At 39.3% G+C, this 72,089-nt stretch overlaps 4 protein-coding genes and 2 long non-coding RNA genes across 7 annotated transcripts; 3 read left to right on the forward strand and 3 right to left on the reverse strand.

Moving 5' to 3' along the window:
- The first annotated feature begins 16,699 nt into the window (after positions 1-16,699).
- Positions 16,700-19,303, forward strand: fgf19 (fibroblast growth factor 19). Its single transcript, XM_010882254.2, has 3 exons — positions 16,700-16,903; positions 17,535-17,638; positions 18,883-19,303. Exons 1-3 carry the CDS (start codon positions 16,720-16,722, stop codon positions 19,201-19,203), a joined length of 609 nt encoding a protein of 202 aa, XP_010880556.1. The 5' UTR covers positions 16,700-16,719; the 3' UTR covers positions 19,204-19,303.
- Positions 19,304-31,969: 12,666 nt separating this feature from the next.
- Positions 31,970-33,720, reverse strand: LOC105017546 (cyclin-dependent kinase 5 activator 1-like). The gene has a single exon (XM_020053223.2). The coding sequence runs from the start codon at positions 33,174-33,176 to the stop codon at positions 32,250-32,252; it is 927 nt and encodes a 308-aa protein (XP_019908782.1). The 5' UTR covers positions 33,177-33,720; the 3' UTR covers positions 31,970-32,249.
- Positions 33,721-35,239: 1,519 nt separating this feature from the next.
- LOC109616541 lies at positions 35,240-36,496 on the reverse strand. The gene is made up of 3 exons (XR_002197733.3): positions 36,422-36,496; positions 35,635-35,798; positions 35,240-35,541 (listed from the first exon to the last, which is right to left on the reverse strand). It is a non-coding gene; the product is annotated as an uncharacterized LOC109616541 (long non-coding RNA).
- Positions 36,497-36,533: 37 nt separating this feature from the next.
- LOC114828787 lies at positions 36,534-38,462 on the forward strand. The gene is made up of 2 exons (XR_003777173.2): positions 36,534-36,984; positions 37,431-38,462. It is a non-coding gene; the product is annotated as an uncharacterized LOC114828787 (long non-coding RNA).
- A 9,757-nt stretch (positions 38,463-48,219) lies between these two features.
- On the forward strand, positions 48,220-50,414 carry lto1 (LTO1 maturation factor of ABCE1). The gene is given in 5 exon segments (NM_001304136.1): positions 48,220-48,346; positions 48,514-48,619; positions 49,111-49,181; positions 49,284-49,401; positions 49,599-50,414. Coding segments are annotated over 5 exon segments (426 nt in total). The 5' UTR covers positions 48,220-48,293; the 3' UTR covers positions 49,677-50,414.
- Positions 50,415-58,747: 8,333 nt separating this feature from the next.
- Positions 58,748-66,327, reverse strand: ccnd1 (cyclin D1). 2 transcript variants are annotated; one of them, XM_010881770.4, is made up of 5 exons: positions 65,771-66,327; positions 64,170-64,385; positions 63,558-63,717; positions 62,309-62,457; positions 58,748-62,166 (listed from the first exon to the last, which is right to left on the reverse strand). In XM_010881770.4, the coding sequence occupies exons 1-5, from the start codon at positions 65,966-65,968 to the stop codon at positions 62,011-62,013; spliced, it is 879 nt and encodes a 292-aa protein (XP_010880072.1). In that variant the 5' UTR covers positions 65,969-66,327; the 3' UTR covers positions 58,748-62,010. The 2 variants fall into 2 exon arrangements, with proteins under 2 accessions (XP_010880072.1, XP_019911530.1); XM_020055971.3 differs by lacking the exon at positions 65,771-66,327 and adding an exon at positions 64,702-64,766.
- Positions 66,328-72,089: the final 5,762 nt, after the last annotated feature.

A 72,089-nucleotide genomic window follows, 5' to 3' on the forward strand; every position in this document is an offset into this window, starting at 1 on the left:
CTTAGAAATATTCATCCATCCCAACATGGCCTTTTGTGCATTTGATTGTACTACAATACAATGAGTTTTTGCCACTGATGAAGAAATGTTTTTGACAAAATCGACAAACTGTTCTATATTAATTACAAATACTAAACAGCGAAGAATTGATTGCATAAGAAATCCTCCCCTTTAGTCAATATTTGGTGGAGGCAGCTTTGGCAGAAAAAACAGCCATGAGACTATTTCGATAAGCTTCTATCAGCTTTGAACATCTCGACACAGCATTCCAAAATTGCTTAGGTTGTGTGGGCATGTTTGGTCACCAGCAATTTTCAACTATTTCCAGATATTGTCAATTGGATTCAGGTCCAGGCTTTGACTGGGTGTGGATTTGGCTGTGTGTTTTGGCTCACTGCTGAAAAATGAATCTATTGCAGACTATCGCAGACTTCAGCAGGTTTTCTTCTAGGTTTTGTCTGTACTGTACATTGCTCCATCCATGTTACCCTCGATCTGTTTCATAACTCAGTGGAGCTTCCTGATGGCATGACGCTGCCTCCACCATGCTTCACTGTAAAGATGATGAAGGGTGTTTGGCTTGTGCCAAAACTATGGGTTACTGTTGAGGTCAAAAAGCTCTATTGTTGTCTCATCAGACCATACAATCTTTTTCCACTTGGTCTCAGTATTGCACATGGCTTTTGGCAAACACTAGCCAAGATATGACATGGATATGACAAGATATGACATTTTTTGCCACTTTCCCATAAAGGCCACTTGTCTGAAGCACCTCGGCTATTGTTGTGACATGTGCAGTACCTCCCAACTCAGCTGTGGAATGAACTCCTTTGGAGTGGTCATTGGGCTCTTGGCAGCCTCCATGACCAATGCCCTTCACACCTGCATACTCAGGTTTTGAGGACAGTGTGTTCAATGCAGATTCATTGTTGTGCCATAATAATATACTTTACAGTGCTCATGGATATTCAATGCTGTGGGACCACCCAAAAGCAAATGTGTTTAACCTGAAATCATGTGAAATACTTTAATTGCAAACAGGCAGACTCCATTCAACTAATTACATTACTTCTAAAAACAATTGGTTGCACCACAGCTCATAATATATTGTTTTTCACTTTGACATTATGGACAATGTGTTGATCAGTGGCAGAAATACCTGATTTAATCAATTTTAATGACATGTTTGAACACAATAAAATGAGGAAATGTCAAAGGGGGTGAATACATCTAAGAGCCCCAGTATGTGCCATCCATGTGAATACCAGTTGTAAAGAATGATTAAAACATCATGCTGCTGTTGGATGAGGCCAGGAGTATTGGTGACTGGCAGGGGCACCTTGAGCCCTTAGTTACCCAGGGCCCCTCTCAGAGTCCAGGGATTCCATGGGTATCGCGCCTCCTAAGCCCTAGCTTATAGGGTTTTGCAGCTTTATCCTGCCGGCAAACACAAGCAAAGCCTGAGTCTTTAACGCCAGTGTGACCATCTCGCAGGGAGGGGGGGCTCAATTGTTCCTTACTGTCAAAACAAAAGGAGGTTGTGTGGGGCTATCCCTCATAAACACAGAGTGGTGATGGTATAATGGGAATGTTTCTGATGGTCATGATTGTTTACTGCAGTTGCCTTATTCCCTGTTCTTAATCTAACCACAGCATTTGTTTATTTATATAGATCCACATTAGCTGATGCCACAGTGACAGCTAGTTGTCCTAGATTCTGATCCTAATAGAAAGACACTACAGGCCAAGAAATTGTCCCAGTCACCACACATTTCACAGATTCTACAACATGTAAACACCCCCAGGAAAGTTGTATTTTTTAACATATTTAGACACTTAGGTTTCAAACTACATTCATTGATAAAGGTAAACTGATTGAACAAAATTCAAACACAAAATTCTACTTTGAAATACTGTATTTAAAATAAATGGAAATGCAATTTCTTAATGCAAAAATGTTAATACACCACAATCTTTACAATCACAGAAAATATAGCAGAAATTACAATAATGATTACAGTACAGTGCAAGACTAAGAACTTGGTCTGTTTTTTTCTTAATCATATGGGTGTGTGGTAACACATCACACCAAGACCAAAATATGTGAGGCCCTCAGAAAAAGATTATTGAAGCCCATGAGTCTGGGAGGGGTTACAGAGCCATTTCCAAGCAATTCAAAGTACATAATTCCACTGTCTGACCGATCATCTAAAAATGGAGAAAATTCCAGACCACTGGCAATCGACATAGGACAGGTCGTCCCACCAAATTCAGGCCATGAGCTGACAGAAAGATGATCTACAGGCCTCTCTCATCAAGGGATCTACAGGCCTCTCTTGCCACTATCAATGTCGAAGTGCATGAGTCAACTGTCAGAAAGAGACTGTACAAACTTGGCCTACAGGGGAGGTCAGGAAGGAAGAAGCCTCTGATCTCAAAAAAGAATATCAAGACACGACTGAGATTGGCAGACAACACCTGGGTAAAGAACAAACTACTGAAACAATGTGCTCTTGACAGATGAGTCAAAGGTGGAGTTGTGACAGACACCATGGCCGCAATGTCAGACACCATGTTTGGTGAAAACGAGACACTGCCTTTAAACAGAGGAACATTATATCAACTGTAAAGCATGGAAACATTTGGATTGGAGCTGCTGTATTGCCTCAGGGCCTGACCAACTTGCCATCATTAAGTACCAGTGAATTATTGAGCAAAATGTGAGGCCATCTGTCAACAAGCTGAAGCTGAACCAAATATTGATCTTGCAAGAGGTCAATGATCCAAAACACACAAGCAAAACTACTACAGCTCAAAAAGAAATGGATGGTTAAGGAATGGCCAAAACAAAGCCCAGATCTCAATCCTATGAAAATGGTTTGGGGCAAACTGAAGTGCATGCCTGAAAACCCTCAAACATGACACATTTGAAGCATTACATTAAAGTGGGTAGAGATTCCTCCTAGTCGATTTACATTAACTAATTCCAGATAGGGGTAATGCTAGCTAGGTACTTTTTTGCACTAACAAATTTCATTTCTATTAAATATATTTGGTGAATAAATGATTTCAAAGAATAATCTTTCAGTGTTATTTGTTAAATTAGGTTACTTATATCGGTCAGTAGTTTTGAAGTGAATATTACATATCCATTTAACCAAATACAGTCATGTGAAAAAATTAGGACACCTCATAAAACATTTAGTGATTTTCAAGGGAAATATGGACAAACCAATCTTCGATTTTCCTTCAAACAATAGCAATAGATAAAGGTGATGAAATTTAACCAAAAACAATGAAAATGTAACTGTGTTATAATTTATTCAACAACAAAATGAACAAAGATGCCAATTCCGGTTGAGGAAAAAGTTAGGGCTTCATCAAGCACCCTCTGATTCAATTTTTTTTTTATAGTAGATTCTATGATATTGAGCTGACCAGGCCCGGCAGCCTCAAACAAAGACATTTCCCCCCCATGCTTCACAATTGGTATGAGGTTTTAGTTCTCAAATTCTGTCTATGGTTTGGACCAAACGTCTTCTGTTACTGTGCCCAAATAATTCACCTTTGGATTCGTTGGTCTAAAGCTCACTGTTCCAGATTTCCTGGACTTTGTCTAGGTGTCCTCTGGCAAACGTTAGTCTTGCCCTGATGTTTTTTTAAACAGCAAGACTTTCCTCCTTGCACACCTCCCATGAACACCAAACTTGTGCAGTCTCTTTCTGATGGTAAATGCATGTACTCTGGCATCAACTGTGGCAAGAGCTACCGATTGGTCCCGTGATAACATTTTAAGATTGTTAGAGCGTTCTTAAAGCACCTTGCAGTCTGCTCTTAAGCTGAACTTGCATGGACGGCTTGGCCATGTTGGCTGTTGTTTTAAATGTTCTCCACTTGTGTATTACAGTGGAATGTCTGATTTCTAATTGTTAGGAGATATTTAAAAATCCCCTCCCAGACTCATACACATCTACAACCTTCTTTCTGAAGGCCTTAGAGAGCTCTGTTGATCTCACCATGATGACACCACTTCAACAATCAAGAGCAAACCAAACTAAATGTCTGAGGTTTAAATAAGACAGGCTCCTCCAAAAATCCTCTCTAATGTTGTTCTAATAATTTGCACCTGATTTAAATTTTAGGCATTTTCAGTAGTAATCAATTTTGGGGTGTCCTGACTTTGTCCTCACAAGAAAATTGCATTTCTATTAATTATATTTCACAAATCCTTTGTACAAGGCATTTTTTGTTGTTGTTATACTACCTCCATTTCTCAAAATTGTTACAGTGAAGACCAAATGCCCATGTTTAAATATGTTGGAAAAGACAACAGTGGGGTCTTATCTTTTTCACACGACAGTATATCAAAGAAACAACTCAAGGCGGTTTACTTTTTCACATATCTGTAGATAACGCAGACATAAACTGCTTTACACTACAACTCAGAGCAAACCAAAACAATGAGGCACTGAAGCAAATCAGTCAGAAGAAAATGCAAATAGCCAAACCTGGTATAAGCCACAGGCAAACAAACGTTTGTGCTAATAAACACCTGCTGCACCATCATGAGGTTACTGGCTCCTCATTTTGCATTACCCTTCGTTTAGCTTTATTTAACCTTGCTAGCAGGTAGATTTTTTTGGCAGAACAAGTGGTTGGCAGGACTTGGCATGTGGAAGGGCATCTACGCCATGATGTCTCACTGCTCCAGATTTCAGACACATGTATCTTTCTATCACAATGTTTTAGGGGAATACTTAATACTGCAATACTACATCTTGGTAGTATATGTAACTTGACACTGATATGTAATATGACACTGAGCAATGGAAATTAGAATATTTTGTTACATATGTATAATTCACACTATTGGTTAAAAAGAGAGGCTCTGGGCCTGGGGGTGTAAAGTGCCTCCTTTTCTCTGTAAGGCCAGCTGTGAGATTTCTGTCTGAGAAACTCCAGATGTTTTTTGCCTATAAAGACAAGGTACTTCAAAAGGTGTACAAAGACCCCCCCCACTGGGGCATTTAAAAAGAGGAAATGATATGGACCCTTGCCCTGTAATCATGGGGCCAATGGTCAAAAATTCAGCAGAAATAGTGGAGGTCATGGGCCACTTGACTTCATGCAGAAACAAACTTCCCTGGAGATGTGGGTAACGCCTTCTTCTTGGGAACTTGAGTAGCAAAGTGAGTACAATACAACCAAAGCGGTCACTTCTGCCAAACTATTTTGCCATTTTCACAACAGACTGCTAAAGTTGTAGGGACGATGGTATGCTTTATTGAAATCAACAGTAACCGAATGACTGTGGCTGAGCTTCATTTGCATTTTAAGACTGTGAAAGTTCAGAAATACTGCAAAATATCCAGTGGTATGATATGACTTCTTAATTAAAATGTAAATGTTTTATCTTGGAAAACAAGTGTTTGCTGACCTGGTCCACTGTGAAGATGGTAGAGATAAAATGATATGTTCTAGTACAATACATAGTATTCATAAATTGGTGGTTGGAGTAAAAAATAATATCTAGCTGTACAATGTTGAAAATTAATATCTAGCTGTACAAAGTGGATAGAGACAATGACATTAACATATATTGGGGTTGACATCTATACAAGGTTTGTACTCTGTTATTTATCACAAAAGTATGTAATAAAGGTAATGGAAACATTTTGCTGGAGGGCAATAAGGAGATTCACAAAAACTGCAGAGGGTTTACATAATAGAGATTTGACAATCAGGCATTTTCCTATTTGTTTCCCATTTAAACAAATTGTAAATTGGCACGTTTTCATTCATGTTTTCATTAATTCATAATGGGATTAAAGAACACTAGACTAAATTCATGTTAGAGTCACCGTACTGCACTTTAGGATATATGTGGCCTTTCTGGCTAATTAACTGATAATGGAATTTAAAAAATGAGAAAGAGAATGAGAAAGACATGCTACTGCACCAAAACAGGTAGGCTTACAATTTAGCTAATATACTGAATGGATATAGAACGTAGAAAATGCACGTCACATGTTGAATGAAACTAGGGTTAGCTAGCTATATTTAAATCTCCTCTTGGTTTTATGGAGTTAATACAGCTACTACATAATCAGAAGAGATGATAAAAAGCAAGCAATACATTATTTTAACAACCTAGTGGTTTTGGATGCTGTCTCTTTCATTTTTGAAAGGTTAATGATGATTGGGACCTGTGAGTAATCATGTTGTAAAGGTTGTACTATGATTTTTTTTTCAGTTTTGAGATTTAAATATCAACACATTTAAATAAAAATATTGTTTTGATAATCCTTAATATCAAAAGTGATTTGGGGATCAACTATATGCACAGAAAGTGAAAATAAGGCCATTTCCCCCTTTACATTTTCCATTTCAATTAACTAAATCATACTGTTTACTACAATAATCTTGGTACAGCAGACTACAGTACTGAGTATTATAGTTTAGTACAGTATAATACATGATACTATACTGTTATGTACTGAACTGTACAGTACAGCTCTGACCAAAGATGTATGTTGTCTCAGCATAGCAGTTTATTGGACTCCATGCAGCACTATGGTCAGATTAATTTATACAGCTCTTTGACCACACATCTGTGGCAGATAGGGGGGAAATTTTTTTAAGCATATGCAGAAAAGTACCTTATCCATACTTTAAATAATAGTTGTGGATCATAGTATGATAAACAATTATGCCTAATTCCTGGTGTTTCTAAGTTTGATCATAAAGTCAGTATCTCCAGCATGAACAAAATAAAGTGGATTTAAAAGGTGGGATTAAGGGCCTTATGCGATATCTAAATACACCAAAGTACCTCACTGAAACCAAACATTACAAAAGTTGTGTTTGTAGAGGGCCTGGTTTGTGAACTCTGCTAGTGCAAGAATTTGACACAAGATTGTAAGAAAACTAGTGCTGTCAAATGACTTGGAAGTGTTTTGAGTTAATTCGCTGATTAGAGCTCTTCTCAGATCGACATTTCTGTATTATACATTTTTTATTCTAATATTTTAAGATTCTGTATTTTTGATTTCCATGAGCTGTAAGCCGTAATCATCAAGATTGAAACAAAAAAGGCTTGAAATGTTTTACTTTAAGTGTAATGAATCTAGAATATATGAAGGTGTTACTTTTTTATTTGAATTATGGAAAAAATAAAAAATCCATGATATTCAAATTTTTTTAGATGCAACTCTACATTGTTTGAGGAAACAGAACTTTCTGCTCCCTGTACCACTGTCACAACTGTAAAGACCATAGAACTGTCTGAGGATGTGAGAAAATAATGTTTTAACATAGACATTCGCAGGGTTTCAGTTTAGAATTTCTGTCAGTAGCAGTATTATCAAAAATGTTAAAGCCCATGGAACTGCGGTCAACCATCCAGGCCATGGCTACAAATGATACTCAACCTCAAATGACATTGAAGGTTGAAAAAGCACCTCACATAACTGCTAAAGATCTACAAGCTGACATTAAAAATGCTGAAGGACCACACCATACGCCATACACTTAATCAAGAAGAATAAATATTATGAAGCCCTGACGACCCTACTGCTGAGAGACACAAGAAAGCTTGATAGCACTTTGCAAAAACCTAAACAAGGCTGATTCTTTCTGGGAAAATGCCCTGTCGAGGAATGATACAAAATTGCTGTGGGGTTGCTTTGTTGTCTCTGGTAATGGGGCAATTCCATGTGTCAAGGGTATCATGAAATCAACTGACACTGGGTCTCCATCACAAGTTGTGGGTCTTTGTGCATTACAGCAACCCCTAACCAAAAAGCACTCTGAAATGGTTAGGGTTAGGTTGGTTGGTTACAAGAAGCTTTTGACTGCAGTTATATTTGCCAACAGATGTGCAACCAGAATATGACTTATACCACATATTTGCATGTGATATGAGACATGAGCGCTGATACAAGCAATTGCTGTTTACATAAATATGTGACGCATATCAATACTTTTTAATAAATTGTTAATAAATGGTTATCAAAATATGAGCTACAATAAATATCATTATCATCTTTTCATGAATATGCTTGCTTACTTGATGTGACATAAAAGCATGAAAATAATAAAACTGAGTTCATATATTTATGGTAACATAATAATGGCGCAATACAGTACCTGCACTAGTTGGTTGACTGGCTTCTTGTGTGTCACTGCTAGCAAGCGCTTAGGCAGGCGTAGTTAACATGACACTTACTTTTGGCAAGGCATGTCCATATGATTTCTCTATCCGTATTCAACAGACTATGTCATGACTGTAGTCCGTGAATTGTTTCCCCATCTTCACAACACAATAAGCAGTCGTAATTAGTTCTTCAATTTGGCTACGCGTCACCCCATTTTTTGGGGCAGGCAGACGTTCATTGGTGCAGCCGCAGGGTTGTCAACATAATCCGAAACTTACCTTTTGGCTCACCTGCCGAGGGGACTGGTAGATGAACATTTTTTACAGGCCAAAATTATAAATTGCCTTTTTGTGTCACGTATACATACATTTCAGTACATTTCATTGAGATAATAATGCATGTTGAACACACTTTTTATTTCCAAAGACAAATAAGTGGTTTCTGCTTTTATCTTTAGCATACTGGCCACACAGAATAACTCGTCACCACAGCCACAGCATCAAACTGTAGCCAGCCTCTTGAAACTCCTTCATCTCCAAACCTCCAATTCTGACAAAGCGTTCTTTTTCTATGTTTTTTATGCATTGCAAATGTCATCCCTTTACATCAGTATCTCTTCCTTGTCAACTTTCTTAACATTATTTGACAATACTTACTTAACATAATTCCCTAATAATCCAAGTACTCCCCCTCAATTAAACATTCTCTAAAACTGTTCATGAGTTGTCTCCCTTCATGAGATTTAGAACACAAACCCTCTCCAAAGCTAATTAACAACAATAAAATCTAAAATCTGTTTTTTTGCCGGACTACCTAAAACCTGAAACTGTATACGGTAATATTGCAACTGAATTATATTAATTCTGTCATGGAAAAGTTATTTTTCACTCTCGCTAGAAATCACTCAATTCTTATGATTATTCCTTTGAAGTTAGTACGTACTAGTAAGCCTATTGAACACAATCCTCAGTGAAGTCTAGAGACAGCTGAAACTTTTGATGCCGTGGCGTAGTGGTAAGACAGTGTCTCTCACATGGAAGACCTACGTTCTAATCTAGAGAGTAACAACATTTATTATTTCTGGTAGATTCCACGATTCACTCGTCTTTCCCCCTTGAAAAAAATAGTTATCATCGCCTTTGATAGTTATTGTATAAATGTCATCCACAAATGAAAAGTACGTTGTCATGCCATAAAATGTAATAGCTTTGGCAGACTCTCTAGCAATTGCTCAATTATTACGACTACTCCAGTAAGTTAGTAGATACCAGTAAGGCTTATTACTGGCTAATATGCTGTTAAAACGGCCAGTGGCAAACGCCATACATAGACGCTATTTGTGGTGGAGGTAAACTTAGTAAGAGACATTAGTCAGTTTAACTGTATCAATGTCATTCACAAATGGCCAATTAACTATTAAAACGGCCAGTGGCCAAACAGGATTTGTTCAAGGTAGAGACACAAAGGAACTCTACAGCTCCGTGGTGTAGCAGGTAACGACACAGCTTTTTACGCGGGCGAGCCGGGTTCGAATCTTAGGTTAACAACATGTTCTATTGCAGGCCCGGAACTAGGCTTGACTGGTTTATTATTACATTAGAAAGGTTCTCAACATTAACTTACTTAAGCTCTAACAATTTCTCAATGTGCTCCCCCTTATTATATTATTTACCTTATATAGTATTATTTAAATAGTAATTTGTTTAATTTATATATTACCCCGGTAGTTGTTCCTTTGAAAATGTACACAATGTACACTGCACAGCGAATACTTTAATTTTGAAGGCATTATACGAAAATCGGAAATCTTATTGTTGCTACCGAATGTATAGAACGTTTCACAGCAGGCTTATTTTGAAGGCAGAAAACGAAAACCGGAGTTTTCTGCCGAATCTCTAACGTTACCTGCATGACGCTAATCCATTGTAACTCTAGAGTTGTGACAGTTAGCTAGCTAGCTTCTTTGGTTGTCGCTCAGACGATGACTACCTTTTATATGTGACAGCCACTTACTGACAGTTCAACACAAACGTGCACAGACACAGCCAGTTACTTTTCTCTGACCTCACTAGTTAGTTTGCTCTGCTTTGATCCTGCGATAGTAAAATGCGCGCTATGGCAAATGCGCTACGTAAAAGTAAAGTCAAATGAGCTAAACTTGGTAAAAAATTATCGTATGTCAAAAATATTCTGTTGTGGTGCATCACTTTAAGAGCAGGTTTTCGGTAGTTGAAAATCGATGCCTGAAGAGTTTCAAATAAGACAAGAAAACTTTTGTATACAATACTATGAATTTAAATGAGTAAATTGACTACTGCCCTTCCGCGAATGTCTTTGGCTACATGCCCGAGGTTAGTTCTTACTGGCCCCAGGCCAGCGGGCCATCATTAATGTTGAACCCTGCCATGTAAGTTACAAAATGTTGTTACCACCTTCTACAAGCCATTCTAGTGAGTTGCAGGTGCCTGCAATATGAAAAGAACTATGTCAACCAGTTTCTATAGAGAAAATGAATAATTATTCTGTTTTGTGTATGGAGAAAAGAAAGAAAACCAGAGAATTGCATGAGGTCAGGTACAAGATTGTAGCCAAGCATGGAAAATCTCAAGTCCATCTACAGAGACTGATGTTCCCGTTTCCACTGTACTTACTGTTATCGCAATGTTTAAGGTCCAGGTGACTTAAGCCAACCTCCCTAGATTTGGTTGCAAGAGAAAACTTGATGGAACATCAGAGCAAAGGATTGTTTGAATGGTGGAGAAAGCTCCTCAGTCAGCTGCCATAAAGGTTCAAGCTGACTATCAGACACAAGGTACAATAGTTCCAACTCACACTATCCATGGCCAGTTCAGTGAATGGGGGTGTAGGAGACCCATTGCTGAGAAATCACACCTGAACATGTCCAAATACATCTGGGACAATCTCTTGTGGACAGATGAGACCAGATTAAAGCACACCATCTCACAGAAAACAAGATGAAGCTTTCAAAGAGAAGAACCCCTTATCCACCGTCAAACATGGAGCATGTCCAGGGATGTTTTGGGGTTGCTTTGTTGGCTCCACCACTGGGTGACTTGAATGTCTGCATGGGATTGTGAAATCTGGAGAATACCAAATAGTTTTTTAGGGGTAATGTTGAACCCAGTGTCCTGGGTATCCATCAAGGGTATGGGTGCATTTTCTTTGTGGAGGTGTTAAATAAGTGGGAGGTTAGAGAGCAAGAAACAGCCATTGTGACGGACAAAGCTGCTAATATGACACGTTGTGTCACTGATGGAGCTGCTTCCCATTGGCAATTTCACACACACAATAAACTTACCCTCTTAGGCCACTCTCAAACTTCAAGTGATCGCACTCTTACTTGGTCGGTTGAGGCGCATTGCAAAAATGTTTCACCGTAGCACTACAGCCAGCCATGTGCTTAAAGAGAAGCAGAAGTTGCAAGACCTGCGTTTACACAAGCTGCTGATTGATGTGGTGACCCAGTGGAACAGTGCTGGAGATCCTAGAAAGGTTCCTGGAGCAGCAGCCAGCAATCTCTCTAGTGATGTACCGTTTGCGAACAATTAGATATTTTTGAACAACTTTTTACTGACTTGCGATAATGAGTCCTTTTAAGTGACTCATTCAACTGTATAAATCAGTCGAACGTTTTGCCAGGCAGAATTATAAATACATTACTTGCATTATTCTGAAAGACATGTCAGGGGATTAACTAATTAGCAATTATTTAATGGCATGTTTCAAAATGATAACCTTAACCCTTTATTTTAAATTATTGATATTTTGTAAAAATAAAAAAAATAAAAAGCTATTTATTTGGGTTATTTATATATGTTAGATAAAAGCAATTCAATATACTTTTTTGGGCCTGGTCATCCATGTTTAACATTAATCTTAAGATATCTACCATACAAGCTAGAGAGTTCCCTGTGCAGAGAACAAGTATTTGATACACTGCCGAATTTGCAGGTTTTCCTACTTACAAAGCACGTAGAGGTCTGTAATTTTTATCATAGGTACACTTCAACTGTGAGAAATCCAGAAAAACACATTGTATGATTTTTAAATAGATAATTTGCATTTTATTGCATGACATAAGTATTTGATCACCTACCAACCAGTAAGAATTCCAGCTCTCACAGACCTGTAAGTTTTTCTTTAAGAAGCCCTCCTGTTCTCCACTCATTACCTGTATTAACTGCACCTGTTTGAACGCGTTACCTGTATAAAAGACACCTGTCCACACACTCAATCAAACAGACTCCAACCTCTCCACAATGGCCAAGACCAGAGAGCTGTGTAAGGACATCAGGGATAAAATTGTAGACCTGCAAAAGGCTGGGATGGGTTACAGGACAATAGGCAAGCAGCTTGGTGAGAAGGCAACAACTGTTGGCACAATTATTAGAAAATGGAAGAAGTTCAAGATGACGGTCAATCTCCCTCGGTCTGGGGCTCCATGCAAGATCTCACCTCATGGTGCATCAATGATCATGAGGAAGGTGAGGGATTAGCCCAGAACTACACGGCAGGACCTGGTCAATGACCTGAAGAGAGCTGGGACCACAGTCTCAAAGAAAACCATTAGTAACACACTATGCAATCATGGATTAAAATCCTGCAGCGCACGCAAGGTCCCCCTGCTCAAGCCAGCGCATGTCCAGGCCCGTCTGAAGTTTGCCAATGACCATCTGGATGATCCAGAGGAGGAATGGGAGAAGGTCATGTGGTCTGATGAGACAAAAATAGAGCTTTTTGGTCTAAACTCCACTCGCCGTGTTTGGAGGAAGAAGAAGGATGAGTACAACCCCAAGAACACCATCCCAACCGTAGGTGGAGGCGGAGGTGGAAACATCATTCTTTGGGGATACATTTCTGCACCGTATTGAGGGTAGGATGGATGGGGCTATGTATCGGGAGATCCTGGCCAACAACCTCCTTCTCTCAGTAAGAGCATTGAAGATGGGTCGTGGCTGGGTCTTCCAACATGACGACCCGAAACACACAGCCAGGGCAACTAAGGAGTGGCTCCGTAAGAAGCATCTCAAGGTCCTGGAGTGGCCTAGCCAGTCTCCAGACCTGAACCCAATAGAAAATCTTTGGAGGGAGCTGAAAGTCCGTATTGCCCAGCAACAGCCTCGAAACCTGAAGGATGTGGAGAAGGTCTGTATGGAGGAGTGGGCCAAAATCCTTGCTGCATTGTGTGCAAACCTGGTCAAGAACTAAACATATGATCTCTGTAATTGCAAACAAAGGTTTCTGTACCAAATATTAAGTTCTGCTTTTCTGATATATCAAATACTTATGTCATGCAATGGAATTCAAATTAATTACTTAAAAATCATTCAATATGATTTTCTGGATTTTTGTTTTAGATTCCGTCACTCACAGTTGAAGAGTACCTATGATAAAAATTACAGACTTCTACATGCTTTGTAAGTGGGAATATCGGCAGTGTATCAAATACTTGTTCTCCCCACTGTATTAGGTTTGGTATCAAAAACAAATGCTCTGTAATTAAAATGTAGCAAATACTTTGGTGAATTTCTACTTGTTTTCAGAGACAATTAGTTATTTGAACAAAGTACAAACCTGTCAGTACCATTGGCCATTACTGTACCTTATTAATTGGAAGACACACTATATTCTTATTGTGTAATGGAAGCCACAAGAGAAAGTGCACAGAAATGGGCATTACAATCAGTGGGAAAGTTGGGGGTGTTCTTTCAGTGTAGGGCTCAATTGTATTAACTCAACGATGGCATGTCAAGCTAAAAAAACAGATCTAACTACTCCAGATGAAATATTGACAAATGTAAAATACATTACTGTTAATCATCTCACTCCTAGCCAGCTTTTTACACCACTTAAATAAATTAAGAATTCCTCACTAGCTAGCTACCTGTGGCTAATTATGTTTGCTGCTGAGCTAGCCTAACTATATATATATATCGTCTGACATGAACAGCTGGCTTATATTGTTTTGTTTTGCATATTGTAGTATATATTCTGCCTCTAAAATATGGAGTGACTGTTGTTGGAAATGTGTCTGTAGACCAACATCTCTGCAATGTTAATTTCAGTCAGCTGTGCACAGCAGTTGTTCTGAAATTCTGTTAGTCCAGCCTAGTGTTTCAATAGCCATACAATAAGTCTGAATCTGAACTGGGGTTGTTTTTGCAGTAGATCACATCAGGCTCTCAGACCATGCCATGAGCGAGCTGATACGTCAAACACTCTGGTCTGTATATAACTGTTGAATCTACTCTTCTCTAATTACTTTAAACATACTACAGTTTAATACAACATAACTCCAAAAAACATTGGGGCTACCTGGCAGCAGTCGACAGTAGGCTGCAACATGAATTGTGTGACTACAGCTAACAAAGTCTATTCTCACTTTTGTCCTCTCATACTTTTTTGTCACCACATTTCAGTTTTTACGATCCATGATCTCTAGTGATGGTGAAGTAGCCTAGCTTGGGTCCCAATCTTTGAAGCACATATCAAGTTGAAAGATAATTTGAACAACCTCAGCTCAGCTAATCAGATAGTCAAACCTGTCAATTTTGGTTGGAGGGCCAGTCATTGCACACTGATTGGCCAAACAATAAGATACAAACAGATTACAGTAACACGAAACTTGCAAGTCATTAACATTTGTTTTACCAACCCATCCCAAAAAAAAGCTGTTCTGGCCCCTGTGGCATTTGCCAGAATTGACAGATTGCCAATCTGCCCATGACATTACTTAATTTTTCTAAAGTCGCTTTCACCTGAGAATTTGGCCAGGCAGAAGTAGATGGATGTATATAATGAATGATTAGTAAAAATGTAAAACGTCAATGAATATAATTTAAAAACAAAAAAGCAAGAAAGCATGAACTGGTCAGAAGTCATACACACTGGTCTAAGTGAGTCAAGCAATGCAATGAAAATTAGACCTACTCGCTCACCCAAAGCATGAAGTCATCCTCTCAAATGTCACCATCAGGTCACTGCAAATGGTAGGCTTATACTTGCATTTGTATTAAAAAAAACATTTCGGGATAGCCCATTAATACACTAGTTAAGGTCGAGGAGGAAACCGGACTAAACATTCCGCAAGGTTTATAACCCAGTAGGACAATTGAACTTTTCATATGTTCTATTCTTACACTAAAATGTTATATGACAAGAGCTACGACTACTAATCTCGGTCACCAGATACAGCCTATAAGCAATCCGTCTGGAGACAATTTCCTGGTTAAACCGGCTAAACGCATTATTCTTGCTATCACCACCACCCTAGTAACCATCAAAAAGCTAGCCAAATGTTATTATAATGCCTTTTACCACTGATAAAACAATGGTCACTGTTCCTGTTCACGTGTGGCTCTCCTCTCTCCAAGGCCAAAGCAAATAATTTGTAGTCTCATATTCAGCCCACGTGGAACCTTTGAAGTTGTAGTGTGTGTAAAGTTCACTCGTCCGTGGTTGTCAAGGTAAGACTCAAAAATGAGCTCATGAAGAAAGTTTTTATTTAAAAATGGATGATGTTGTGGTAATGTGCGCCACCTAGTGAGAAATCACACGGACCACTGAGTGAAAAATAATTGTAGTTTAACCTGCAGTACTGGTAGGCTTCTGAGAAGGGGGTTATCGGTCTTAAATTAGCTCTGTTGAATTCATATTATGGATAACGGTATAAAGATTTCGGTTTTAGTTAGACCGACAAAATGTTTTATAAAAAAAGATTGGTCTACTGAAATTACCTACTCACCAAAAGACGACCATCCAAGCAGCGTACATTGACTTGATATTGCGCTTTGGAATCCAGTTCCTCGGCTCTATTGTCATGAATGGGAATATTTACTCTAAATTACTGTTTAACTTTTATGTAGATTTCAGGTCCACGAGAGTTTATTATTTGAGAGCGACTATGCACCAAGCATCGGAAACTCTTAGTCAAAATCAGATAAGAGATGGAAAAATGTTTCTTAGTTGACCTAGTCTGACACGGTACGCTACAGCATATGTCCCAGAATGACATTTTATTGATATAACCTACATATGTTTTAATACATAATAGGCTATGCATTTTGCAAATAATATGTAGCTATTAGGCTACAGGCCTACTTAAAACTAGTGGCCAATCACTGACTGCAACTTCTTGATCATGTATAAATTAAAATGACAGGGCTATATATTAAATTAATTATACATATTATCATAAATGCATGTTAATTACAGTAATCAATGTTTTGGTTTTCATTGATTACGCCTACAATGTTTTCTCTTATCGAAAACTCTTTGTGGCATGAGGCCATCTGTCACCTGTGTAATCATTTTGTTGGATGTCGAGAGGGTGTGTTATGTTGTGGTTCCTAGAACTGGCTTTGGGAAAAGGGTTATCGGTCTGACTGATAAGGAGGGCATTTAAAAACGCTGGGACATTTGCTGAGGCCTACTACAAAATTGCGACCCCCGAAAGAACACAGACTGGGATAGCACAGAAAAGCCTAAGAGAATTTGACACACTAAAATGACATTGACTCTAATCAATTCAATAGGCCTCTTGATGGTTAAAATATTTTTTGCTGTTGGAGTTGTTTGTCTGCCACTGCCAGACTCAGGACCTCATATAGCCAATGGATGGGGGCAGACGGTCCGGCTCAGACATTTGTATGCAGCCAAACACGGGTTACACTTGCTCATCAACAATGATGGCAAGGTGCAGGGATCTCCTGAACAGAGCCCTCACAGTAAGTAGGCTAACATTGTAAAGCAAGCAGCAATTAATCTGTTTAATTGTTTATTAACATAGCATTTGCTTTGCCATTTCGATATCACTGGTAGGGTAATTTAACATTTTGAGTGGAGACTGCGTAACTGTAATTAGTATTCATGGATTGTGTTCTAATTAAACGCTATAACCTATGATAAAAAATGTATATGAAAAAATTATTAGAGAATCTGAAGATCATTTATATGTCTATAGGAAAAACATTATATGATAAATATAATGTATATTATAGTAATTATTTTCAGGTTGTACATCAGTGGCATGCCTACTAGTTAATACAACTAGCTTAGAAGGTGTTTAAATGTGTCTAGCTCCAAAATGTCCTATTAGGTATAGTAGTGTTTCATGTAGCAAACGTCAGATTTTCCCTAAATTGAGATGTTATTGCTATTGTTATTGGTCCTATGCCCTTGGGTTAGGCTCAATATAAATAAATTGTTCTTGATGTTTTGTCTTTTATTATTAAGAACATGTTGTGTTTTTCTTTTCTATGTATATGTATATATATTTCTATGTTAAATTATTACATTGAAGCAAAAAAAACAACAACAAAGAAACATGTTTATACTTAATGACCTGTATTGATACAGGTTTGGTGGAAATTCGACCCGTAGACACAGGCTGTGTCGCAATCAAAGGAGTTGCAGCCTCACAGTATCTTTGCATGGAAGAGAATGGGAGACTTTACGCATCGGTAAGAACAGAGATATTTGACTATTGGTGAAAAATGTATGAAATGATCACGTTGACTTTTTAATTACTAAAATCTAGATGTTTCAGCTGTGGTGTAACTAGCATATGAACATGGGCCACTATGCAAAGAGTCCTTTGCACCACTAGACATTTAGCTGGCAGTGCAGAGGGCCAGTATTAACCCATTATGTGGAGGCCTGGGAAGAACGGCCACAATGTCCAAAGTGAATGATGCTAGACGAGAACAGTTTGCAACAACATTCTGGGCCCTGTCTGCAGATACTTTTCCAAAAGTATGCATACACCCCTCATGTTTAGTGGAATTGTCTAATTCAGCCACACCCACTGCTGACAGGTGAATAAAATCAAGCACGCAACCATGCAATCTCCATAGACAAACACTGGCTCACCATGCGCAATGCCAAGCGTTGGCCGGAGTTGTGTAAAGCTCACCGCCATTGGACTCTGTAGCAATGGAAACGCGTTCTCTAGACCAGGTCCAGTTCGCTGATATCTAGGGGTCCCAGCAGGCAGAACACTGCCTGCAGATACCCAGGGGGGAATTGGAGTCCAAGTGGCCCCCCATGGTCGTGGGATCCAGTAGATTCACACTGCCAGCAGTGGTCATACCTCTCTGAATTTCAGAAACTGACTTGTGAAGAACAGCAATTCACAGTTTCGGGGGAACATTGATATATTGAAATATATATATAAAAATATTTTACAAAAATATCTAGGTCTACTCTTTATGAGAAAGTGTTTCAGACAGTATCTAATTAGCTCACAATGGGAATCCATCTTTATTGGGTATTCACAGAACCCAACATTTCTAAGGTTTCGTTATTAATGCCAAAATTTAAAACGGGTAACTATAGACAGTTCATGGTAGTCACATACTGAGAAGTTGACTAAGGCAGTGGCATGAAAAGTTCTTATTTAAGATGTACATACTGTTTGATAAATACTGAAATATGATGCCTTTTCCTATAGGCTATATGTAACAGGAGCAACCTTTGTGTCCAGTGGTAGGCTATATTTGCTAAGTGAAGACCTAATTGAAAAGCAACAGGAAAAACAACCTTGGCCTGGTGACTCTGTGTACGTTATGTAAATAGTTGTCTAAGAACTTTTACCAGGAGCCCAGATGACACACTTTGATGAATTAACTGCCCAGTTGATCCACTCTAACAGCCTACATCTCTCACTCTCTATTCATTTACCTTTTATTTCTTCCTCTTGTTGTAGCAAGCCTATATGAAAGATGATTGCACCTTCAAGGAACACATCCTCCCAGACGGCTACAATATTTATGTCTCCAACCAGCACGGGACACTGGTGAGTCTGGGTGGCAGTAGGCGGAGGGTTCAGGGGCAGGACCGAGATGCTCCTTCACTGTCCCAGTTCTTGCCAAGGATGAGCACCTTGCCCCTGGATAGAACCACAGATTTGGTCTTACCAGCCCACCCAGAGCGAAGCCCTCCGACGGGTCTGGACATGGATGATATGGATTCCTTTGGGAAACTTTCCCAGATCCTAATCCTAAGCCCCAGTTTCAGTAAGAGATGAGCAACACAAAGTGCTCACATGATAAAGACACTAAAAATGTATACATTTAACAGGTTGTCTCCAAACATATTATTTATGCCAGGCACATGATATTATACACCTCACTCACCACTCCAAACATACATACCCAAGAAGAAAGGGCTTGAAATCAATCATATTTTTATTTTATTTTTTACTTCCTAACCATATTATTTAATGAATGTACTTGCTCAATGTATTATACTGCTCTGTATGTACGTTTTTCTGTCTACATTTTAGGTAGATATTTGCAAGAGCCCTGTATCAGGTTGGTTGCCGGCGGTTCCCCATGGTTGAACATTCTTTGAAACCACAGGTCCGCTCGTGGTTCAAAACTGTTATTTTGAGGGTTGTAAACGTTTTATAAAAGAAAAAATATTATTATTTCTGTGAGAGTTGATACCTACTTTGCTAGGCAGCCTAAAACGGTTGGGCACATACAAGCGCATGGTTTTCGCTCAGATGTGAGACAGTCCGGATTAGCGGTTGTTGTGTTTACACTGTCTAATCTCAGCATGGAACGCTCAGTTTGGTGCAAACGCAAGAAATATTTTTTTCCCTCACTCTTGTTGTTTGCTGGCAATTTCATCTCCAATTTTCTGATTGGCTTAGAGATGGCAGCTGGCAGCTGGCAGCTGGCAGCTAGCAACTAGCGATTCAACAAATCTGTCTGTCAAATCTGTCACCCACCTGGTGTCCCAAATCTAAATAAATCCCTGATTAAGAGGTTGCAATGAAAAAATGTATTGGAATTGGCTTTGAGTTCCAGATTTACCACTGAAAACCACTGTGTTAAAAGTGTAAATACCACTGTGCTTGAAGCTAGCCGTGGGTGATCAGTGAAACACAGCAGCATGAGGTGAGTTAGCGATCGGAAATATGACGAGCAGCAGTTGGTCGGAAATGTGCCAGGACCCACATAACTAACATAGAGTGCATAATGCAATTTAGGGTAAAATTCATCCATAGCACGTCCTGTTAACAGTACAACTTATGCATTTTTTAACTCAACTCTTTTTCTGGGGTGAATGTTGATATTCTGCTCTTAAAAGTAAGGAGGCTTTATTGCTATGACCATCACCAATTTTTGAAAAGGTAGCTAAGAACCTGGCTAGCAGGAAGATTGCAACTTTTTTAATCCATGAGCATGATGTGGCGAAATATTGTAAAGTTACAGTTGAAACATTGCCCACCTACAGTTGTGCTCATAAGTTTACATACCCTGGCAGAAATTGTGACATTTTTTATTTTATTTAAGGATAGTGATCATATGAAGTCATTTATTAACACATATTTGTTTGGCTCCTTTTTATCAGAATGATAACAGAATGATAACAGCTATACCACCTGCAAGAATTTGGGGCCTCTATGGACAACTATTACAAAAGACTACATGCTCTCATTGATGCTAAAGGGGGCAATACACAGTATTAAGAACTAAGGGTATGCAGACTTTTGAACAGGGGTCAGTTCATGTTTTTCTTTGTTGCCATGTTTTGTTTTATGATTGTGCCATTCTGTTATGACCTACAGTTAAATGTGAATCCCATAAGAAATAAAATACATGTGTTTTGCCTGCTCACTCATGTATTATTATTATTATATATATATATTTTTTTTACAAATGCTACATATATTATCAATTATCAATTCAAGGGTATGCAAGCATTTGGGCACAACTGTAAATGTTCAAGGAAGCAAGACCCATATCAAATTAACAGAGGAGATTGAAGTTAGAACAGAACCGATAGAATATGATAATTGCATGAATAAATGGATGTTTTTTCTGAATGACGGTTTGGCTTTCAAAACTAAATCTATGTGGGTGGGTTGGGTTGCAGATAAATTACTATCCTGGTTTTCGGAACAGATGTAGCCACCACAGTCCATGGCGGTTCCAAGAAAATGACCTGATCAGGACTCTAATTTGTGTATATATACAGTATACTGTATATGTACAGATGTTTATTTCGCATTTACGTTTATTTCGCAGTTAAGCTTATGTGTATTACATGTATGTGAAATAATTGGTCTGAATGTGCAATCACAGTTGGAGAGCTTTACCCTGTATTAGGAACTCAATTTGATAATTTAATCAATCATCAAATGTAGATAACCATATTGAAGATTCTTTTCTCACAGTAATGTTTTGCAAAAAGCACAAAAAGTATTATACATTTTTGGGATTGTCACACAGTACTTTGAATACTTTTGAAGTCACATTACACTGCTTTATCTGGAGTATATTCATTCTGCCAAACAAAACCTTTGAGTTGTGAAACATTTTATCAGACAGAATTCATTTCGGATAATTTCACTTTCGGACCTACATGCTTCCACAAAACCAGACCAAACAGGATAACACTTACCTGAATGGGTCTAAATGTGTCTCAGTTTTTGAACATTCACAAACTTTATTATTTGTCCTTTTGTGCCCTTTTCAGCTTCTTCAGAGTAAGTTTGATTCTTAGCTATGGGCTTAACTGCAAAAAAAGTATTTTAAGAATAAGAAATTTAGACTATATTTGGGGAGATATTTTCTGGAAATAAGTGAAATAATTTGCCAATGGTACAAAACAAATTAGTTGATATTCAAATCATATTTTCGAAAACCAAACAGTATTATCTAATACAACTTTACTGTAGCTTGTTAAGAATGTGCCTAATTTTAAGGGTGGTTAGAATTTTAACCTAAAAACAATATATTTTTTGCAGGGTGTAACTCCTATGATTCCTGCAACGGCATCAAACATATAAACTGTGAACAGCATTTTAGTATTTTTTTTGAAATATGTGTCGTCACAAGGCTTTGTAGTGACCTACTAAAGACCAGAATGATTCTACCCATGTAGACCATACAAAAAATAAGTAAATCCTGGAACATTTCAATCAGTGTTTTCATTAAACGATTCAAAAATAAAAAAAACATTTTTGTTCCCTGCATTTTCTGGCAGCTTTGCAAATATTTTCCAGTTAATCCTTTTATGGTGAAGAGAGTATGGGTCATTTGTGCTGCTAGAGCGCTGTGATTGTGCAGTACACTGGCTGTTAAAAGGTGCTGCTATTGGTTGTGCATGACATGAAGTTAATTATGAAAACCTTATCAGATAATTGATTTCTGCACCAGCATGCTATTACTGCTTTTAGCCAGGATAAAAAAACACAGGTCTGGTTACATGAGAGAACTTCAGAGGGAAGCATTGTTTTTATTAAGCTGGTCAAAATAAATGAATTATAAACATTTAGGAATGAAGCAAAAATGGCAAAAGTAAATTATAGATTCATAATTTAGGAATCAAAATGCCAATATGTTGGAAGTCTGTTCCCTGGGATTTCCCTGAATGCCCTGTTATATGGTGAAGGAGGATAAAGCAACAAGGATTTGAGCTGTCAAGCAGGTGTCATATTTGTGAAGGAACCAGAGGAAATGAAGTAGTAATAGAACAAACTGTACAGTCAATTCTGGATATCAGATGAGAGACCCTGATTAAATAATTTAAAGGAATTGAAAGTGGAATTTGTTGTGTTCAATGCACAGATAATTGCACAGGATGAACTAATACAATGTTGAAGATTTTGGACATTCTAATAAAAATACAGCCTGTTTTCTATCCTTCCTTTACTCTGATATTTTTGTGTTAATGTGTATTTCGACACATATAGTAGATGGAAATGTATGCATTCAAATGATGCAATTCACCAAAAAAATGTTAAGAAGAACAAATTCCAACAGTTGATTACAGTGATGCACTAGTTACCTTTTGGGCTATCTAATGAAAGCATTGTTAGCTGTTACCACATGGAATAGTGGCAGCAAGTGGTTTTGGGAAATAAATATCCCTTGTCTTGAGACATAGAAATATTAAATATTAGCAGTAGCTAAATGACTGTGCAACACAGAAATTCTATTACTGTATCTGTCAAGGTTGCCAAACAATTTGTATGACCATGTAATGGCAATCGGTTGTAAATGTCTCAATTAATGTTTATCAAGAAAACTAAATGTTCCTGTCAGTTTAAAGGCGTTACCGTCAGTTTTGCATGATCAATAGAACAGGGTACATCACTTTGGAGTTTTATTCCAGTCAGTTACAGAATAGATTTTAAAGGGATGCTTTTAGTCAATTATTCACTGAATGGTTAAGGCCCCGAATATATTTCTGATAGGTTTGAAGATTATAAACCGAGCAGGGCGCTTAGATCCATGATCTCAGGTCAGCTAGTAGAGCCCACTGTCCAAGCTAAATATGGCAAAGCTGCATTTAACATCAATGCTCCATACAACTGGGATAAACCCCCAGAAGATTTTAGACATGCCCCAAACTTAAATCCAGGTTATAAATCCAAGTTAAAAAACACTTTTATAATCACGTGCCTATGACTGAGCACTTAAACTTAACCACACTGTTAGCCTTGCAGTTTTTATAGCTTCCTCATGGAATGTACTATGAAACCGTTTTGATTTTATTTCATTTTTATTGTATTTCTATCTTCTTTTTCTATGTAAAGCACACTGAATTGCCTATTTGATGTTATTTTCTAGTATTTGTTTTATTTTTCAAGATTTAAATTTTTTCTTTGTAAAGCACATGTGCTATATTAATAAACTTTCTTGCTTGAGAAAGTTCATCCACCACAATTTGGGTTGGGCATAAGTAGAGGCTTCTTTCCTGCAACACTTTCAAAAAGCTTGTTGACATGGAGGTGATGTAACAGTTGATTTTGAGAATTGATAACCCCAAGGTTCTACTAAACTGTGTAGTTCTGAAACTGTAAACCTTGTATTTTTCTTTGCCTCCCCCACCACCTTCCTTAATGTGTTCATGGACGATATGAACATGCGTCCTTTTCTTGGCAAATTTGAAACTGTTCCAGACTTCTGAAACTTTTTGGTTAATGCCCTGAGTGTGCTTTGTGATATTTTTATCTGTATATGTACTTTTTTATGTCCTTTACCTGGTCAACAATCAGCTGAAAGCTCATTGGTTTTATCCATAGTGATGGATGACAAAGGGATTTTAAATGTGTGCAACCTCACACTCATACCCAAGGGAAACAGGAACAGGTTTTCAGGTATCAGTATAATTTCTGGAGGCTGACTCTAGAATTTCAGAACAAAATCCCCTTTGTTTGGTTTTATTTTAAATAGTCTTAATGGGTGCCAATACGTTTGAAATGGATGTTTTGCAGATTTCTTTTTAGTGCTCAAAATGTTATTGAGTAGTAAAGTGAAGTGATGTTGTAATTACAGTATATGGCTCCCCTTTTGAGCTTAGTTTCATGAATATTTCTTGAGTTGATGGTACTGTAATTGGAGGTATTCAGACAGAATGTATCACTGCATCATTATTTCAATTTTGTGCCATTAAATTTCAACTTGTGATGTAATTGATTGATTGAGCCTGATATCTGATTTAAAAATGTGTGGTGTTTTGAAGTGTAGAAGAAGCTTTAAGTGTAGAGCTAGCAGATTATATTACATCCAGAATAGGAGAAAGATTGCCTTCTTATAAAGGAGCAGAGGATGGAGAGATAAACACATCATAAAATAACAAATCTTACAAAAATGTAAATTCTGAAACAGAAGAATAATAATAAGGTTCTAAACAGGAAATAGTACATTTCTACTACAGTAACGATTATTGTGGCTGTTATTTCCACTATTGTTTGATTAGACTAGTGGCAGGTAGATATTCTCGTCATTGTTCAATGGACTTATCACAACAAGGTCCCTATCAGCCCTATCATTGCAGGAAAGCCAGGTTGACTAATTTTCTCAGACTTTATGAAGAGTGCAGTGTGATGGGGAGCAGAAACGCATGTATTTGTTTTGTTTCAGGCAATTTAAAATATAATGGCACATGATATTATACCATATTAATGGACATTTATAGTAAAACAGAGCAGCAGTGTAATTTAATGTTTTTTTGCTTGATTTTATATTCAGCATCCCTAAAAGAATGGTGTGTAGGACACTTTAGTGACTTTGGTTCCTGGTTGAGAAGTTCTGTGAACTACTGGTTGATAATGTGACAATAAATAAAATTACTCTTTTATAATGTGTTAAGTATGAATGTTAGCCTATTTAAACAAGTTAGAATTTTATCTTGTTAAAATGGTTTTGTAAAAGGTCCCAAGGGGCGGTGTAATTTGAACAGTTGAAATGGAAGATCTCTGTGGGTGAAATTGAGGTCTCTGTGGCAAGTGTGTTTGCTCAACGACTTACAGGTTTAGCAGGGCCATTGGTCAGTAGGAACAACAACTCTAGTGAAATATCCCCACCTTGTGGTCAATGGAAAATCCACACCCATGTTTTAGTAAGCTCCTGCTGAGATACAGTAGGAGTACAGAAGACCATAGAAGCAAAAAGTGCCATAAAAAATGTAATTGGCCCCCTGTCAGATTTTGTCTATTTTTGAGAATTTACCCCATATAAGGTCAAGGTTGATAGTGGTAGTGTAATGTTTTGGTTTATACTTTTAGTACATAAGGACCAGGATGACTTGCCATCATTGAAGGAACTGTGAATTATGCTCTGATTCAGAGAAATCCAAAACAGAATGACAGGTCGTCCCAACATTCACGTAGCAAGATAATGATTGAGAAAAGACACAAGTAAGTCAACACCAGAATGTTTAAAAAACCAAACAATTAAAGTTTTTTTAATGGCCAGACCTAAACTTAATTTACATATTGTGGCAGGAACTAAACTGGGCAGGTAAAGTACAGATAAAAATTCAGACGGACAGAATCAGATGGAGATGTTGTGGCCCAATGGATGCTGCTCAATGCACTGGGCAACAGCAGGTGAACACCGCCCTACAGCAGGTGAACACTGACCTACATCAGGTGAACACCATCCCACAGCAGGTGAACACCATCCTACAGCAGGTGAACACCGACCTACATCAGGTGAACACTGACCTACAGCAGGTGAACACCGACCTACAGCAGGTGAACACCATCCTACAGCAGGTGAACACCGACTTACATCAGGTGAACACCGTCCTACATCAGGTGAACAATGACTTACATCAGGTGAACACCGTCCTACATCAGGTGAACACCATCCTACAGCAGGTGAACACCGACCTACAGCAGGTGAACACCATCCTACAGCAGGTGAACACTGACCTTCATCAGGTGAACACCGTCCTACAGCAGGTGAACACCATCCTACAGCAGGTGAACACGCCCTGTGTCATTCTCCATTGTGACTGCTTGATATACACTCACCTAAAGGATTATTAGGAACACCTGTTTATTTCTCATTAATACAATTATCTAATCAACCAATCACATGGCAGTTGCTTCAATGCATTTAGGGGTGTGGTCCTGGTCAAGACAATCTCCTGAACTCCAAACTGAATGTCAGAATGGGAAAGAAAGGTGATTTAAGCAATTTTGAGCGTGGCATGGTTGTTGGTGCCAGACGGGCCGGTCTGAGTATTTCACAATCTGCTCAGTTACTGGGATTTTCACGCACAACCATTTCTAGGGTTTACAAAGAATGGTGTGAAAAGGGAAAAACATCCAGTATGCGGCAGTCCTGTGGGCGAAAATGCCTTGTTGATGCTAGAGGTCAGAGGAGAATGGACCGACTGATTCAAGCTGATAGAAGAGCAACTTTGACTGAAATAACCACTTGTTACAACTGAGGTATGCAGCAAAGCATTTGTGAAGCCACAACACGCACAACCTTGAGGCAGATGGGCTACAACAGCAGAAGACCCCACCGGGTACCACTTATCTCCACTACAAATAGGAAAAAGAGGCTACAATTTGCACAAGCTCACCAAAATTGGACAGTTGAAGACTGGAAGACTGTTGCCTGGTCTGATGAGTCTCGATTTCTGTTGAGACATTCAGATGGTAGAGTCCGAATTTGGCGTAAACAGAATGAGAACATGGATCCATCATGCCTTTTTACCACTGTGCAGGCTGGTGGTGGTGGTGTAATGGTGTGGGGGATGTTTTCTTGGCACACTTTAGGCCCCTTAGTGCCAATTGGGCATTGTTTAAATGCCACGGCTTACCTGAGCATTGTTTCTGACCATGTCCATCCCTTTATGACCACCATGTACCCAACTTCTGATGGCTACTTCCGGCAGGATAATGCACCATGTCACGAAGCTCGAATCATTTCAAATTGGCTTCTTGAACATGACAATGGGTTCACTGTACTGAAATGGCCCCCAGAGTCACCAGATCTCAACCCAATAGAGCATCTTTGGGATGTGGTGGAACGGGAGCTTCGTGCCCTGGATGTGCATCCCACAAATCTCCATCAACTGCAAGATGCTATCCTATCAATATGGGCCAACATTTCTAACGAATGCTTTCAGCACCTTGTTGAATCAATGCCACGTAGAATTAAGGCGATTAGGGGTCAAACACAGTATTTGTATGGTGTTCCTAATAATCCTTTAGGTGAGTGTACAACTGCTTAACAATGGCATCAGTGAGAAATTACTGGGAAGTACTGTCGTGATTGTTTTAGCTGAAGACTTTGATAGAAATGTAAGCGAATTGAGGTAGCATGTCCAGACAAGTCCATCTCTTTGATGGAGCTTAGATAGCAATGTCGATACTTCCTTTAAAATCACAATTTCAATGTTGCAATGTCTTTAGGAGACTTAGGAACACTTGATTTATTCAAACTAGCCGTAGCAGTTATAATCCTATGTCCTTATTTCTATAAAGTTATTCTAATAAAAATTCTGATGTTTAAGTCAAAATATGATAATTTGAAACACCTATCTTGTCTTTTTAATGTAAACTGGGATCTAATTGAAATGGTTATAAATGACTACAGTTTAAAAGACAAATATGAACAAATAGGATTTTTTCAGCCTTAATATTCTCCCAGTTTAAGAAGAGGCAGGACACAATCACAGAGTAACCATAACCAAGGCTCTAATTCAGAGACTTACTCTATTACAACAAGACTTGGCAGGAACCTCATCATTACAATGACCCACAGACAGACATGGTATGTGGGAGATTAAACAGGGAGTTGAAAATGAGAAAAAGCTGAAAACAATCAACTCAAGGAATGAAACAACACTGAACACAGAAATAGAATGACTGGAACCTAAAAACACTTAACAGAGAAATATAACAACTGTCACGGCATTGTCTGTGCCATGACAGAGTCTGGGCGCTAGCCGGTTTTTGCTGCTGCAATGCCTTTGTCCACCGTTGGTCCTTCTCATGATTGCAGGGCTGTGGGAAAGGATTAGAGCAGAACGCCTTTTTCTTTATAGAAACCTCTGATCAAAGGAATTTAATGCATAATAAATCAATGAGTACTGTCAAACACTCATGCTTTTAACTTAAGCATGTCGTACAACACCACTGTAGGAATGTTCCTTGGTATCAAAACGAATACAGGGGTGTAGATTTTAAGAAGGGCATGGGGGTCATGGAACCCTCCCAACCCCAATATTACTGAGTGGTCAATTTTAACCCCTCAAAAAAATGCCATGATGAATTTTATTGGGGAAAAAATACTTTTCCCAAACATAAGGGGGCAAACAGTTACAGTCTGTCTTTACAAAACAGAGGACTACTGTACGATCCATCCTCAACCTGCCACAGACTATGCTCTTGTTTTGGCCCAATCCCAAGTAAAGTAAAGTACAACAGAACATTTTCTAATTCAGGTTAGTCAGATGACCCTTGTGGGCCATCAAATAGAAACACAGAATGTCAAAGTGATTGTGATCCAGACAGTGACTGAGCCAGTATTGGACATTCACCTTTTTTGTTTTTGAGCAACTGCAATGTTGCTTTGGCCTTGTACTTGATTTCATTATCCAGCTAAACATATCTCTTCCCAAGCTCCAGTTTTAAAACTGATTGAAGCAGGTTCTTTTGCAGTACTTCCCACTATATTGCTCCATCCATTCATCTTTCAACTTTAAAAAGATGCCCAGTCCCTGCCCTGTCTTCCCACATCACAGCTGGGTTCAGACATGCTTTCAGATGTTACTTTTTGAGTAATGCCTTCTTTCTGGCCACCCTCTCATACAGGCCAGTGTATGCAGAGCTCTTGACATGGATGGTTGGGGCACCGTTACTCTACTACAAGTCACTGAACCCTGTAGATCCTGAAAACTGATTGATGGCCTCTTTGTGACTATCTTTTCTTGGCTGTGCCTTCGTGGTGTGATACAGCTTCCAAATCCTGATTATTCATCTAACTGTCCTCGCTTTTTTGTACCCTTTTCCTAATCTTTGCATTTGTATCACTTGAGTCTTTAACTTCTGTAGTGGCTTATTTCCCAACGTACAACAAATGTCCCCTTTACATTAATTGATGTTGAGTTTCAGTGTTCAAACCGAGCTAAATTCCCAATTCAGTAATATGAGAGAATTAGTAAGGGAACTTCTGCAGGGTGCTGTTCATCTTGTATGGTGTCAGCTTCATTTTATTCTGGAATAGAAAAGTCATTCTACAAAGAATGGAATGCATCTTTCAATAACGGATTATGACCATTGCATTGAGTTTAAGATGTTTTTCTTGGTTACTACAGTTTAAAGTAACACAGAACGCATTGTTTTTTTCTGTTTACCATTATTCACAAAATTAGCTGGAACTTTATGAATGTATTTTCTTTCTAAAAAGTATCAGTACAATTTTACCACCATTACTTTCAACCTGGAAAAGAGTTAAAATCCTTGGACCCATTGACTCCCCTCCCCCAAGATGCACCACAAACATTGTTTGTAAACAACGGCTTGATTCAGACTCATTAGGATGTCTGTGTTGTTGCTAAAAATAGGAATGTGTTCTTAGAATACTTACCTGGTAAATTAAAACAACCTGATTTGGAGATGGCGAAGACCAAAGAACTGTCTGGAGGGTGTCAGAAAGTATATGTATAAGGCAGGGCAGACCTGGGCAAGATAAGGCCCCCAGGCCATCATTCTATCCGCCCCGCGATACATCCAAAACTTTAAAAAATAATGTGCGAAGCGGTCGGGATGAGGATTAGCACCTCTAAATCTGAGGCCATGGTTCTCAGCAGGAAACCGATGGAGTGCCTCCTCCGGATAGGGAATGAGGCGTTATACCAAGTAAAGGAGTTCAAGTATCTCGGGGTCTTGTTCGCGAGCGAGGGGACAATGGAGAGGGAGATTGGTCGGAGAATCGGAGCAGCGGGGGCGGTATTGCATTCGCTTTACCGCACAGTTGTGACGAAAAGAGAGCTGAGCCGGAAGGCAAAGCTCTCAATTTACTGGTCAATTTTCGTTCCCACCCTCACCTATGGTCATGAAGGCTGGGTCATGAACTAGAACTAATAATACTAGTAATAAGTACATCAGTATCATACTGTCTGTTTAAAATACCTTTAAGTTGAAACAAGGTATTTGCGTTGCTATGATACGTAGGGACCAGCACCACAATCCACGCGCGGAAGTTATAATTTGTACGTACATACGCAGTTGATGGCTAGCGATCTCTAGAAATTAACCTAAGAAAAGTTGATAACGAAAGCAGGGTATTTAAAAAACTATTGACAGGAAAATATTTATTTGCAGATGTTGCAGGTAAAGCAACTTGCTTAATATGTTGAGCTAACGTCACAGTTTTTAAAGAGTACAATTTGCAGAGGCACTTCCAGAGCAAGCATGCAGCGAAATAAAAAAATTGTCACCCGATGCTACAATTCAACCACGTCCAAGCGCAGATGCAGCCTCACTGATGAACATCTGGCAGCAGTACCGCACACTGCTTCAACATAAATGACTCCTGACTTCACCTCACAACGCCCATATACGAGGCTTTCCCGTTCACATTGAGTGAGTAGCCCTAAAAGTTGATTTCTTGGGTCTGGACTGCTGGAATCGCTGTCGTTAAAAGCACGTAGTACAAAACATACTGTATGAAGTTAGATGACGGCAATTATACCAACATTTGCTTTGAGTGAAAATCTTTAGAAGTGATTTCATAGATTATGTCTGCCCTAATAACTATTATACCTATATAACTGTTATACAATATACCTTATGTAATGTAGCTTACCCTGTTGAGTTGAAAGTTAAGTTTTAAGGCAAATATGTGTTGCAACATTTCTGTTGAATAATAGCCATAAAAAGGGATTTTTTAGGCCTTTGCCTGCCATAATAACAGTTGTTAACAGAAAATAATTGTAAAAAACATTGTTAAAGTAAATTAAGTTCAATTATAAAAACGGTGTTGCATGGAAAATAAATATGCATAAATATAATATGCAAGTTAACAGTTAGCTATGTTGTGTATTTTTTAGGTATGTTGGTTAAAAAAGTAATCTGGCCCACGATGCTCTCTGGCATTTTCAGTGTGGCCCCCCAGTGAAAAATAATGCCCACCCCTGAGGTAGGGGGTACTTCTCTTCATATGTTTCTCTGGCACTAACCCCACCACTGGTGGGTGTCAGATTTAAGTAGTCTGATGACAGTTGGACCGGCTGGAGGTGTCAGACATTGGCACCTGGAACCAGTATTATATATGGTGAAATTTAATTTATAATATATATATATATGTATATATTATAAATGACCTTGCAAAGTGTGAAATATTATTAGATAGTCGAGCAGTTCCTTGTGCTATACCAGTCTTCAAATAATATCAATGGTTAAAGAATAAATACACAACAAAGGGTGTTTTATGTAACTTGTATATTGACAGTTTTAGTCATGTGACTGGTTCTAACAAGCTCACAAGAACCACTAGTTCCTCCAAAACCCCTTTTGTCAAGTCACAAATATGATCCCACAGCTACACAAATTCAGCATGGAATTCAGCATATTCTGTTTGCAGTATCACTGTCCAGTCCTATCCGTGCAGCAGGGAAACACTAGTGTTTGCAGACTTAAGGGCCAGGGAATGGTAGAATGGAGATTCAATCCTTTACACAGTCACATACATACTGTAGATGTTTCTTCCAATTGAAGTCAAATACTAAATCACATTTTCCCATCCAAGCTTACCCTACCCCTAACCACCCTCCCCCCATCCCTGTTGGACCCCGGGCCCGTCATTAACGCCGGCACACGGTGAACAGACAGCTCTTCTCCTCCTTCGGAGTCTGATTCTTCAGTTCAGCAAATACCTTGCAGAAGAAGTTAGGGTCGGTGTTCATCTGGAGCATCTGGCCACTGAACACATTGGAGATGGACATACAGCGCGTCCAGAAGGTCTGCCTGCAGGTCTCCACCAGGAAGGGTTTTACGGGGTAGCTGATTTCATTTCCCATGTAGGAGCAGGTAACGTACTGGCAGGTGAGCACCATGGCATGCAGCTCGTTCAGAGTGGCCACATCAGAAGAGACCACCTCGCGGCACAACATGTAGAGAAAGACCAGGCTCGACGGGTTGATGCAGCTCTGACTCTGATACCCATTAACCAGGAGATACTGGTCCATCAGCCACAGCCACATCAACGGGTCCATGAAGGACATGTCCTGGATCAGGGGGCAGCGCCGGCAAAGGAACTCCCCCAGGCAGCGCAGCAGTTCACCCGTTGTAGCTTGGAGCGCCACCAGCCTCTTGGGTGTATCGGGGGCCTGGTCGATCACAGTCTGGGGAGCGTCCGGGACTGCGTTGGAGTCGGTCACTGGGACCCACTTGACAGATGAGGTGGCGTTGTTGGAGCTGTTGACGAGGGTTGGAGTGCTGGAGTCCTGTGTGATGTTTGAAGGCTTGTCACAGGACTGAGACCTTTCCAGGCTGAGGGCGGACAGATTGGAGCATGACTGAGAATGCTCCAGGTTCTCATTACTGTGAGGGGTATTGCTGTTTTGGTTGGTCTTATCATTGACCTGTACTTTCTTGGAGCTCTTCATCAACCTTCTCCATGGAAGGTAATGCTTTAGGGTTTTGTTGTGCTTCCTTGCATGGTCTTCCATTAAGTTATCAATTGCGTTCACAGCCTTCTCCCTTTTTAAGACAGACATGGCGGATCCCATGGTCAGAAGTGCCTATGGGAAACAATATGCTGCAATATTAATTATATTAAATGAATTATTGGTACGTTAGGGGTGCCTACGCTAGCTGGCCTAAAACGGTTATCCTGTATAGTGCTCTGATTTTGACTAATACCTATAGGAGTGTAGTCAAAAGTATTTGACCATATACAACACATTTTCCCATGTTCATTGAAAATGCATCTGAATTAGTATTAAGTGTTCATTACCATGAATAATATAGCCTAAAATGTCACTGATAAAACCAATGAAGAAACTGTAATTGTTATTATACTTACTGATTTCCCGTCGGTATGAGAAAATGTATTTAAATAGTTTTGATAAAGTAAAAGACCAGTTGTTCAGCCGTAGGCTTTGACTGTTGAGGATTTGTACGTCTGTAGTTCGAAACTGTCCGAGGTTCTGAAATGGGTCGTTCTGAAACGTGTCATAGTAAAGTAGCATCATAGAAGCGATGATGTCTGAAGTTCACAATGTCAACTTCAGTTTGCGATGATGATGATTAGGCTTAAGTTTGCCAAGAAATAAAGTATTCTGTTTATAATGTTGTGTTGCACTATCAGCAATTATTATTGCTTCGACTATGACATACATGCATTAAAAACGAAATTACATATTATGGCTGCTAATGCCAGCAAGCCAATCGCTGTAGTCAGAAATGTGTATGTGTGGGCTTGTATACATTAGTGTGGGCAGAGTCGTAAGACATCAAATTATATCAATAAATAAATGTACACAGCACGAATACCTTAGTACTGAAACACAAACCATTAACAAATACCTATTTTGCGCACCTAACCGGGATTTGTTAACGGATTTGTTAAGGCTACTTACTGTGGGGTTTATTTTCCTGTGTAACAAAAGGTACTATATCTCTAACTTTAATCAAACAGTTCGGTTTGAATTTGTGATAATGTCATTAATTGACTAATAGGCCTGGAGTATGTCTAAAGGTTTGTTATTATCACTTAAGTTGGATTCTAAATGTTGTGTCCTTCATTTCCTGAGGCACATTTTTGGGGGAGAATCCAAATCTAAAGTAATACATCCTGTGTTTAGTCAAATATTTGTATCAGGAGTCGTAATAATAATTATTTTTTAAACTATATGCCGAGTAACGACGTGTTTACTCGTCAGTGACTAGCAGTTAACCAGCAGAGCTCAAAATCCCCACTCGTTCACAGGGCAGTTCCCGCTTCGCATAAAATCGTTCAGTTTTCCCAGGAAAAAAGGTACTTCCGTACCCCTCAATTGTTTTGTTTAAAAACATAATGTCACGAAAACCACTCCTATACTTCTGTGAATATTTGGGCTACGTTTAGTTTTTTATTAGCTACCCAATACGCACCCAAAACATTTTTTTTTTCAATAGCTTAGGTTTAGCGTAAAAATTGGTTGATGAAGGAAACAATAAAAATGCTATAGGCATTTAAGTATCAAAAGGTAAAATAAATAATTACCCACACATGGCCCTACAACGTAGGCAAATCAAAAAAATATGTTTTGAAGTACTTTATCCCCTTAACAACAGTAAGTGGTAAAGAATATTGATACATGAGATTGTATTAATATACCGTAGCCTGAAATATGCACGTAGCTAAACGTAGCCTGAAATATGCACTACGATTTGTCTCTCTATTGGCATACAAATCCTGAAAAAAATACAATTCTAACAGCAGGAGTACATGCTTTTTTTTGTTTTACTGTCTTTCAGAGTGATTTTTTTATCTATAATAGTCAGAAAATATTTACTAAGAGTGTTTTTTTTATATTATTTTTTTTGAAAGTAAGACAAAACAAAAACATGTTTACTGTGGATTGCATGGTAGAGGTTTGGCACGAATGCTATCAGGTCATAGCTGTCAATATGAACAAGGTGTGGCAGTGAGAACAACAGAAATCACTAAGCAACACTGAATATACTGAACAGTACATTTCCTGTATAGCGAAGCACTTTAATTTATCTGCCAAACACCAGCACAAGCAATCCAGTCAGCGAAAAAATAAAAAAATTGAAATATGCTACACAAAGTATACTGCTGAGTCATAAAACCCAGTAACACCAGGGAGGAGTCAAAGCTTTTGCCAGAGTGTGTTTATAGGATGACAAGGCTTTGACGATGTTCCTCTTTTCCTGATAGCCACTTGGTAAGGCTGGAGTCTTAGAAACTAAAGAATGGGGAGGATGGAAATGAAGTGTTGATGTCCCTGTCATCCGTGGGGTGCAGGAAAGGTCCAGCTCCTCATCTATCCTTTTCTTTTCTATGTAGACGATGTGTTGCTGTGCCTGTCTCAAACTAAACTCCAGCAGGGCCTCAATCTGCTCCTCACACGACCTCAGGCAGTCCTGTGAAGACAGAGTCAGATACTGTCAGTGTAATGAAGCCAAATGCCTAAAAGACAGCATTGTTTGTGAAATAGTTTGTGACAGAAAATGTACCAGTGCAAGCATGTGTGCACAGCAACAACAAGCCCCATCCAGCTGGGTTTGAAATACCGGGTCACTCCTGATTACTTGGGACAGGAAGTTGGTTGGGATGACAGTGCACCACGGCTGCTGCCATGATGTGATCATGGATGGAGGGTTGGCGATGAATGTGACATCTACCGGGAAGGTAAGCGAGACAGTGAATACTACAGTTAGAAAGTGAAATATCTGAAACAGTGGCTGAACTGGATAAAACACCTTCAATAAGATTTATGATGCAGATAAAACAATCAGCAATAAAGTAATCAGGGAACAGAGAGACTAAGGCAGAAAACGAGTGTCTGAGGGAAGCCATTTAAAATATGGAACAAATCTAAATTAGGGGTAAAAAAAAAATGGGGCATTTTACCCATTAGTGCGATAAAACAGCCCCATTTACATAGTTGCAATGAAATAGAAATTCTGCTTAATCGTTTTTTTTCAAATGTATTTGTCTGACTCTAACTCTATGTTCATATAAAAATCGGACCAAACATTGCTTTTTTTAGTAAAAAAATACAGATTTCCCTTAAGGTGGGCTTTTCCCCACAAGTTACCCTTCCTGGCTCAAAAGTTGTAATCTGGTTTTGGGTTACTAAAAAACAACTACTGTAAGCTAAGTACGTAATTATAATATATATTTGGGGGGACACATCCCCCCCAATATTCAAATATGCTCAAAATATCCCCCACCAATATATTGATATCAAAAATATTAATAAAATAAAAATGTGCTATGCTACGACAGGCAAACACGCACCGCAATTACACTTGTCTTCAGACAACCCAGAAGGTGGCGGTAATGGCCCGTCCGGTGGTAAATCCACCACAAATCCCGATAGAAAAAGAACCAGCAATATCCGGTTTGCGTTCCGCTGTGAAAATAGAAGTGTTAGTTCACCGTACTGTTTGATTGAACTTCAGTATGGGCAAAACGAGTGATTTAAGCGATTTTGAGCGTGGTATGATCGTCGGTGCTAGACGCGCTGGTGCCACTGTCTCAGAAACGGCTGCTTTACTGGGTTTTTCACGCACAACAGTGTCTAGGGTTTATAGAGAATGGTGCAACAACCAAAAAACATCCAGTCAGCGGCAGTCCTGTGGGCGAAAACAGCTTGTTGATGAGAGAGGTCGAAGGAGAATGGAAAGAATCGTGCAAGCTAACAGCCAGGCCACTTGCAAGCAAATAATGGCGCAGTACAACAGTGGTGTACAGACAGGCATTTCGGAACGCACAACTCGTCGGTCCTTGTCACGGATGGGCTATTACAGCAGACCACCCCGGGTCGTCTCACTATCATCTGAAAACAAGAAACAGCTCGAGTAGGGCATATCATACAGTATATATATTACATCACTGACATAATCATGAATAGGCTTATGTAACAAAACGAGTAGCCTACACTTTTAGAAAAAGGACTTTCGATGGGATCCTGGGTTGTCCTCATAGAATCATTCTGAGAATAGTTTTTTTAGGGACAGCCAAATAAACGTTTTGATTTCTTGTTTTCCCTGAATGTACAGAATATTTGAAGATAAAAAACGAACTGCAACTTAGTTCATGTTAAACCCTAACCTATTAACAATTGCATTATAAGTATATCTTAGTACAGTAATTCATCCAATTAAGAGTTATAGTTTTACTTCAGACTACGCATGTCTTAACAAAAGTCTTTGTCCATCTACTGTGTGGAAATGTTACTAAATGAAAAACATGTCACTGAAGTTAGAGAAGTGTAAAACCTAACCCCTCTTCTCTCTATGTCTAGGGAGGACTCTGTCTGTCTGACTAGGGAGGAGACGGAAATTAGTCTAATCCAATAGGAGGAATTGCTGTTACCACCCAGAAGACCAAGCACTTTCAAGAGTTGAAAGTTGTATTCAATCTAAAGTTGTCAGTCATGTAATTGGTTTAAATATCTGCAGCTGTAGGCCAAATAAAAAGGACAATGATGTTTGTTTGTTATAGCATGAATAAAAAACTTCACTGGAAGTTGTTATTTTATATTTTTAATCAAGTAAAACCAAATTGAACTCGAATATTGATGTTGTGTGGAAGACTGTTATAATCAGTATTGTTGAATTTGGATTCTTCCCTACCATTTAATCTCACGGTTGTTTTGATAAAAATAGGAGATTTTCGCATTCTTAACATTCTTCTTCATATGTTATTGAATAGATTCAGCAAAACAAGTTTTCCTTTGTAGAGAGTTTTGCTGATGGGATTGTAGTGATTCTTTCACCTGGATCATTTCAATATTAGGCCTACAGGTTGTTAACCAAAAAGTATGTTTCATCTAAATCAAATAAGTTGTTTTATGCTTTTACCACCCCATATGATCTGTAAAGTATGCTTGTTATTACAGAAGTTGAAAATAATTTCACTCTTAAACTTAACCTGTAGATAATGTGAACATGTATACCTGTATGTACTGTATATTCAGTTGCTATAACTGTGAGTGGCACACATCCTGTTTTATTGGGTAAGCTAAGTCTGTTTATGTTGCATTTTAACTAAAGGTAGCCTAAAACACTTTTAGTTGCATCTCCTAAAATATCCATGGAATGACGTGAGAACTTAATGTTTCATTATAGTTTATATTTAGTGATTTTTATGCTTAAGGTTAATACATGACCTTTTTGAAGGAGCATGTCAAGTTGAGCACGAGTTGACAAAACAAAGCATCAAGGACTCCATGTATAGCATGAACAATACAGTGAAATAATTTATGCTGTCTTAAAATTTTTAATATGTCAATTATTTGTATGATGTTCATAATAATTAAATGCATTTTTGGCAGGCCAATCTTAAATTTATGATAGGTTAATGTTGCTTGAAAATGTAAACATTGTAACTTACAAAAGAAAACAAACCTTTAAATGTATATGCACATGCTTGTTAATATTTGCATTTTAAATCGTCTTATGAGACTTTGTTCTAATATTGAAGCTTGTTATAGAGTTACATTAGTCTTTTAGATAGGCCTGTTGGTTGGATACTTTGCAATATCATGCCAGTCAAAGTAACATATATATATCTTTGACACACAATTTGGTATGATATGTTAAGGTATATTAATTTGGGGTATATTTAATTGTGCTACATGAATTAAGAATATGTTACAAATTTGAAACGTATCATATCCTCTTGATTTACAAAAATGTATGATATGTAACAATTGTAATTTTAAGGTTAGTGTTAAAGGGGGCCGTATGTAAGATTATTTATTATACTACTAGCATAAATACATGCATAAATAACCAGAAGACATCTGCAGTTAATGTTTGTAGGGAACTCTGTGTAGAATCCTGCCTCTAAACAATCAATCACATTTATTTATAATGCCCTTTCTACATTAACAGCTGTCACAAAGTACAAAACGTCCAGTCTCAAACACCAAGGAGCAAGCAACTACAGTGTTGATGCACAGTGGCTAGGAAAACCTCCCTAAAAGTTGCTGAAACCAGGCTCGGAGGGGTGACCAGTCCTCTTCAGGCTGTGCTGGGTGAACATTTTAAGAGTACAAATTGTAGTAATTAATAAATGCTGGTCAGAAGCATGATCAGATGGACAAGGACAGGGACAATCCGGAGGGGAGGAATGATCAGTGGAATGGCAGCTGAAATCATCGTGTATCATCTGATCTATAACACAACCAGGAGGACTTAGGACAGGGACAGCTACAAGTCTTTCGAGCCTGGTACTCCGGAGGTGTGGGCCAAGACCTCATGTCCTCCTAATTTAATTGGAGCAGGATACAAGTAAAATTTAGAGAGCACATTCCCTAGATTAATGGAGAAGGAGAAGGAGAACTGACCCTGCTGCCTGTTGGGCCCTGTCCAGGGTTAACCTCGGATAGGTCCACAGTATCACTGGACCCCCCTCTCAGCCCCAAGGTCTTAGGATGCTATATTATCATGCAGGGTTCTATTACACCAGCTCAAAGTCAAAAGTATATATTTTTCATGAAATATGATCAGACACTTTCGCATCTCCTTCTCACTCAAATCGACAGTTTGCCAAAAGGTTCGAATTAGCAGTAAACTTGCAATTTATAACATCAGAAGGGCTTGAGAGCTAGTACATGATAATATAGCATCCTAAGACCTCGGGGCTGAGACAGGGGTCCAGTGACACTGTGGACCTATCCGAGGTTAACGCAAAGGTTTCTCACAGTTTTTTGGGATACGACAATATAACCGTCGAGGTTCACTGAGATATGCCAACCAAACTCTTTGTTTCTTGGGTCTTAAAACAAGTATTTCTGTTTTTTATCAGTTTTAATGCAAATAATTCTACGTCATCCACTTCCTATATGAAACATATCCTTCCAAAGTACTTCATTTGGGGGTGTGGAAGTCTAACACTTCCCCGAGTTGGTTTGTTGGAAAGGAGAATAAAACACCAGGAGTCACGTCAATTATCGTATCGTATATTCCGTTTATTACAAAAGCTTTTGGAGACAAGGTGTCGCCGCACAATGTCTAAGGATCAACAGTCAAAACATCATTTTATACTTCTACTACGCCCAAAAGATAGAGGCGTTAAGTTACAAAGCAAGTGTGCCATTGGCCCAATCCCAGTTCTATTCCTTATAGGATAAATGCAAGTACCCCCTTGCCCCCCTTGTGGTTTCTGTGTTGTCTGTCCGACTATGTGTGTGTGTCTCTAACCTGTGTCCTGTTTCTCAAAAGACAGACATACTAAATCTTTCTCTCCCCGGCAACCGCTTGAACAGGGTTTCCTATTCTCCTACTTGCACCTTCCGTTTTAGCTCATATTACAAACAATTAATATTTTGTTTCATTGGTTACAACAGCTTACAACAGTTCACTAACTTATACAATCAATACATCTACAGGGGCTTCTCCATCAAAATATACCAATATGGGTCATCAGCACAACAGTGAAAGTTGACAATGTGTTTCCGGATAACATCACCCAGAGGCAGCATATATAGAGAAAACAATATTGGTCCCAAAGCTTGAGGAACACAAAAACATTATTTTGATTTCTCAGAGGACAGGCCATCCACACATACAAACTGATATCTCTTTAGCCTGGTTTAATAAGATTTAAACCTGGCTAGAACATGATGGCGTAGCCCAATATGGGTTTCCAATCTCTCCAAGAGAAGGGAGTGATCAATAGTGTCAAAGGCAGCACTAAGAACAAGAAGCAACAGGACGGATGCGGAGTCTGAGGCCATTAGAAGGTCATTTATCACTTTCACTAGTGCAGTCTCAGTGCTATGATGGGGTCTGAAACCAGATTGGAGCATTGCATGCATGTTATTTGTCTTCAGGAAGGCATTTAGTTGTTGGGAAACAGATTTTTCTAAGATTTTTGAGAGGAACGGGACGTTTGAACGGGAAGGTAGCTCCTTAAGTAGTTTTGCTGGAATAGTGTCTAGCTGACAATTGGTGGGTTTAGAACACATTACTAATAGTGGACGTGTTGAGCAATACAGGATAAAACAAATATAGTGGGATCATTTATACCAGGTCAAGGAAGTTCTGGGCATTCTCAGGACAACTTAGAATTTGAGGACTATACCTATTTAAGGAGGATTCTGTTATTTGCTTTCTAATGGTGATGATCTTTTAATCAAAGTTCCTGTATTCATTACTGCTGAAGTGAAGACCCACTTGTTGAGCATTGGTTTTTCGTTAACTTTGTAACTGTATCAAAGATACATTTTGGATTGTTTTTGTACAGCTCAATCAGGTTGGAGAAATAAGATGATCGAGCAGTTGTGGGTGCTTTTTTTATTGCACTGTAACGTCTGTCTAGATTAGTTAAATACTTCCAACTTGAGGATCACCACTATCACTCCAAATTTCTGAGGCCTATGCTACGAATCAAGTTCAACATGCCCAGGATTTATTTTCGTTAGCTGGCTTCACTTACCCTAACCACCACAGTCCTGTATAAGCGGTGTCACGACGGTGATTATAATTGTGTTAAATCAAACCAGGTTTTCCCCATATAGTGACAAATCTCACTTGAGATTATGGGAGACATAGGCGGAAATCCTGGGGGGGACAGGGGGGACATGACCTGCCCATCCTGAGGATAACTATGATTTGTCCCACCCATTATATAAATGTAAACATAACTATTAAGTGTAAACTTAGTAAGAAACGTTAGTCAGCTTAATTGTATCAATATCATTCACAAATGGCCAATTAACTATTAAAACAGCCAGTGGCAAAAAAGGATTTGTTCAGGATAGACACAAGAGGCTATACTGACACCCCTTGAACATAGTGCTCTGTGGTGTAGTGGTTAGTGATACAGCCTTTCCCGTGGCTGACCCAGGTTTGAATCTCAAGAGGACAATCCTTGCTATTGTGGGTCGGCTGAACTAGGCTTGCCTGGTTTACTGTTTGCTTTTGCTTGAATGTAGGCATAGTAGAGCAGTAAATATCATACATATTGCCCCTTTCAGTTTATGTTAAAAAAAAAAATGGTTTGGTGAGCCTGAGATATTCCTTATTTCAACTTTCTTGCAAGTCTGTCTATCACTTTGTACTGACCTGTAGTCTCCTCAGACATTTATCATTTGTACACTAGAAGTTTGGATACCGTTTGGTAACTTACCTATTAGAGTGTATGGATTGGGGATTGGGAATAGTACATTTATAACTATGAACTTGACAGAAAACCCACATTGAATATAAAATGCCATGATGGTGGTGCAGTCCTTTTTTTTAACATTTTTATTTTCGAAGACAACACTCCTGACAATATACTAAGGATTTATAAAATTGAATTGTGTTACTGTATTGTTTTGGAACTTTGCAGTTGTTCCACTGTAAGGGTTAGCGATTAAATAATTCCTGTTAGCTGGCTAACATGAAGGTATTTTACACATATTAGGTAATTATTTTGTGTCCCCTTAAGTAAAGTGATGAATAATCCTACCTTAACAATGACAAACTTAATGACCTAACACATACATATAAGGATACTGCCGTGGACTACAGCTCTGCATTCAACACATCTGTGCCTGCTAAGCTTGTTCCTAAGCTCAGGACCCTGGGTCTTAACACGTCCCTTCAATTGGATCCTGGACATCCTGACAGGCAGACCCAAGGAGGGGGAGAATGGGCAACCTCACATCCTCTGCACTGACCCTGAGCATTGGAGCCCCTCAAAACTGCTTACTCAGACCCCTCCTGTACTCCCAAATACACATACAGTACAGGATACCTGCATGTGTAACAGTCTTATTAATAGTTTATATTACTTAGCCTATTGTTCATGCAAACAACTAGCTACATAAATGGATGTCCTGTACCAATAATAATAAATTATAGTACAGACAGTGTGTTCTTGCAAAAAACAATATGTCCTGTGTCAACATGACCGTAATCATTTGTAAGCCAAATATTAAATAAGGGTTATGATTATTAACCGTTTGTTTATATCTTTGTTCATCATTCGTTCATGTTATCTGTATTTGTTAATGTTAGTTTTTTTTAACCTTTTTTTGGAAAGTGTTACCCATATAATGAAAGTGTTACCCATATAATGAAAGTGTTACCCTTATAATGAAAGTGTCTACTGAGAGTTCCTTGGTTGTCATTACGTGTTTTTTTCTCTGAAATACACTGTGAAGTAATGGACGTTACAGTGGATATAAAAGGACCTACGCACCATGTCCATAGATGAACTTTTTTCACTTTAAATGTGACCTATAATGTGAACAATTCAATTGAAAAAAAACTGAAATATTCAAGGGGGAAAAATGAAAAATAAAAACCTTATACTAACCTGGTTGCATAAGTATGCATACCCTCTTATAACCTTTCAACACGACAACGAATCAAAGCACACATCCAAATCCACAAAAGCATGGCTTCAACAGAAAAATATTAACATTTTGGAATGGCCCAGCCAGAGCCCAGACCTGAATCCAATTAAACATCTGTTGGGTGATCTGAAGTGGGCTGTGCACAGGAGATGTCCTTGCAATCTGACAGATTTGGAGCGCTTTTGCAAAGAAGAGTAGGCAAATATTGCCACCTCAAGATGTGCCATGCTAATATAATGAAAGTGTCTACTGAGAGTTCCTTGGTTGTCATTACGTGTTTTTTTCTCTGATTTCTATCCAAAAAGAATGAGTGCTATAATAAAATCAAAAGATGCTTCAAAAAAGTATTAGTTTAAGGGTGTGCACACTTATGCAACCAGGTTATAGAGTTTTTAATTTTTAATTTTCCCGCACCAAAATTACAGTTTGTGTGACTTTCTTAATCCAGTCTAATGAATTGAATTTGTCACAGGATATCTCCAATCAATTGTAGATTGATAGCAAACAATACACTTCTGGTCACTCTTTTTGATAACCTACATTTTTCACACAGTTTAATGAGTTAATGTACTCTAAAATTAATGCATACACATTTGCACATTTGGAGATAAAAAATTAATAATGGAATAGTTTTGTTTAACAAAATGTATATCTACATTTTTGACTTTTGAACGGTAGTGTACATTTACTAAGCTATGAATAAAGCCTATAACACAACAAAATGGAAAAAAAAGTGAATGGGTCTCAATACTTTCTGAAGGCACTCAAACTCAACCTCAAACCTCAAAGCCAGTTCCATATTACTGGTATTTGACAAATATTGAAATGTTTTTTCCTAGTGACAACACTACTGTTCAAGAGTTTGGGGTCACTTAGAACTGTCTGTGTGTTTGAAAGAAATATATTTTCTTATCCATTAAAATAACAGTATATAGAAAATAATAGATATACAATGTAGACAATGTTAATGTTGTAAATGAGTATTGTAGCTGTAAATCTTTTTAGCTGTACATTTTTAATGGAATATCTACATAGGTGTACATTATCAGAAACCATTGGTCCTATGTTCCAAAGGAACATTGTGTTTGTTAATCCAAGTTGATCATTTTAAAAGGCTAATTGATCATTAGAAACCCCTTTTGCAGTTATGTTAGCACAGCTGAAAACTGTTGTACTGATTAATGAAGCAATAAACCTGCCTTCAGAGTGGTTTGGGTTTCTAGAGCATCAGCAATTGTAGGTTCGATAACAGGCTCAAAATGGCCAGAAACAAAACTTTCTTCTGAAACTCATCAGTCTTGTCACGTTCTGGCATGGCAGCCTTGTGTCCTGCCATGTTTTATACATTACTAAAAGACCGACAAAACCAGGACGCAGAGAGTGAATGGAGGACCCAGGAGAGAAGGTACGTTTCTGGTGGATGGTTACCCCTAAATGTTTTATTTGAGGGGGAGCTATGACAGTGGGTGCAGCGACCGGGTTGGCCGGTCATGAGGGGTGCCTGAGTGTGCTACAGTGTGCCGGCTCCGTCGCAGGACCCCCACGGAGGCGGATCTGGAATTCCAAAGAAGACCATCGGCTCCTGCTGCTGCTGAAGAGGAGAGTGCCACAGAAGTTCCTTCACCGTTCCCACTGTCCAGTCCTGGGGCAAAGCCACAGCCGGCCCCTTCTGGTTCTCGTCTTTGGGGTCGGCTCTTCTGGTTGCTCACGGAGCCCTTTTCTGTACGGGTTTGGCTGGTGCTGCCTTTAGACCTGTCAGCCCCCCTCCCTCCCTGTGTCTTTCGGCTGGAGCCACACTTTTGGGGGGGGTGTTACTGTCACGTCCTGGAACTGCGCTTGCCAGAGAGATCCAATGCTCTCTCTCCCTCATTTGGATCAAAGACACTGGTTTTGTTGTTTATCGCCCTCACCTGTTTCCCTAATCACTTTTCCTATTTAAGTTCCTCCTTTCCCAGTGTGTCTTGTTGGTCTGTGTTAGGCGTAGGCCTTTTATTTGGGTTGTTCTGTTCAGTCCTGTCTAGATGTGTAGTGTTTCTTTTGTTATAATTCAAGTTCTGTTATTAAATGTCCTCCGTTCTCCCTGTGCTTGTGTGCATGCCTCATCAACCGTTACATGTCTATTCTGATAAATGAAGGCTATTCCAGATATTGCCAAGAAAATATAAATCATGCACAAAGCTGTGTACTACTCCCTTGGTAGATCAGCACAAACTGGCTGTAACCAGATTAGAAAGAGGAGTGGGATGCTTCAGTGCGTAACTGAGCAAGAGAACAAATACATTAGAGTGTGTAGCTTGAGAAACAGACACCTCACAGGTCCTCAAATGGCAGCTTCATGAAATATTATCTGCAAAACACCAGTCTCAATGGTCAACAGTGAAGAGGTGACTCCGGGATTCTGACCTTCTCGGTAGAGTTGCAAAGAAAAAGCCATAACTCAGATTGGCCAATAAAAAGAAAAGATTAAGATGGGCAAAAGAACACAGACACTGGGCAGAGGAGGATTGGAAAAGTGTTATGGAGTTTGAGGTGCTTGGATCATAATAAAGAACATTCATGAGACACAGACCAAATGAAAGGACACTGGAGGAGTGCTTGAGGCCATCTGTCAAGCGTAGTGGAGGCAATGAGATGGTCTGGGTGTCACGGTACGGTGAGCAGCAGTGCCACCGTTCCGTGCACTCTCACTTCCCATCACATATGAACACATCCCGGAATTGTTTTTTCACATGTCTTAATCATGCACACCGGGTCCCTATCTACTCATTAGTATTTGTTTAAATGTTTCCCCTCTGCTCCCCACATGGTGGATCATTGTTGTTGTTGTTACTTGTAAGTTCATTATACCTGTTTCCTAAGTTCGTTTTGCTGCTTAAGTCAGCCCTTTTCTTTCATTGTGTTTTGTTTGTGCTCGGTGTTTGTTTAAATCAATTAAAGAACTACACCGACTACCCCTGCCTGCACCTGGTTCCTTACTCCCGCAACACCGTACCTTACTGACACTGGGGGTGCTTTGGTGGTGGCAAAGTGGACGATTTGTACACGGTAAAAGGGATCTTGAAGGAAGGAAGGCTATCACTCCATTTTGCAACGCCATGTCATACCATGTGGACAACACTTGATCAGAGCCACTTTCCTCCTACATTAGGACAATGAGCCAAAGCACAGCTCTAAACTATGCAAGAACTATTTAGGGAGAAGTCAGCTGGTATTTTGTCTATAATGGAGTAGCCAGTACAGTCACTGGATCTCAAACCTATTGAGCTGTTGTGGGAGCAGCTTCAAGCCAATCCAACTTGTGGGAGCTGCTTCAGGAAGGATGGGTTGAAATCTCTTCAGATTACCTCAACAAAATCCCAAAGGTCTGCAAGGCTCTAATTGCTGCAAATGGATGATTCTTTGAAAGCAAAGTTTTAAGAACACAATTATTACTTCAATTAAAAATAATTATTTCTAACCTAGTCAGTAACTATATTACCTATTAATATTGCTATATTTCATATTCAAACTAATTTAATTTATATTTTCATGGAAAACAGTGACATTTCTAAGAGACCCCAAACTTTTGAGAAAAGGTTTCAACTAGTGTCCCTCCTTATTAATACATTTTTGTATATGAATTGTGTTCTTCATTATCTTAGTACATATATATGATGTGTCTAGATGTGCATGGCTGTGCCTAGCTTAGGTTGTCCGGGTTTCAATGGTGGGATCTTACTTGTCTTTGGCAAACTAGCCCTCTTCACTGGCCATATTCCAAGCCCTGAATAAGGGACTGTAGGTGTAGATACCTTCAGTACAATTAAACATGTAGCACAAGCTAATAGCAAACACCATGTTCCCCCCTTGAATCTTTTGGGATATCACTTTCACAATGTTGCATCATTAGATGTAAGTTCCTCCTGTGCTTGACCTTTAAACAGCACTAGATGTTTTTGTTTGGTGGATGAACAAAACCACATTTTCAAAAGCTATCAATGTTTTTTTAGTCTTCTGGCGCCCTCATGAGTATAGGCTGCTAGATGAACTATTCAGTGTAGGCTTAAACTGGAACTTTTCTTCTATGATTCACAGTGACAATGTTTTACTATAATTATTTCAACTACACCTTGTAACAGCGATTTGTTTAAAACCATATTAGAGAAACCAGCTAAAGCCTGTGTGATTGATCTACATATTCACAGAATGTATGGACAAACATAAGCGAATTGTAATCCTCAGTGCTTTTTTATGTTTCTCATTCATTGACATAAAATAAATATATTTGTTTGTTTTCTGTATTTTCTGGCATCTTTGTAATCTTTTGTCGGGTTAGCCTAGTCCTTTAGGAAGCTAGAATCAGGATTGTCATACATAGGCCCACAGATGCATACAGGCCTGTCTGCAGGAGTATTTGACGGAGGGGAAAATTTTTATAAATGAGGGGGCATATCTAATTCATGTACCATTTGCAGTGTTTATAGGGAAACAAAACTGGGGGGGCACAGATTCCATCTGGAGGGGCAATGACCCCTTTTGCCTGTATTTAGAGAATCTTTATTTATTTTATTTTTTTGATTCATCTGTATGAACAAATCATTTGTTGTGTTTCGCCATTAAAATCTACTGAAGAAATTGAAAAGAACACTCCAATACAGTAGATGGCAGATATGCGCAAGTTAACCTCTGAGCTGTCCAATGAAAGCATTGCTGGATCTAGTCACCCGGGAGACACCGGTAGATGAAAGCGGAAGTTTACAGATGCGATTGCTCTGAGCTAGACAACTAAAAAGCAATATTTTTCATAGACAAACAACTAACTACTCTATTAATATGTCCCGCGAAAGTGACGATTTATTTGACTGTATTGTGATGGCTGACGACAGGTAGGCTATACACTGCCTTGCATTTGTTTACATAGATAACTAGCCAGAATAGAGAGGTGACTATGCTAGGTTACCAGCATGATGCCTTGCTGTTTTGTTAGTTAGCTTACTAGCTAGCATTGTAGGTGTAGTTCCGCGATCACCGTATGCGTTCTTAATGATTTCAGGTTCCATGTAGAGGGTTACCGCGAAGGGTTCAATGAAGGCACGCGGCAAGGAATGATTGATGGTCGTAAACATGGGGCATCACATGGCGCCAAGCTTTCCATGGAGGTACGTTTTCTGGCAATGGTAATGTTTAGATGGGATACTTGTGTAAAATGCATGTAAACAACAAAAAATATATAATCTATATTTTTAACAAACCTGCTGCGTAAGTTCTAATGTCCATTCTGGCATCAAACCAGGGATGCTCAACCTTACCCTGTTCCTGGAGTGCTACCATCTTGTAAGTTTTCCCTCAAACCCCCGTCGTAACTTACCTTATTTCGTTTTTTATTCAACTAATTACGTGAATCATTTGTTAGACTCGGGCTTAATAGAGAACATTGGATGGTAGTATTCCAGGAACTTGTTTGAGCAGTCCTGCTCTATACCTTCTAGTCAAAACACCTGAGTAAAAATGGCAAGTCATGGCAGTCGAGGCTACTCTGTTGTAGTTATACATAAACTTACATGAAAACAAATATATTAAAATATATATAATTTCACCACATTTCTTACTAATACATATAGCTTTCAAAACCACTAACTTCTTTTGATAGGTTTCCTTCTATTATGGATTTGGAATCACTTGGAAATGCCTCCTTCAGAACAACGTTGATGCGAAAGCCAGGTTGGACCTACATGAGGCTACATTAATAAAACGTGTAGACCACTTCCTGATGAATTTCATGCTAATACGAAAAGTTAATCATTTGTCTAATGCATTTTTCAGAAAAAGACTGAAAGCTTTAGAATCTCTACTTGGGTTGATTCAGAAGTTTCCTCATAAAGATCCTCAATTTGAAAATCTCCAGGAAGACATGGAGAAGGTTCGAGCCAAGTTTAGACAGGTAGGGTCATCTCACTTAAAAGTCAACTGTGTGAATAGACAATCTGAAACAAACCAATGGTTGACTCAGCCATTTTCCAAAGTAAACGTTCATATTCTTTATCCTTGACCTAAACTGACCACTGGTTAGCTGTTTTTTGTGCTTTTATTTTTATGTCTACTGATTGGATCTGATCGTTTGAATCTCTTCTCCTTTAGGTCTGCTCTCTGTTAAATGTGCCGACAGACTTTAGTGATTATGTAAAGTCAGGGGGTTCTGGAGGGATGTCCTTCTGAAGGGTACATGTGGCCCTGATGTCGAAGACTGGGAGGTCTGAACAGGGTTCTTCTAATGTAGTCTTTCCGTTCGAAGCAACACTGCTTTTTGGCGGAGGAACAACCTGGATGTGGGCCTGATAAATAGGTCTAAAGTCAATCTGTGGCGTATGGCAAAGGTCACAGACTTTTGAAGGTGAAGCGTAGAGTCTTGCTGTTTTCGAATAACAAAGGTAGGGATATCAGCTGTTGAGACTTCAGTGTTGTTGATGTGTGTGGTGCCAATGGGAACATGGTGACCTGAATGGTGCTCATCGGCCTAGCAGTGGATCAGTTGGACTTGAGGGTTCTGTTGCTTGTTTCAAATGGCAACTCTGACAGTGCTGTGAACACACAAAAACTGCTGGCTGGTGTTGTGGTGATAAATTAAAAAAAGATACTTTAATTTAAGCCCCCCCCCATGTAGAAATTGTAAAAGGTGACAAGGGAAATGTGTAAATTCGACAATTTAAATGGAAGGGAGAAAAAAACATCCTCTAGCTCACTTGGTAATAGCATGGAGCTTGTAACACATGGTATGGTATGCACATGGAGCTTGTAACACATGGTATGGTATGCACATGGAGCTTGTAACACATGGTATGGTATGCACATGTCACTGTGGATAAGTGTCTGCTCAATTACTCAGTTTTTCACAAATGCTGATGCACATTTCCTGAATGTTTTCTGCATTTTCTCAAAACAATAAACACACTTTTCAGAACCCATCCCATATCATTTAATTTCCACACTTCTCTCATGAAATATTTGTCAAGAACATATTATATCATCTAAATGAAACCTCAGATGCCACACGAAAGCATAATATACAATGACACCACTGAATACCCGTTGGACACTGAGCAGAATTTTAAAACTCTTTAAAGGGTATTTTTGAATCAACCACAAGGTATTCTAGAATTTCCCCTTTGAATTTTGCACTTTGCCTGATATTATAGACTTTAAATTATGTCTAGACACTAAGCTGAAGTTGCTAGCAGACATCCTTAGACATCCTTTTCTAAATGTTAACCTGCCTGAATGTAGGGTAGGGTGACCTTGAGCGATCAGACCATATTTTCCATTCCTCTGAGCTCCAGGTTTTCTGCTCCTTATGCCAAGTTATGTGTCTTTGTGTGTTGGCCTTGGATACAAGAGGTTTCCAAATTGCACCCCTGCCATACCTTTCAGCTTTGTTAACGTTCACAACATATGGGTTTTGTTGGGACTGGGTCACAGAGGTGCTGATTCAATTCTGTGGCAATTGATTAGGCTGTGCCTTTGCGGCATTGAGCCACAATGGCAAAGATTTTAAATTTTTGTTAAAGCATTTCGGCACTGACTATTTCGCTTCTTCGGAACTGTTATTTGTCATTGTGATGCTTTGAAAAATCAAATATCAATGTGCTAATTGTCAGACCAGGTTTATAGCTGGCACATGGTTACTGCCAATTCATAGTTTATTAGAGCTTCAGCAGATCACTCCTGAAACCCTAATGTTAGTGTTGGCTATTATTATTCCCTGCCAAAAAAGGGATTTATTTTTTTGCAAATTCCCATGAGATAATACCCATGAGATAGATAGGTCCAAACATTAAATTGTTGTATGGGCCCAAGGGCCGCAACTTCTGATGGAATGCCATGCAAATTGATCACATGATGGTTCTGTAATAAGCCACCACAGTGGCCGACTTTGGAAGCTGGCCATGCCCACCCCATTTTACCTTGAGTATTGTAGGTTGTAACATAGGTGGAACTCCTCACAATGGAAATGTTTTGCCAATAAGACTCATAACGTCAAGGCTCTACATCAAACGGGGTTAGTAGTGATCTTGCAAATGGGGCAAGGCTCAATAGCGCCACTGTGTGGTTGTTTGAACATTTCTTGCCATTGTTTGGTCAGTTCATGTTTCTGAACATACAGCTCCGGAAAAAATTAAGAGACCACTGCACCTTTTTCTTTCCAAAAAAGTCGAATAGGAAGGTTTTGAATGAGGAACAGAACGGTTAAAATTAAGAAACCACTGCAAATTGAATGCTTTTGTTTGTCATTCAAAACTTTCCTTTTCAACTTTTTTGGAAAGGAAACTAAAAGGTGCAGTGGTCTCCTAATTTATTCCGGAGCTGTATGTTCCAAGTTTTGTTACAGTATGATCAGGCATGTTGCTGTTGTGTGCATATAGAGTGTTGGTCAAGTTTGGACAATAGTAAATTTTACTATTTTTCACATTATAAAAGGATGGTCAAGACATACAAACTATGTAATATCACATGGAATCATGTAGTTACCAAAAAGTGTTAAACAAATAAAAATACATTTCATGTTGTAGATTCTTCAAAATAGCCACCTTTTGCCTTGACTGCTTTGTACACTCTTGGAGGTCCCTCAACCTGCTTCGTGAGGTAGTCACCTGAAAGGTCTTGGAGTTCCTACATAAGCATGTTTTTCCTTCATTCTGCGGTCCAACTCATCCCAAATCATCTCAGTTGGGTTGGGGTCAGGTGATTGGTGAGGCCAGGTCATCTGATGCAGCACCATTAAGCTCCTCCTTGGTCAAATAGCCCTTTAACTGACAGGAGGCTGCGAAGCACACCCACACCATCACACCTCTTCTTCCATGCTTTTCGATTGGGACCACACATGCGGAGATCATCAGTTCACCTACTCTGCATCTCAAAGACATGGCGTCTGGAACAAAAAAATCTCAAATTTGGACTCATCAGATGGAGTTCCTTTAGATGTCCCAATATGAAAACCTATTATAGTTCTCAGAACCTATTTTAGTGATATATATATTATATGGCACATACAGTGGATATAAAAAGTCTGCACACCCCTGTTAAAATGTCAAAGATAAATCATGTCAGAACTTTTTCCACCTTTAATGTGACCTATAACGTGAACAATTCAATTGAAAAACAAACTCTTGAAAAATAACCTGGTTGCATAAGTGTGCATACCCTTAAAGGTCCCCTGACATGAAATTTTCATTTTGTGAGGTTTTTTAACATTAATATGAGTTCACCTAGCCTATATATGGTCCCAAATTTTCAAAAAATTCCATTCGGTGTAAATTGAGCATTTTCTATCTTTCTCTGACTTGGAGAAAACGGAGAATCAAACAGGCTGATCTGGACCCGTCTCTTTGTGACGTCGCAAGGAGAAATTGTTAACTCCCATGGTAACTCCCCTTTTTCTGCTTTGCCCGCCCAGAGAAAGAATTTAAATAGAGCCAGGTGTGAGGCACACATGTGTGTGAGCGCGACTTCAATTTGTCTACGCGACGAGGAGGGGCATCATGGCTTTTGAGCGAAGGAAACACAATAATTGCTCAGTAATAGGATGTAGAGATGAGCAACGAAGACTTTTTTTACTTCCTTCGTACATGCCACAGAAGAACCAGTGGAATGATTTCATTTTCTCCGGAAAAGCGCCGACACAGCTTCCCAAAGTTTTGCATGTCTGTGGCAAACATTTCACCGACGACTGTTTCCTCAACTTGGGTCAATTTAAAGCTGGGCTTGCCGAACGCCTCAAACTAAAGCCTGGATCAATACCAACCCCCTTGGCTCGGCTACACACCTCAAACACAATAATCCCAAATGTAACTGACTATGTACATAATGTTACACAACAAAATGATTTACTCCTGCGCGCACATAAATATATAGGCTTTATATATCTTGTGTAACGTGACTTCATGATATGAAGGGAGAATTTTTACATTTAAAAAAACCCTCTTCTCTAAACTAGAATATTTACTGATATAGATGCTAACACAGCTTTAAAATCATCACAAATCAGAGAAACATGAAAAGGCAAAAGCAGATTAGCTTTAGCTTTAACTTACACGATAATCAGACATCCTAACAAAGTATCATATAGACATAATATTTTTAACTAACCATTCGGAAACATCCTTCTGGAGGCGCTGAGTTGCAACTTCTTCATCCGTTGCTTCTCCATCTGGATCGGATTCTGGGTCAAACTGAAATGCTTCAATGTGTCTTCGTGCCATTGCAATATGATCCAGACATACCGGTAAACATGCACGTTACCTTTGCCGCAAGATAGTAAAGGCCACGCCCACCCACCACCTTGCCCCGCCTTTTTCATCCTCATTAAAATTTAAAGTCACAGACACCAATACGGGCCGTTTGAAGGAAGCTCATTCTGTGACTGTATTATAGTGGCTATAATTCTGCAGCAAGGCTGAATTTTTGAAAAAAGATTTCAGATACAGTACTAGGGACCACTATGGCCTATATTAAAGCCTACAAAAAGTAGCATGTCATGGGACCTTTAAACTAATACTTTGTTGAAGCACCTTTTGATTTTTCTTTTTGTGTAGCAGTCTATTAGCATGACACATCTTGACGTGGCAATATTTGCCCATTCTTCTTTGCAAAAGCGCTCCAAATCTGTCAGATTGCGAGGACATCTCCTGGGCACAGCCCTCTTCAGATCACCTCAAAGAAGTTCAATTGGATTCTGGTCTGGGCTCTGGCTGGGCCATTCCAAAATGTTGATCTTCTTCTGGTGAAGCCATGCTTTTGTGGATTTGGATGTGTGCTTTGGGTCGTTGTCGTGCTGAAAGGTGAACTTCAGCTTTCTAACGGACGCCTGAAGGTTTTGTGCCAGAATTGCCTGGTATTTGGAACTGTTAATTCCCTCAACCCTGACTAAGGCCCCGGTTCCAGCTGAAGAAAAACAGCCCCTAAGCATGATGCTGCCAACTCCCTGCTTCACTGTGGGTATGGTGTTTTTTGGGTTGTGTGCAGTGTTGTTTTTGCGCCTGACATACCTTTTGGAATTATGGCCAAAAAGTTCAACCTTAAACAGATTTTCCCACGTGCTTTTGGGGGACTTGATGTTTGTTTTTGAAAACATCAGCCGGGCTTGGATGTTTTTCTTTGTAAGAAAAGGCTTCCACCTTGTCACCCTTCCCCATAGCCCATTCATATGAAGAATACGGGAGATTGTTATCTCATGTAGCACACAGCCTGTACTTGCCAGCAATTCAAATTTAATGTTGCTGTAGGCCTCTTGAAAGCCTCCCTGACTTTTTTTTTATCAATTTTGGAGGGACATCCAGTTCTTGGTAATGTCTCTGTTGTGCCATATTTTCTCCACTGATGACTGTCTCACTTTGTTCCATGGTATATCTAATGCTTTGGAAATTCTTTGCTACCCTTCTCCTGACTGATATCTTTCAACAATGAGATCCATCTGATGCTTTGGAAGCTCTCTGCGGACCATGGCTTTTGCTCTGAGATGCAACTAAGAAAATGTCAGGAAAATCCTACTAGAACAGATTGAACTTTATTAGTCACTTTAAATGATGGCAGGTGTGTAATGACTTATTTAACATACATTTTAATATGATTGGTTAATTCTGAACACAGCCACATCCCCAGTTATAAGAAGGTGGGGTTGCGGTTGGTGGGTGTCCCTTTTGGTTGATGCTTGGCAATGTGGGTGGATTGATTTCCTGCCTGTTGGGCCCTGTCCGGGGCCTCCCCCGGGTAGGGCAACAGTGTCACCGGACCCCCCCGTCTCAGTTCCAAGGTGTTACGCTGCTATATTATTGTGCTGGGGGATATGAGGAATGCACTACTAACTTTTCTCAGTCTCCTCCAGTTTTACATTTTAGGAGGAGATGAGGTCCTGGTCCACACCTGCGGATTACCTGGTTTGGGGGGCCCGTTGCTGTCCCTGTCCTTGTCCACCTGGTCATACTTCTGACCTAGTCTAAAATCAAATAGACTCTGGATTTAGCATAGAGAAATGTATTTATTATTCCAATTGGACTCTTAATATCTCACCCGGCACAGCCAGAAGAGGACTGGTCACCCCTCTGAGCCTGGGCCCTCTCTAGGTTTCTTCCTAAAATTCGACCTTCTTAGGGAGTTTTTCCTAGCCACTTAAATTCAACACTACTTTTGTTTGCTCCTTGGGGTTTAAGGTCGGGTGTCTCTGTAAAGCACTTTGTGACAACTGCTGTTGTAAAAAGGGCTTTATAAATACATTTGATTGATTGATTGATTGATTGAAGGTGTGCACACTTAAGCAACCAGGTTATTGTAAGGTTTTTATTTTTCATTTTTCCCTCAGTTTGTTTTTCAGTTTGTTTTTCAATTGAATTGTTCACGTTATAGGTCACATTAAAAGTGGAAAAGTTGGCATTTTCACAGGGGTGTGTAGACTTTTTATATCCACTGTATGCTCAGGGTCATGAAATTATCTAATTTATAAAGTATGAATTTGTCTACATGGGGGCTCCGTTGTCCATGCTTCATTTGGTGCATCTATGGACATGGTGCGTAGGTCTCAGTGCGTAGTTGGACCTTATGGTATTTAAATGGTGAAACTTGCTCAATACTGATTGAAGATTCAATTGAATAATTGAAGTTAGTGAACATTTGTTCACACACAAGTTTATTTTATATTGGGGTTTGGTTGGAAATCTGAAAACATGAACTCACTAAATATATGAAGAATATCAGATAGTGGGCTAATCTTTTTTCAAGGCACTGGGGATGTATCTTCTACAACTCCAGTGTGCATAAGTTATATTTCAATGATTAATTAGAACTTTACAAGTAAAGAAGGCAAATGAATACAACTACTTACTGTCCAAACTAAGATGTTTTTTATGTGGAGTGCCATATTAATAAAATGTAAAATTGAATACATGAGATGACAGGAGTTTATTCACCTGCCAGAGGCACAAAACCACCACTGTCTGTTGGTTTTGTTTAGCCAAACACATAGCCATGAAATTACACCGCTGGGCCTTTAAGCCTCATTTCACGGGTGGTCAGCAGTCAGTTCATGTCTGGGCCCTTCTTTTGGGTCATGTGTGGGATTGTATTCTCGCTTCAACAATAGCATCAAGAGGCACCAGCAATGGCAGGTTCTGCGGAGTACTTCTTTTTTGTTTCTATTCGACGCATGGATCAAAATTCAGATAGACAAAACCAGATGGGGATAGTGCTGGTGGGGGCCAGGGGCAGCTGCTCAATGCACTGGGCAACAGCAGGTGAACACTGCCCCGCGGCACCTTCTGACGGGGGAACCGATAAAACCCAACAAGCCCAAATGAGCTGGAGGGAGGAAGGATCTGCCAGTGAACCGCTAATCTTTGTGCAGTTTGACCTGATTCATAGTTACTTGTGTGTTTGAGAGTATGTTTGCAAAAAAAGGACTGAGAGGGAGAAAGAGTGCAAGAGAAAGCCCGAAAGAGCCAGTGAATGAAAGCTATAGTAGCAGCACTGTTTCTTTGATTCTCTGTGCTGGGCAAGCAGAGTGGATGGGGCCAAGTAAAGGGAGGAGGTGGAGAGGGCTGTGGGGGCACTGGAGGGTTTATAGAATGTTCAGGAATTTCTGGAGCAGGTGGTGAGTGGTGACATGAAAAGAAGACGTGACAAATGCAACCGCCAGGCACTTGGTGGAAAAAAAGCCCCAAACAAAATGGTGGCACCGAGCCCCCCACCCCAGACATAAACACACACACCTCAGTGTTAAACTTCCAGCATCACATGGTTTATTGTAATTTTCACTTCCTATTCATGGCACAGGCAAGAATGACCGGGCTACACAAGTGAGTTAAGGGTCCCCTATTTCATGCTAACATCAGGCCGTTTCCGTCAGCGGGGCAGATGGCTATGAGCTCTCAGCTGAAGTTTGAACAGAATTCTGGCCCTTACCTAGTGCGTTGTCATTGCATTGGTCGTTTAGCAGAAGGTTATCCAGAGCACGTTATGGTCATGACTGCATAGATTGCCATACTTTTTCTTACTTGGACCCGCTTGGGAATTGAACCCGCAACAACTGCGTTACAAACGCTGCGCTCTAGCGAAAGCCACACCGCACAACAAAAAATGTAGAGTAATTCGGTTGCCATCTACGCAAAAGCAAGAAGGGTTCAGTTCATTCTGGCATTTTCCATTGTGACTGCTTGACATACAACTGTTTAGCAATGGCATAAAGGTTTTAGCTGCAGACATGGGTAAACATTTTGAAATGATATTGCAGAAATGACTGCAACTTTTGGGGGGCGAACACCTTTGTCTCGGCAGTGCCACTTGTTGACAACCAGTGGCCAAAAATACAGGAACTAATCTTTTAACGGGGCATAGTGTAAGATTTCTTCCTAACTTCCAGCAGTTTTAATCTTTTCTTTACAAAATTCAGTTGGCCTGAAATATTCCCCAACTTACTCTTACTCAGTTTGCATTGACAGCAACCTTATACTGCCTTTAGACACTCGCAATGCTGTCCCTCCCACCCTAAACCACCCTGGACAACCTAGTACTATAGCAGTGTCGTTCGGTAAGGGAAGACGAGGAGACAATTTGAGTAATTGTTTAGGGGCAGGATTCTACACAGTGCCCCTGTAATAAATCATTCGTAAATTATACATTTTATTATAGTTTTTTTGGTGATTGTTTGATATAGATTTTAATGCTCTGGTGTTTACTCATCCTCTGGTTTACAAATGTTATGGTGTGCCTTCTGGGACATGTTGTCTTGCAATGTTAAAATGAATACTTTGAGCAATTATGAATAATGCCAGACAAATGGAGAAAGTGTCTGGGCGCTAGCAGAGTTTTGCTGCTGCAGTGCCTTATGTGCAGGAACCCTTTGTCCACTGTTTGTCCTGCTCACGATTGCAGGGCTGTGGGAAAGGATTAGAGTGTAACGCCTTTTTCTTTATAGAAACCTCTGATCAAAGGAATTCCTTGCATAATAAATCAATGAGTACTGTCACACATGTTTGAATCACTAGCGTGGGTAATCATTAGTCTCACAGAAGCATTTTAACATAATTTAGAGTGTAAATATTTCTCCCATGTGTCATGTCAATGTTGCTTTTTGGAAAGTTATTACATCACTGTAGGTTATTTACACTACAGTATAACAGCGACAGTAAATATCTCTTCAAAATGGATTACTCATTTCTGAGGTATGGTAAAGAAGGTACTGTAAATGGAACACTATATGTCCCTTTTAGAAATAAAATATGCAATCATAAAAGACACAAAAAGGATGTTTTTAATCCACTTTTAATTATTGTTTGATGTTCAAATCTTGTTTCTAGAATGGGTGTGCAAGTAAATATTGTGCATTTCAGACCAGCTACTAATAAAACAGCCACAAAATAAAGGAGACATTTCAGAATCTTTTCTTATTTCCTTAATGGTCCCCAGATGACCTTTGCTCCAGTGCAACGAAAACCGATCCTAACCCACAGCTGACTAAGAGGGGAGACCAACCCAGCCCTCAATAACTACTGAAGAAAAAGCTGTCCATTTAGCTTTTTGGGGGTTGGTTGTAATGGTAAGCACTGTACCACATTCTGTTCAAAATTATGGACAAAAGATACCCACCTTTTCTGCTTTCTATCTTTTATTTTATTTCCTGACAGCACTTATAAGTTGGACAAAAATAGGTTATGTCATCCTTAACACATGGGCCTCAAGATGTTTTTCGTTTTTTTTCCATATATATTTTTTTTTGAGGTAACAAGTATTCCTGACACTAGACAGAAACATATTTGCATCCTGGGTCCTGTGTTAGCCAGTAGCAATCTGAGCAGCTTGCAGAAACACTGCTAGGCCTACCTCACATCTCCAACCAGAACATATAGCAGCATCGTTTCTATGGCTAGTGGATTCACACTCATTAACTCCAATTGAAGGATGTCTGGGTCAAATGGATGTGTTCCCATAGTATCTGCAGCCCTTTAATTTGGCTTCAATGTTCCAGCAATTCAGTTAAGAAAAAACAGCTGCAATCCAAGATGTCTATTTACCGTTTATTGCGCATTTGACACATAAATATACTGTGCCTCTTGGTAGAGGATGATATATCTAGCATAGCTTGTATTGAACTGTTTGGAAAAACGGTATAATGGTTTGAAAATAATTAAATGGCTTAAGACGTCATGGCATTTGTCAAACCCAAAGTCAACTCCTTGAGGTTTTTAACTCAAGCAAATGCTTCATAAATATAAAATAGGAGGGCCTTTAGGGGCCTAGAGGGGATAAAGTCTCTCTCATTGAGACAGCTTAATACTCAGAAGAGTTATACAATCCGGTTCGTTATGGCACCAGTTTCAATCAATGCTCTTGCTCACGTCAGGACCCATTTGGATAATGATCAATGCATTACCATTAGCAGTTTAAACAGGACTATCAGGCACTGAACAAACAAGTATATTAAAAAAGAACAAAAATATCTAAATTAAAGAAGTCTTGACTGTAATATGAGGTATTGTGGAAACGAAACTTATCTATTGTCGTTTTTTCCTCTTTTTGGAATAGCACAGAAATCAAAATAAAAACTGATGACACAAAACTACAATAACCAAGATGTCAATAACAATTTTCTATGAGAAAATTCAAACCTATTAAATGGCAGTATATTGACATTTATGTATATATAAAAAAATATAGCAGCAAACAATAGGAGAAAAAGCATTGTTTTTTTTTTTTTTCTTGTTTTTCATTTTGTTTTACACTTTGCTGGGATTCCTCCATAGCAGCTCAATATGAGGAGTGTGCTCTCCCATCCTGGTTTCATCTTTTTCACTGTACAATCGAAAACCATAATTCAACATTTCATCAAAAATGTGTTGCTGACAAGATATCACCCTTTTTGCCTCCCACTTTTCAACTTTACCATTTCCATATTAGCAATCCACTTCTCTTAGGCAAGCCACAGAAATATAGTCTAAGTCTTCAGCATTGTGCAAAATCACCTCTAGCCAAAACACCCCTTTCCTCTTTTTAGCAGTTACCCAGTCAATGACACATTCTGAACGGCATTTTAACTACGGTGTTTTCTTTCAGTTTTGTGTTTAGAAAACACGGTCACATGATTTGGAGGGCAGGTATGTTAAGCACTATATGGTGCACATAGAGACTTTGGCATCCTGTTTCTAATCTGCGCTGGATCCAAGAGGAAAATAATCAATAAACATCCTAAATCTTTGTTTTAGCTTTCAAGTTTGATACTTTAGTGTTTCAAATGCTCTGGATGCCAACGAAGCGATGCTGAAATATGCCACACAATTCATGTCCCACTATTGGCATGAAAATCCTCAACAGAATACCCATCTAACAGCAGGAGTAGATGGGTTTGGCTGCGCTTACTTGTACCCAAAATCAAAACACACAAAACCATAGTTAAAACAGACCTGCACTGCTCCAATACATTTTTTTTCCATTTTGTTTTGATAAACAAACTTAGTTTATCAATGTGATTTCTTTCTATAGGAGTCAGAAGAAAACTGACTAAAAGTGCTTTTAAAAATGGAATGGTATTAGAAAGTAAGAACCACAATTTGTTTTACTGTGGATTGCATGGTAGAGGTTTGGGATGAACACTAGATTTTAGCTTATCTGGTCATAACTATCAATATATACACGATGTGGCAGTGAGGACAAAAGAAATCACTAAACAACAATGTCCTGTATATCCTTATATGCCAAACCTCAGCACCAACAATCCAGTCAGCCAAACAATAAAAACATATCAATACACTAGACAAAGTATACTGTTGACTCATAAAACCCAGTTAAAAAGAGAAGAGGACAAATCTAGGGGGCTTGACATTTCTTTAGCTGTCTAGACAATTTTAAAGTGACTAAACACAAGAAGGGGTGCAGAGTAGCCTGGAACAATCCAGAACAAATAAACATAGAGGGCAGCTTCGACAACATGCAGAATGCATATTTAAAGGGAATCGGGGGACAAACAAAATGCCCCTTCTCTTTTATAAATGATTTTATACTTCAAATAAAAACCTAGACACAAAGACAGACTAAAAATACCTACTTGTTGTTAAAATGAATGTTTTTAGTAGGCATGTAAAGTCAGTCTATGGTATTTAAAAATCCTAGTTCAACATTGGGTGGCAGCAATGTCTTTATCTGTGGCTTAATCTTGCACATAAAGTATTATGTTTTCATTTCCTCCATATAGTCAGTGTCTTTGATGTTGTTGTTTTTTGCCATCGCCCATGTCGATGTCTTAAGCCCCACAACACGGGAGAGGGAATGTGACCGGTCGTCTTGGAAGAAGCAAGGTGTTTAGTCCGTTCCTGACAGCCCTTGGCGACGGGTGGCCTCAAGTCACAGGGGAAGCCAATGGCTTGGGGGGGCCCGGAACTGGGGAGGAGCCAAAGCTTTTGCCAGAGGGTGTTTATAGGATGACAAGGGTTCGCCGGTGTTCCTCGTTTCCCAGACGGCCACTTGGTAAGGCTGGAGCCTTAGAAATTGTTTGGAGGAAAAATGGGGAGGACACAAGTCAAATGTTGACGTCCCTCACATCTGTGGGGGTGCAGGAAAGGTCCACCTCCTCATCTATCCTTTTCGTTTCTGTGGAGACGATTTGTTGCTGTGCCTGTCTCAAACTAGACTCCAGCAGGGACTCGATCTGTTCCTGACACGACCTCAGGCAATCCTGTGAAGACAGAGTCAGATACTGTCAGTGTAAAAAAGACAAATGCCTGAAAGGCAGGATCATAAATAGTTTGATGGAAAATGCTCCAGTGCAAGCATGTGTGCAGAGCAACAAAAAACCCAGGGAGGTAGGTTTGACATACCGGGTCACTCTTGATAACTTGGGACAGGAAGTTGGTTAGGTTCTCGGATGACAGCGCACCATCTGTGCTCTTTAGATACAGCCCCTGGACCGCCGCTGCCACGCTGCCTGCTGCGATCATGGATGGAGGGTTGGCGATGAACTTGACATCTACCGGGAAGATGAAAAAGACAGCAAGACGGTGAGTACTTCAGTCAGAAAGTGACATACCTGGAACAGAGCCTGAACTTAATAGTACTCCTGAGCTTTCAATAAGGTTGATGCTGCAGATGAAACAGTCACCTGTAAAGTACTCAGGCAGAACAAGGGTGTCTGAAGGAGGCCATTTTAGGCTGTGCCCAAATGAGGTGTGGTGGTGGGGGGGGTGCAGGGAAATCCTGTGGCCTCTTTTCTACTCATAATATCCTAAATGTGCCTCCACTAACATGACCTGGGAATCCATGCAAACCAACTTACATAATAAATCTCACATACAAAATAAGGACAATTGCTTCTAACAGTCATTAAACATGTACACCACTTAACTCTTCTTCTAAAAAAGAATCGAAATGCCCTTCTCCTTCCTACCAGTTTCCTCTTCCTTCATAAGTTATAATTTAAACCCCACAGAGCAGATCTCCTGTAAACAGGTCAGAACCTTCACTTCCTACTCCCTGTGCATGTAAGGGGTTGATAAATAGAGTGGACAGTCACCATCCCCCAATGGTCCCCCAACAGACTGCCCCTCCACCATGCATGCAGTTCAGACATCAAGAAATAAATTACACACAGATGGTTATATTATCCACAATTAGCCCTAAAAACATACCCCACTGAAAACTAGGCTTCTATTTAGCAAACCCTGACTGAAGGCAAAGTAAAAAAAATAATAAATAAACAATGTAGCGAGTATCTATAATAAACTAGCAAAGAAATCACAAATTTTAACTAGAGAAACTAAGTGGATTCCATTCCAATATCTTGACTTGCTTGTCCACACTACAAATTGACAGAGACACCTCCAAAATGCATGCATACGCCTTTGTACACTCCAACTTTCCTTTACAAGAGCTGATACCATTCTGACAGGGGTAAAAAAAATAAATGCATTAATGATTAGACACCTGATCTAATCGAGGAGTACATTATCTTGAAATCCACGAAATTCTAACTGAATGGAAATCTGGCATCTGACACATAACCTTTGGTCCCTAAGAAGGTGGTTATAGCAGTAAAACGAAAAATGCTCAACGGTTCACGTGTGGGCCTACCTGTAGCACAGAGAGCCACAAATGTTTGGGCATGCTTGCGCAGGATCTGCTTGGTGTTCTGATGAATTGGTAGCTTGGAGAGGAAATGGTCTATGAAATCGTGAGGTGTTACTGATGCAAGGTCCCATTTCAACTTGTTTAAAGCCAGTAGTTCCATTTGCTACAAAGAAAGACAGAGATGTGCGCAATGAGACAGTCGAACTACACAGGTTGAGTTCAAAAACTAGATCTACGTTTTACCCAGTGGAGGGCGATGTCGCCCTCCGCATGTCACTGCGCTACACTGAACTAACTGCTGTTACAAGCGACCATGTAAAATGCACAAAGAACCCATACGGCTCATTTACTGAACATTGTATTTTAAATTATCCCCCAAAAATGTAGAAAATAATTTAGATCCTATTAGTCGACGAGCAACTATGAGAATGTATAAGGACAATAGGCTTAAAAACTGGAAACATTATAGTTGGATACAGTAGCCTATCATACTATGGACACACACACACACACACACACACACACACACATCACCATATCCTACAAGAATGTACATTAATGAAGTAACTGCAACCATGTGCAGAGTGTCTATTTAGATTGACATTGCTCATTTACCAAAAGATCGCTGGGCCGGATGGAGTTGTCAGTGTAAATGCACAACTTCTCTGCAGTTAAAGGGACCGTTTCCTTCATCTTTGAGGCCAGAAACATACATGTAGCTCCGAGAAGTTGTAATCTGGTTTTCTTTGTGTGCTCCACAGACAAAAATCTATCCAAGTAGTTCATAGCCAGGGGAAAAACTTCCTCCTCGCATTTCTGTTCCTCGCAGACCTAGAAGTAAAACAGCAATTTAGCATGTAGCCTTGCATTAAAATATGGCCTAATATAGGACAATTGAATCAGGACGATTTTATACACCCATAAATAGGCCTTTTAATTAGTGAAAACGAAATCCTGCAGGCTAATGACAAACCAAAACATGTTTTGCATTATCCATCCATTCCTTATGGCTGTTGTTAAAACGTGCTATGTCGGAATACGGTGGAGTCAGATTTTCCAATGCAAATAACATGACTAAACGCATGTTTTTCGAAAAAAGTAAAAGTTTTTTAGGCATATTGGTATGGAAAATTAAATAGTTAATTACATTTTGGTTGTTTTCAGGCGCTTCCGAGAGACAGGGGTGGCGTCAATACAACTTTCGACTGAAATTTCTACATCGCCATCTTTTCAAAAAATATTTAAAAATATAAAAAAATTGTTCCGGTTTGTCAAATTAGTATGTAAATGATCCTTACTGTATATTTTATCGGATAGTTTCAAGAGGTGTCGAATTTTCAAACAGGAAACCTAAAAACAATTTAATTTTACAATAGAATGCTTCTTCTCGAGGAGCGTGCGACATTTAGATCTGGTGATGACTCACAATTTCAAAAATGAATAAAAAATGTAAGTAGGCATAAGTCTCAATGTCTTACTACATGTAAATGTTGATTAAACGATACTGTATCATAACCGACCATCTAAAATGCATTATTCTGCACATTTCTGTTGAAAACAAGCGGTTTTTAAGAGCAACCTTTGCAGAAACGGCATGCAACAGGAGCTTGATTCGTAAGTCGAAGAAGAACTTAATGGTTTTATATAATCATTTTTCGCCATGCGTGTGCCCGGATTATAAGTGAATACACAAGATGTACCTTTCGACTTGCTGACTCAGTTGCTGTCATTGCTGACATTATTACATATTTTTTTGTGGTATTAAAAACCTATAGCCTACGCCTGCGACAAGATGGCGCATTATACTGGCACGAGTAGGACTGCATACGTGTACATTGCTATTAATTTGGAATATTTTTTTGGCATCTAAATACATTTCATAAGTCTCTGGCAAAGTAAAGAATAGAGCAGCTACATTGCAAGTGTTGTAAGCTAATTAGCCTACTGAGAGTACAATAGCCTACATGGAAAATAGGTATAATTGATCCGCGTTCCAAGTTTTTACTTGGTCAGCCTTACAGAAATCAAGCATAACTGCATACATATGTCAGTATGTTTACACATAACTGAATGAATATTCTTGGAAATAATAAGATGCATAAAACCATCCAAAACAGAGGCAATTTCTAATGGAATACGATTAGGAGAACGCATGGCTTGAAGTGTTAAGTAACAAACTTTTAAGCAGTAAGTATAGACATCTTAAATATACAAACCTCTAACATCCATGTAGCCACTATTTTCCTCATCTTAGGTATTATTTCTTTCTGGACACACTTGAAGTAATTTGGAGACGGAAGGTAATTTTCCTCAGCTTTAAGCATTGTCTGTAGAACTCGGTCATTTAGTAAGTTGGTATCATGGTAAGCTCTTCTGATGGTCTCCACTTCACAGCACAACAGCTGGTTTTCCATGTCTTTTGCGGGAGTAGCTTGTGGTTTAGGGCTGAAGAAATAATCAAAATAGGTTCGTCTTGTTAGTACTGAAGGCTCCGTTGATGCTGCTACTTCTTCAGTGTGAGCCCTCTGAGAACTACAACGCTTCCCCCTAGCAGACAAAACTCCCCTTCAGAAGATTTTGCGATGACGTTTTACTGCTGTGGAGGGGAGATCAAAGCTACATCGAGACTGAAGGAGCGGAGCTATAAGGAGTTTATAACAAGAGAAAACTGAAGAACTACCCCTCTACAAAGTTCCAAGTCCTTCCCATGCCGCTGCTGCTCCTATAGGTATGGAAATGGGAGGTCCCAGTATTCCGGGTGGCGAGGGTGAGGGAGGGTTAGTCTCGGTAACGCGAAGGTGGTTATGCGGAGATGAATGTGAATTGGTTAGAGTTTGATAGGGGGCGGTATACGTAAGCGCCTAGTTCACTTGTCTCCATCACACATCAGCCCAGCAGGTGGCGGTAATATACCATCCGGTTGCGATTTCACCATAGAAGAACAAGCAGTATCCGGTTTTTCTCTTGCGTAAAACCAAATAGAAGAAAATGGATTACTGTACAATTGAACTTTTGTATGGGCAAAACGAGTGATTTAAGCGATTTTGAGCGTGGTATGATCGTCGATTCCCGACGAGCCGGTACCACTGTCTCAGAAACGTCAGGTCTACTGGGCTTTTCACGCACAACAGCGTCCAGCTTTTACCGAGAATGGGGCAACGACCAAAAAGCATTCAGCGGCAGTCCTGTGGGCGAAAACAGCTTTTTGATTAGAGTGGTCGAAGCAGCATGGGAAAAATCGTGCAAGCTAACAGTAAGGCCACATGCAGGCACTTAATGGTGCAGTACAACAGTGGTGTACAGACTGGCATTTCGGGACACACAGATCGTCGGTCCTTGTCACGGATGGGTTCTTACTGCAGACCACCCTGGGTCATCTCACCCATATCAGCTGAAAATAACAAACAACCGCTCCAGTAGGACATAGCCTACGTATTTATTCACATAAGCATGTATAGGCCTACAGAAACATAATTATTAAGCCTGCAAGCATAGGCTATTCAATATGCCTGTGCAGCAAAACCTGTAGAAACCTTTGGCTGTTCACATAGGAGAATATTTCTGGGTTCCATCTTGAACCCACAAAGGTTAAGAGGGGTTCCTTTTACAGGGACAACTAAACGTTTTTGGGTCCTTTTTCATGAATACTGATGATATGAAGATTAATGCACAGATTCCAAAGTTATTTATTTTATTACCTAGGCTATTAAAAATTACATTATAATAATATTATTTGGACACAGTAATTCATTAACTTAAAGAGTACTGATTTTAGATTTCACTTCAGGCAACATATTTAAACTTGCCACCACAAAAGTAATCATCTGTTTACAGTGTGGACATTTTACTAAATGAAAAAAAGTGGTCACTAAAGTGTAAAACCTACCCCCCCCCCCTCCTCTTTCTCTAGGGAGGTCTGTGTGACTAGGGAGGAGACTTAAATTAGTGTAAACCAATAGGAGGAATTGCTGTTACCAGGCAGAAGTTAACGCACCTTCAAGTGTTGAAAAGTAGGATTCAAGTTATCAATAATTCTGTAATTGGTTTAAATATCATTGGCTGTAGGCCAAATAAATATGTGTTGACCATTTTTTGTTATACCATCAATAAGACATAACTGAAAGGTAGGCTTTTGCGTTTTTAGAACATTGAAAAGCACATGGGAGTCAAAGATCAAAATAGTTTTGTCGAAGAGGATCTAAATAAGGAACATTACAATTAGTTTTGTTGAATTTGCATTTGTCACTACCATTTAATCTAACATTCGTTTAAATACAAATAGGAGGTTTTTGCATTCCTGACATTCCTTTCCATAGGCTATTGAATAGCTACCGTAAAACTACCAATAGATGTTTTCTTTTGTCGAGAGTTGCTTTTGCTAACTGCATTTGATTGACTATTTCACCTTCATTATTTTATGTTTTATTCGATTTTAGATAAAATAAGTGGTTTTGTGCTTATGATCTGTTATGTTGTTATTATAGAAGTTGCACATAACTGCACTCTTAAAAGTTACCTGTACTTCTGTTACATAATGCAAACATGTATACCTGTATGTTCTGCATATTCAGTCACTTCTTTAAGAAATCTTTATGGGTGGCCCAGCCTATTTTATTGGGTCAACTAAGCCTGTTTATGTTGCATGTTAACTAATGGTAGCCTATAACATTTTCAGTTGTGCGAAGTCTCCTAAAGTATCAATGGACTTAAGTGTGAACTGAATATGTACAGTTAAGGTTTATACAGGACCTTTTTTGGAGCAACACTGATGAGCATGTGAGTTTTCAATTGAGCCAACACTGCATGTAATATGGTCAACTGAACAGGAAGTCAATACTAGGTGTGGGAACCGTTTAAAGGGACAGTACTCACCGCTTGCACTGCCCTTACAAATGAAAGGATGCCAGCAGTTCATATCATGAAAGCCAAAATGAGCTTATATCAAACTGTAATGAGATATGGCTGCTTCAACCCTGCTACTTTTACCACATATATTTGCCACAGAATGTTTGCCACAGTGTGGGTAACCCTGTCCTCACCCTAGAATAATGGTTTAAGTTATGTCGATCATGTGTTTACACAATAGTGAGATTGTGCTTACCGAAACCAGGTATAACACGTGTTAGCAATATTCAGCAATACCTTTAACTATGTGCATTTATAAACTGCATAAGTGTATAGTTGGTTGGGATGCTTACTGTGCAAAAAAGGGAAGCCAACATTTTCTAGGTTTGGATTCACGAATGATGATGACATCCAATTAGGTTACTCTGGTTCATTCCTTCCACAGTTGCAGCCCATTCCGGGGGCCAATTTACACAACAGGAGATTTCCAATTTGGATAGAATTTTTAATCCAGTGTAAAGTTACTAACATAAGTACTTCAAATTGTTGTAACATTCTGGAATGTCACACTGAACAATGGAAACCAAGGAAAGCCAAATGGTGCCTTAAAAACACATTTTTTTAAGGCACCATTAATATTATAAAAATAATTGATGTTTGTTTATGGTATATTGTTTTTTTTCCTAAGAGGCTATGGAAGTCCCAGGATATGGGGAATTGTTTTTCTGAGGATAAGTTAGGCTAAGGAAAACAACTTGTTTAGACACTAGTTTTATGGTATTGGAATATAATAAATTTATGAAAAGACAATTGTTTAATATGGACTATCAAGGGATCTGATAATTTTTCTAATTAGGACACATGGTATAAACATAATTTGATCATATTTTCTCTAAACCGTGCTGTAAAACTGTCCAAAATAATATAAAATATAAGAAAACGTACTGCAGTAATGTTACTGTGTAATTCTGTGTCCAAAGTATTCTAACGTAATTGCCTGCAGAATCTGCACTATGTAAAGCAGTTGACTACAATACCGGTTTCAGAACTACAATACCTTTTTTTAAGGGCAAGATGAACGCATAAGTTTAAACCATAAATGAGTTGTGTACACATTGTCATACATTTTTAATTCTTTTACTTTCCTTGAAGAAGAAATGTTAGCAACTCATGCTTTTGTCTTTTGTATTCCCACTGCAGTGTGAGTATGGTTAATCTATATGTCATGTAAATGTTATGTAAATTCCAGGATCACCCAAAAATTCTATTAAATGTGACGAGGTCCTTTAAAGCCTACCACTCCTTGTGTTCTTTGTCAGTGAGATCTCAAATTCATTGGTATACATACACGTCTGAGCGCCGTGATAGATTACTGCATGGCCCTTCTGTCAGTTTAATGCTTCATGGGCACTAGAAGTCCTCTAATTCTTTGTACTCTCCCTAGCTGCCATTTTGTGCCTCTCCACTTCTGAGAAAGCAATGCAGTTCTCATTCCAGTAGTGAGATGGTGTGTTGAAGGACTTATTTGATGCTAGATATGTTCTTTGTTAGTGGAGGGTGAGGGTGTTATCTGCTGTACTAGTGCATATTGTGCTTTTTGTTTGTATTGTGTCATTTTATTAAGTATATGTGTGTTTTAAAAAAGGCATGCTCGTTTTCTGAATGGGGACCTCCAGTCATTTAACAAAAGGTGAACACAGAATCAATGTGTATGAATTAGTATGCTGTTCTGTTAGTGGAAATGTGTCCTGTGTCTGAAGCCCTGCAGTTGCATCCCCCACCCACAGGTGTGCCGTCAATCAGCTGTAGGCCCGGTGACAAGTACTGGGATGTATTCATTCCACCAAATTAACCTCTCCGTTTTGAAAGTTTTCTTCGAACAGCGAAACAGGGAGGGACCGAGCAGATTTTTTGCTTGACAAAAAGGTTTGCTGACTAAAATGTTTCGTTTTGGTAGAGCGAACACATCTCTAATGTCAGGCCTTCAACCCAGTGCTTCTGCATATCCCAAAACAAATAACTGCCTGCAGTGAGGATTACAGGTTGTCAATCATTTATTAACTCCAACCTGACCTCCCAACATCTCCAGACACTGGCTCGTACCGCTCCTCTTTTTTTTCTGACGAATGCTCCATGTTGTCACTCTTCATCACCCCTCTCAGCTATGTCCTCAGGTGTATTCAGTTCACTTTCTTTGCTCAGTAGGTGTTGGGCATCCATCCTATGCTAATAGTAAAGTCTGCATCAGAAATGCACATCCTCAAAGAGTTGTATGACTTAACCCAGTCATTCTCAGGGGAGCACATGAATTATGAAAAAGGAGGACAGGCATTTTGGTTATATTTCTATATAAATCGTATGGTAGAACGTGTGGTCGAATGTGTCTATTTTACACAAGTTATTCTGCCCAGGTCATAACTTAACACATACTGAGCTGTGAATATGGTAGATTGACACATACTTTAGAATGGGTACCTGGTATTACAAGGTTCCAAACCAGATGCTTCAGGGCTTTCCTGAGCCGGAGATGCGACATCTCGGAAATTATAAATTGTGCCCTTTAGAGGCAGATCTCTTCTGGGACCCCTGATGCAACAATAAATCACAGACTTACAATGGAGAACTAACTGCACGAAGGCTGCTGAAGTAGTCTATAGCAGGTATCAAAGATTAATGGGCAGCATTTTCACTCTCCGCGCTATGGCATTGCACGACCCCAACTCGACCCCTGTTGTAAATCAAAAGAAAAGTTCTGAACACTGCACCCACACAAACTCCAAATCTGAATGAAGAATCTGAACTCCCACGTAACAATGTCAGAAGTGTTGTCCTAAATGTTTTATGGCTACGATTACCCTTGTCACCTTCCAGTATAAAATAAACACAGGTTTTTGTATCTTGACACTGGTTTGTGCCGTTAATCTGGCTTGACTGCCGCAGAGATTCTTATTCAACGGCAATGCCAGCATGTGTATCTACAGTTTTTTTATTCTGTTTTTTTTCTTTCTTTTTAAATCATTCTTATTTTTCGCAAAACATATTGACGCGTGTTGTTCTTCAATTATTGACCCAACACATATTCCACAGAAGCTACGTCATTAAGTTTGCTTGCGATTAAAGGATGACACTCCCAGGGCCTCCTCCCATTGTGAGGGGTACAACGCTCCCCTGCACACCTCTCTGTGATCTATCTCTCCACCCCTCCCAAAGAACCTCGGCACTCAAAACCATCTTTTATTTGGCTAATGGTGATAAAGATTAATTTGGTGTCAAATGGATTCCTGACTCACCCCCGGTGGGCTGGCCCCTTTCTTTCGGTACAGATGAATGGAGTTGTGGCACATTGCTCTCTCTGTGTCTGTGCGTGTGTTTTTAAAGGGGGCGGCCCATAGAACTTGTTGGGTCGGATGTTTTTCACCCGTTTCCCTGAGACTTTGACGTTAAAACTCACTGATTAGAGAGCTCGCTTTCTTCACGTCAACGACAACTGTGAACATTTCCATTTGGCAAAGTGCTGTTATTTGGTAGCTGGCGTTTGGTTTCCAGCATTGTTCAGTCTGTTTGGAGACGTGTCGTCGATGTAAATTGTCCAAACCAATGATATTTGTTGAACCGTGGTAACCGTGGTATAATGCCTGAAGAATTTAGGGTTTGTTGTGATATTATTATGTAGCAGAATTCAAAAAAAAG

Source organism: Esox lucius, chromosome 2 (assembly GCF_011004845.1).
Source record: "Esox lucius isolate fEsoLuc1 chromosome 2, fEsoLuc1.pri, whole genome shotgun sequence".
Taxonomy (NCBI): domain Eukaryota; kingdom Metazoa; phylum Chordata; class Actinopteri; order Esociformes; family Esocidae; genus Esox; species Esox lucius.

Coding starts and splice junctions, on each gene's coding strand:
- fgf19 (XM_010882254.2), top strand. CDS start 16,720: ATGGTTAAAATATTTTTTGCTGTTGGAGTTGTTTGTCTGCCACTGCCA. Junction 16,904..17,534: donor TCCTGAACAGAGCCCTCACA/GTAAGTAGGCTA, acceptor GTATTGATACAG/GTTTGGTGGAAATTCGACCC. Junction 17,639..18,882: donor ATGGGAGACTTTACGCATCG/GTAAGAACAGAG, acceptor CTCTTGTTGTAG/CAAGCCTATATGAAAGATGA.
- LOC105017546 (XM_020053223.2), bottom strand. CDS start 33,176: ATGGGATCCGCCATGTCTGTCTTAAAAAGGGAGAAGGCTGTGAACGCA.
- ccnd1 (XM_010881770.4), bottom strand. CDS start 65,968: ATGGAAAACCAGCTGTTGTGCTGTGAAGTGGAGACCATCAGAAGAGCT. Junction 64,386..65,770: donor TGGCTACATGGATGTTAGAG/GTTTGTATATTT, acceptor TTTTACTTCTAG/GTCTGCGAGGAACAGAAATG. Junction 63,718..64,169: donor TCCGGCCCAGCGATCTTTTG/GTAAATGAGCAA, acceptor CTTTCTTTGTAG/CAAATGGAACTACTGGCTTT.